We start from the raw sequence: 72,089 nt of genomic DNA, 5'->3' as shown, positions 1-72,089 counted from the left end.
CTTCTTCAATGCGCGGCGGATGGCTATCAATGGATGTGTGATGGTCTCATAGGGAATGGCTTCAATGACGGGGTAAAATGTCGGCATCTTATGAGTATATAGTCGATTTGCGGTCACCGTCTCCTGATTAGAGAAAAGTGACTTGTCCTCCGTCTGGCATCACTTACCCTCTTTTTTCTTTGAAAACGGTATTTCAAGAAGGTAGTCCACATTGACTAGCCCAGCAATCAGGGTAAAGGTTTCAAATGAAACCGGAGATATCTAAGATAATCCGAGTCCGCATTCTCAGGGCCATACTGCCTTTTGGCCACGCAAGATTACAACTACCCAAAGCCTCTTTCTGCTACCTCTCCACTTTTGCTTGATGGCTGTCCCTTCTTGGGGATGTGCTTATACTTGGATTACCAATATGATGGGTTGAATGATGAGTTTGCCATGTTCGTCAAAGCCATACAATAAACAAGTCGAAAAGCTGAAGCTCGGTTTTATGTATTTCATGTAGTTTTATGTATTTCATGTGTAAATATAAATATATGAGCGCAGATGTTTATGTGAAGCAAGACCTTATTAAAATCAGTTTGCTGTCTGTCTGTCACACGCCGACGAGTGATCATTTCTTTCACGGGCCTATTCTCAGAACCAACTCAACCAAAAAATCTGAAAAGGATATCTGATCAAATAAAGTTAATAATATGTAGTATATTACCACAATTTCTAGCAACTGAATGCAGAACCCCCTTAAGTTCATCCTAGAATCATAAAATTTGCAGCAATATAGGTTATGACATAGAGCATGACCCCACAGGTTTGGTGGAAATCGTAATCTTACTAACAAAGTTAGAGTAGGTCAAATTTATCGCTTCAATGCAAATTTTAAGGCTTAGAATGCCAGTATCACCCGAAAAAGGATATTCTGACATAACATATGCATATGCATTACACGCTAGGTACAATTGGAACAAACGTCCACTTAAATGTTTTTATAAAGGAAGTACACAAAACCTTTCATCTGAAGCGTCCAGCCTCTAATTTCTCCACTTGCTTTCGTTGTGGACAAAAAACACATTCTGAAAAAAAAATGCAGAATTGCCTGGTAGTGACTGAGTCGTATTTTTGCGTGAATGTGACTAGGTCAATAAAATCCTATTAGAAGAGATAACCCATGCCCATATCTTAATTACTTTTTGCTATGACTACCGATATTTTTAGGTGAGCAAATTCACAAAAAACTTTTCGTTGCTCTTGTTTCTTATTTTCATGATCTTTTTTTCTTTGAAATACGCATGTAATGTACTATAATAAGTTAGGTAGGGTTACCTGTATATTACAATTGTATGTATATCCGTCCGAGTACAAAGACCTTTTCTCAAGCTCCCTGTTGTGTAAAACTATTTCAAATGACTTCATTTGATGGACACGTACCTCTATTCCTAGCGTATATATCTAGTTGCTAAACTAAAGACCGATTTTTTCTAAGTTAGGATGGAGTTAGGTTAATAGAAACTCATTAGAAGGGAAAGCCCCATGTCTGGATGCTTTTATTGTCGACAATGACTACATTTGAATGCTCATAATGTACTTTTAGTTGAATCGACCTAAAAAAATATATTGGAAAATACATGCACATACACCAGATATTCGTTAACGATGCCATTAGTTCATCTGTTTATTAATTCCTTCTTTCACATACATATATACCCTCTATTTGTTCGACATCTTCTGTATACGGGCAATGTCACTGGGTCCGTAAGTGTCTGCTCACGGGAGCTTTCGCTGTATATGCATTTAGTATGTCAGATTACTTCCTTTAGTGTGATAATGATCTTTCGTGATCGGCGTGTAGACAAATATCGCACTATCGTCCGTCCTGTCGCCCTCTATAGTTCTGAGTGTTAACCGACTGTAAAAGACAATGAGCGGCGCTTCGCAATGATGAAGACAAAAATGTCACGTTGGAGCAGTGACGTAACACGCTTTGATCACGGCCTAAATCAAAATTTTCGCAATCAATATGTGGTTGCACCAACCGTGAAAAATTTGCGAGAGAGACGCCTTCGATGGAATGGTCACGTAATTCGCGCTAGCGAAAATTTACTTACCAAGATTGGTCTGAACATCGAAGACCCTAAAATCCGGCAACGGTGGCTTGATACGCTGAATGGTAATCTGAAAGCCTCGCAACTGCATCCAGATCACACCTTTGACAGAACAAAATGACACAACCGATCAAGACGAGCCGACCCTGCTTCTCGACGGCATAAAGACTAAACAAGCCAAGCCGGAATGCCGGAAGCTCATCACTTAAAGTAAAAGGTTTTGTGTTTGTCTTATGTGAGCGACTCTTTTCCATTCATACATAGCTAAGAATATAAAATTTTCCTTTATATTTTGCCAAACTATAAGATACATATGTATGTACAATCCATATCAAAGTTATATGTAAATTTTGTGTTCATTCTAAATAAAAACACATTCCATATAATTGATCTAACTTATCTTGGCGCATTTCCACTTCATTCTATGCACGAAAGCATATGTTACATACGTACAGTCATATCCAATGTATTTCATACTGCCCCCAAATTCCATTTGCGCACACACATACCAGTCACCAGGAATTGATTATAATATTTCACTGTCCTTCTTGACATTTCACGCACGAAATTACTTTTGATATTTGAGCTTTTGATGAATAACTGCCAGTTGCCGGTCAACTGAAGTTTCCTGACACAACTTTTCACGCCACACACAATGGCGCGCGCTTTTCAATGCCATTCAATTGCGTTGAATTTTAAAAACACAAAAACGGTACTGGAGAAAGGAACAAGTTGTTCCCGAAATATCGATATTTGCTTAATAATAATAATTTTAATAATTTGATGGAAAGTACTGTATTGATAATAGTCAAAATCATACGCTTCACAGTCGGAGTTTAATATTATTAGCAAATGTCAAGAACATAACCTACAACAGATACCAACAAGCCGGGAAACCCGAACCTTGACGCTTCTAGTATAAAAGGTTTTGTATTTCCCTATGTGAGGAGCATAACGTAGTTCTCCATTTGCTGATAGCATTGACCCAAGATCTTTAAATCGCTCAGTTCTGGGCAGGTTACTGCCATTGCCAGAACTGAGCGACTTAAATATCTCGAGGGGCAGGTTACTGCGATTGCCAAAACTCGGCGATTTAAATATCTCCAGCCAATGCATTCAGTCAATGGAGAACTGCGTAATGAAATTTTTTCACACGTTAATGCGACCTGGATGAAGTGGCATTCCCCAACTGGTGTTCTTTGTGATCGACGTGTCAGCGCACGTCCCAAATCTAAAATTTACTGCAATGTCGTCCGTCTGCCACTCTCTATAGTTCTTAGTTTTGGCCGACTGTAAAGGACAATAAACGGCGTCTTGCGGTAATGGGGACGAAGATGTTGCATTGCACTGGTGACACGTTTTGATCACGTCTGAAATGAGAATATCCGCGATCGATATGGGTTTGCACCGATTGTAAAAAAACTGCGAGAGAGGCGTTTTCGAAGGTGTGGACACGTAATTCACGCTAACGAGAATTCACTTACCAATATTGGTCTGAACATCGAAGTCAATCGTAAGCAACCAAAAAGCCGGCCGAAACAACGGTGGCTTGAAACGCTGGATGGGGATTTGAAGACCTCGCGATTACATCCTGATCGGGCATTTGATAAAATAAAGTGACGAAACCGATCACAACGAGCCGACCCCGCCTGTGAACGGAAGAAAGGCTGAAGAAAAAGAAAAAGATGTGAGGAGTGACGAGTGTACGACAGCTCCGTATTACATACATTTACATTTTTTAGAAAGCGATTTAAATAAATCATTTGATGGAAACGCCTGCATTGATAATAGTCAACCTCATACGCTTCACACTCTGAGTTTAATATTATTAGCAAATGCCAAGAATGTAACCAACATCAAATATAAAACAAGCCGGGAAACCGGAAGCAAGGCGCTTCAGGTATAAAGGGTTTTGTTTGCTTGTTCTGTAAGTATATTTGAATAGAACTATCCCATTTGTACGTAGCCATGTCTGACTACTCACTTTAGTGTCATATTGATATTTAGTTGCGGTAAATTTACACGGTAAAGTCAATTTTGGGCTACTGTAACTTTGTTACTAATAGTATGATTTTGATCAATAATAATAATAATCGTTGGCGCAACAATCCATGTTGGATCAGGGCCTTGAAGTGTGTTAGAGCACTTCATTAAAGACCGTAACGATACACTAGGAGGCAATGTGGGCAGCATTGCGCTCGCCCGAGATTATTACCCTGATGTGACTCAGGTACTCATTCACAGCTGAGTCGACTGGCATCCGACGTCAAATCACGATACAAATTCCACTGTCACCAGTGAGATTTGAACCGCGACCTTCCGTACGACAGCCTTGCGCTCTAACCACTCAGCTATCCGGACACACATTTTAATCAAACTTGGGGATAATATGCCTCATATTATATTTTATACTATTGCCAACTTTTATAATTCTGGGATAAACTTAATGGGGGTTTTACTCAATTTCCCCAAAAATATGGTAATGTACTATTATTAACTTAATTTGAACAGATATCGATATGGAGAGTATTTTGGGGCCTGGGCAACATATAGAGGCAGCTTCATGGTTTTTTCAGATCTTTCGGTTACGTAGTTTCTGAGAATGGGTCCGTTAAAGAAATCGTCACTTTCCACCCTTCTACTCCCCGCCTATCTAACAAATCTCAAAACTAATACCAACTTCGAAAAGTACTAATCGAGACCTTTCATTTGATACCCCACATGACTATATTCGGTGAAAAAAAATTTTACACCACCCTTTTACATGTAGGAGAACCCCCCTAAATCTTAACGTAGAAGGATATCACTTACTGAATGTCTGGGCGTTTACAGTTCCCACCTTCTCACCAAATTTCCTGTCAATCGGTATAGCCGTTTCTGAGAAAAGTGCGTGTGACCGACAGACAGACAGACAGAGGGACAGATGCCGAACTTGGGAGGGCTACAGCATACCTCTAGGTTGCTTATAGCCAGGGTCTATGCGACCCCAGTTTGGAGGCGTTGCGGATCTCAGTTAACACTAACAAACTGAATGCAGTCTACAGGGGGACAGCCGTGAGGGTATGCTCTTCAGTCTTCAGTCTTCAGGACTGTCTCTGATGATGCAGCATTCGTCATCTCTGGAATGATGCCGATTGACATCTTGGCAAATGAGATGCTGAATAAATACAATGCGAAGCCAATCTCTTCCTTATCGAAGACGAAGAACGCTGAGAGGGAGAGATCCATAAATAGATGGCAAGAGCGGTGGGAACGCTCGGGAAAGGATCGGTAGACCCACAGGTTCATTCCTGCCATTAAGGAGTGATTGGAGAGACGACAGGGTTGTCGGAGATTAATTATAATTTCACCCAGTTTCTCACGGGGCACTGAGGATATCGCCAATACCTGCACAAGTTAAATTTGGAGACCTCACCCGACTGTCCAAGTTTCGACGGAGTCCCAGAGGACCCAGAGCATATATTCTTCCACTGTCCGAGATTTGTGAAAGAAAGGAGGAATCTAGAGTAGACTCTAGGAGAGGTGCTGGTACCAGAAAATCTGTCCAGACCAGTGTCTTTTGAGGATGTCCACCTCCTCAAAAAAAAAAGACAGGCAGACAGACATTGAACCGAGTTTAATAAAGTTTTGTGCTGCTAACAAAACCTTAGAAAGGCTGGAAAGAATTAGATTCTTCTTGAATGGAATTTAATATTTCACGCGAATGTAAATTACTCCCGTTAATTATGACGTCAGCATCTTATTTGCATGGCTTTGGAAGCAGTTAATTCGCGCGAAATTGCTAAGTTTGAACTGCTATAACCTTGGTGTTAATGACCAGATTTCCATGAAATTTAGCGCGTATGTACGAATTATTGTCCTCTATGCTGGTACAATTTGGAAGTCCTAGGATGAATTTGAGGACGGTTTGTTCTGTAAGTTTCTAAAAGTTAGTAATATACTATTAGTAAGTTTATTTGAGCAGATGGGAATGAGACATATTTTGAGGCCTAGATTTCATCCATGCGCACCACCCTGATTTTTTTTCGGATTTTTAGCTTGGGTAGTTTCCGAAAATGAGTCCTGTCTCACTTTAGTGCCTACATTTTGACTGCTTACTCACACACTTTGTAATTCACGCCAAAACGGAAAGTACAAGTCGAGGCCTTTCATTTGATATCCTACATGACTATATCCCGTGAAAAAAATTACCTGTACGGAGAGCCCCGCTTTAAACTTAACCTAAATTTATGCCACTGGCTGTATGCGTGGGATTTCATAGTTCCCACCTGTCCGCGAAATTTCGTTCGGATCGGTTTATCCGTTTTGGAGAAAGGTGCGTGTGACAGACAGACATTGAGACGATTTTAATAAGGTTTTGTTTTAGACAAAATCTTAAAACGAAGTTGAACAAGGCCCCAAGAATTTTCCTTTTTATATTTTTTAATAATCCTAGCTTGCGAAACGTGACATACCCCACACGTTAAAATGCCATTTAATTTTTTTGTTTAAGATGAGCAGAGCTCCCTCTAGTATGATACCCGAAAAACACTTTTTTGGAGATGGGCGAATAAGTTGCCGCACACTTCAATAATGAGCCATTACATCGGGGTGCAGAAATTCTTACGTATTCATTATGGAGTTATGGTGAAAAATTCCCATTTGTGTCTTTATTCAGTTCTTCAAACCACATTCCCAAAAAATGGGAAAAAAGGGCCTCCTCACGGGATGAACCCTTAAATATAATATAATACAATAATAGAAAGAGAAATCCGTACCTCAATATCTATCCAACCCGCGCTGATAATGGATTCACAGAGCCCTGGTCTATTATTATTCTGGTTCTTTGATTCGAACAGATGATGTTCGGAGGAGGAGGAAAAGTTAACTTCGAACGCAAAAAAAAAATAGAAACAGAACAAAGTTGTGAGGCAGAGTCTACCTTTCGAAAGTGGCCTTTTTCCTGGAAGTAATATACAGCAGTCTTTCAGGCTAAAGTATATACGATCCTAAGAGCGTTAACATGGGGGAGTGATGAGCGATTGAGTGACATGCGCATAGTGATTTGTGAGGATATCCAAACTACCTTCTACGGCGCAGAGGTATGGGCTGGCGCTCTTAACAAGGCGGTATATCATAGACGCCCCACGCAAGTACAGAGACGGGGAGATTTACGGGTGGCGTCTGCGTACCGCACAGTCTTTGAACCGGCCGTGATGGTGATCGCGGGAGTTATCCCCGTTGCCCTTCTTGCTAGGGAGCGTCAGGCCATATACAAGCGCAAGGGAGATGAGCCAAGGGAGGTGGTTACTCGCGAAGAACGGCAACACACTCTAGACGAGTGGCAGCTCTCTTGGCAAAATGAAACTAGAGGCAGATGGACTGCGCGGCTCATCGGCAACTTAGGTGCGTGGCTGAATCGGAAGCATGGTAAGACTGACTATTTCCTTATCCAATTTTTAAGTGGGCATGGAAGTTTTCAGTCTTACCTGCACAAGATTGGAAAGGCGCGTTCTCCGAATTGTGTGTTTTGCAATGGAGTTGTGGACGATGCCCACCACACTTTTTTTTCTTGTGGAAGGTGGGATGGGGTTCGTCAGCAGTCTATTCAAACACAGGGGATCTCTCTCCAGACAACATTGTGGAAGAGATGCTGAGGACTGCTGACAGGTGGAACCGTGTTGCCCATTACGCTCGGGCCCTTCTCGTTGTTAAGAAGATAGAACTCGACCGGTGGAGGAGCCGGATGGCAGGGGGCTCCTTGAACTGACAGTTCCCTTCCTCCTCTCCCCTCCCGTTGGTGAAAGGAATTCCCTGATTTGAAGGCTCCGAAAGGCGGGAGAGTTCGGAGGCTGGCCCGAAGTAATGTGACAAACGGTTCCGGCTAGCTCTCTGACGATGGGGAGGTGTTTAGTTGGTAGTCCGACGACGTACCGAAGCGGGAGTCCAACACTGTGTGCGTAAATGCATTCACCTACCCTACCCCAAAAAAAAAAACTACCTTGATAGTGTTGAGCAGTCTCTTGATCATCTGAAAAATAGTTCATAAATGCAAAACTCACTTGAATTATATATCTAAACTTGCTGAACCCGGAAGACCTCGTTCTGCCTGTGTATATTCGGAAAAACTTCGGACTTTAGGTACTGGCAGAAGTGAACCAATTTGATGATGAGTGATGAGTGGTAATGAAAAGGTTGCGGAAATCACCCCAGGTGACCTTTCCACGCCTCCTGAAATTATTGTTACCACTCTGCTCCCTCACCACGAAAATAGGGGAAGCAAATGGTCGTCCAGCTAAATGACGGCTGTGGAGGAGCTGCGGAAAATATGTGGTAGGTTCGGTGACAACAAGGCCCCAGGTTTAGATGGCATCCCCAACCGAGCTTTGAAACTGGCAGTGAAGACTAGGCCCGAACTTTTCGCCAACACCTTCGAGGCGTGCTTAAAAGAAGGAATATTCCCTACCCAGTGGAAAAAGCAAAAGTTGGTGTTGTTTCCGAAGCCTGGCAAGCCACTGGAAACCCAGCGTCGTATCGGCAGAGAGTCTGTTGTATACAATGGGGAAAATTATGGAGAGAGTCGTCTACAACAGACTCCTGCCCATCGTCGAAGTCAGCAAGCCAGTTTGGTTTCTGACGCGCGTTGGCTGACATAGGTGTCCCCGGATATTTAGCGAATTTGTTGGAAAACTACCTCTCAGAGAGGACTCTCTGGTACGGGACGGATGAGGGCCCAAAGAGTACATTGTCACAGCCGGAGTACCACAGGGATCGGTACTTGGTCCCCTGTTGTGGAATATCATGTATAATATAATGGGGTGCTACGGGGGGGGGGGGGGGACTACGATTGTCGGCTTTGCTGATGACCTAGCTGTGGTTGTTGCAGCAAAACACCCAGAAGATGTGGAGGTTTACGCAACGGAAATAGTGAGAGCGGTAAAGTCCTGGTTAAAAAAGACCGGGCTGACCTTGGTGGACGCGAAAACCGAAGCGGCCTTAATAACGAACCGCAGGAAAAATAACACTGTGAAAGTGGAGGTCGGTGAACATACGGTCGTATCTAAGCCGGCTATCAAATACCTGGGGATAATAATTGACACCAAATTGAGTTTTAGGAAACACCTAGAATATGCATGCCAAAAAGCAGCCACTGCCACTACGGCATTTGCAAAAATGTTGCCAAATATTAATAATAATAATAATCGTTGGTGCAACAATCCATATTAGATCAGGGCCTTGAAGTGTGTTGGAGCACTTCATTCAAGACTGTAACGGTACACTACAGTGCACTGTAGGAGGCAATGTGGTCAGCATTGCGCCAAATATTGGTGGCCTAAAACATTGCCGAAGGTTGATGCTAGCCGGAGTGTTGCGCTCCATCCTGCTTTACTCGTCACCTGTGTGGACAGAGGCGCTTGCAAACTCTCAGAGACGGAAGCAGGTGAACCCGGTTTACCGGCTAATGGCTTTGAGGGTTTGCAATGCTTTTAGAACCACATCAGATGAGGCAGTATTGATGATGGAAGGCATGATCCCTGTTGACATTCTGGCTAAACAAATGTGTCCTGTACCATGCAAGACGTATGGAGGGGCATGCACAGCATAGAAATGCGGCAAAGTCAGAGTCGCATGATCTCTGGCAACGCAGGTGGGACGAGTCTATGAAAGGTCGGTGGATGCGCAGGCTCATTCCCAACATTAGGGTATGACTTGAGCGAAAACATGGGGAGACCAACTACCACATTACCTACAAGTAGTATCTGCACCGCTTTGAGTCAGATGATTCTCCGAATTGTCCCAGATGCGATGGCATACCGGAGGATCCAGAGTATGTGATGTTTCACTGCCCACGACTTGCGATGGAGAAAAGGACCTTAAACCAGGTGCTGGGCAGGAGCGTGACCCCGGAGAGCTTGGTCGCGGAGATGCTGGAGTTCGAGGAGAAGTGTCTCGCAGGAGGAGTTGCTGAAGGAACAAAGAAGGAGGAAAGCCGCAAATAGGAGAAGGATGAGTGCCTAAGAGCAAACCTGCCCCGCGGAGTAATGCCTGATTGGTGGTCCCGCGGGGCTGGGGCTAGAGAGACCGGGGGTGGTTTTTAGTGGGTGCGAATCCCACACGCGCCCGCTGTAGCTCCGGCGTTCGGGCGGCGAAAGTTTTGTTCGCTTCTTCTGTGAGTATATTTGAATAGAACTATCCCATTTGTGCGTAGCCCGTTATGTATATGCATTTAGCATGTCTGACTACTCACTTTAGTGTCATATTGATATTTAGTTGCAGTAAATTTACACGGTAAAGTCAACTTTGGGCTACTGTAACTTTGTTACTAATAGTATGATTTTGATCAAACTTGGGGATAACATGCCTCATATTATATTTTATACTATTACCAACTTTTATAATTCTGGGATAAACTTAAGGGGAGTTTTACTTAATTTCCCCAAAAATATGGTTATATACTGTTATTAACTTAATTGGAACAGATATCGATATGAAGAGTATTTTGAGGCCTGGACACTATATAGGGGCAGCTTCATGAATTTTTTTCAGATCTTTCGGTTGGGTAGTTTCTGAGAATGGGTCATTTCGGTTGCCAGGATGTCAATCGGCATCATTCCCGAGATGACGAACGCTGCATCGTCTGAGATGGCCCTGAAGGCAGAACGCACCCTTAAGGCTGTTCTTCTGTAAACCGTACTCAGTTTATATGCATTGCCTAATACCTGCAGCGCATTTCCCCAAGCTGGGACTGCATACAACATGATAGAACTCACCACCCTGGCTATGAGCAGCTTGCAAGTATGCCGCGGTCCTCCTACGTTCGGTATCATCCCTGCGAGAGCTACACTCGTGGTGGATGCTTTTTTGCAACTATGCCACCACCGTGGCCTCCTCCGGAACCGGAAGGTTAAGCACATCATTATACATGATGTTCCACAGTAGTGGGCCCAGTACAGAGCCCTGTAGGACACCCGCGGAGACAACGTACTCCTTGGGTCCATCATCGGTATTATACCAGAGTGTTCACTCATGAAAATAGCTATCTAATAATAGCGGCGAGGTAGGTGGGAACACCAATCGTCGCCAGAGACTGGCCGAGTTGAATGCATTCCTCACATCCAGGGTCACCACCACACAATATTTGCTGGTACAACCCCTTCGGTGAATTGCATTTTCGGCCAAGCCAGTAACCATTTTGATGGCATCAATGGCTGATCTGGCTTTACGGAACCTATACTGCCTATCTTAAAGGCCCCCTTGGCTCTCGACGACTGGGAGTACTCTATTATAAATAACCCGCTCCAACATTTTCCCCATAGTATCTAGAAGACATATGGGTCTATAGGAGGACGGTACCCCTGGCGGTTTGCCAGCCTTAGGCAGCAGCACCAGCTTCTACTGCTTCCACGGTGCTGCTGTGGCAAATCGATCGAAGGCTGGCAAGTTCACTATTCCACCAATAATTGGGTCTTCTAGTAGGAAATGAGCATCTCCTAGGCATCGACGCCTCACATGCCTTAGAGATGCTTTCTCTAACATGGAGAGCTCTATCCGTGGAGGTGCCTGCTTTGCTAGGCAGGTCTAGCCACACTTCCATGAATGTTTGCTCATCCATCGCTTTTGCAGACCGTCCTGGTGTTCTTTTGGATTTCGGTTTCCAGGGTGCGGGTATCCTGCCTTGTGGCTCCGTCCTTAGTTCAAACGTGATTGCCTGGTGGTCGCTGTACGTGAAGTCCTCATTAACGTTCACGCCCCTACAGAGGAGAATGCAGAGTCGGAGAAGGATACCTTCTACGAGGCAGTTGAACGAACCCTCGAAGCCTGTCCCAGATATGATATCAAAATCATACTTAGACTTATCACGAACTCCGGGGAGCGGAGATGCGACTTTACAGACGGAAAAGCAAGCCTGGGAAAACCAACAGGTCTGTGAACTCGAAAAGTACAGGGTGCAACCGCACCAGGCACGGAAGCATTACCAACAAGTCAGCAGGATGAAGCCTTACACACTTCGATGTTCATCCTACCGAGACAAAGAGGGAAATCTGATTTCCAACAGAATGGGCATATGATAGCATAGCCAGGGTAAAACTGTACACGGCCATGAGAGTATTCGGTATCCCGACGAAATTGATAAGGCTGACTAGGCTGACCAGACCAATGTGCGTGGCCAGATAAAAGCAGCGTTAACACTCTCAAGACCATTCAAAATCAACACGATCTCCGACAAAGGGATGCCCTATCATGCGTCCTCTTTAACCTGGCCCTCGAGAAAGTGATCCGAGATCCTGAGGTAAATGCGAGGGGTAGAATCCTCTTTAAGTCCACTCAACTAGTAACCTATGCTGACGATATCGACATCATGGGAAGAACGACCCGAGACGTACAAACTGTCTTCATCCAGACCGAGCGGGCGGCGTGAGATCTTGGGCTGAACATCAATGAAGGCAAGACAAAATATATGGTGGAAACGTCGGCAACAAAAACCAACCACCCAACAACATCAAACAGCACGGGTAAAACGAGAAGAATAAAGATAGGAGACTACAACTTTGTGACCGTTAATAATTTCTCCTACCTAGGGCCGAAAATCACAACCGATAACAGCTAAGACGATGAAATCCGCGCACGGTAGTTGGCAGGAAACAGAGCCTATTTCAGTTTACTGTTTCGCTCGAAACTTCTGATCATAGGGTCAAAGCTCTTACTGTACAAGACAATGATTTTGCTAGTCCTCATGAATTCTTCGGAGACTTGGGTTCTTCACAAGAAAAATTGCCAACTCTTGGTCGCGTTCGAGAGAAGAATTCTCCGAAGAATTTTTAGCTCCCTACATGAGGATGGACGATTCCGTAGCCTACATAACGACGAAATCTATGAGCGATACCATGACATCAGGTTGTGGATAAAATCCGGTTCAATAGGTTACGGTGGGCGGGTCACTTAATTCCTATGAATGAGGATGATCCAGCCCGGAAAGTCTATAAGGTAGGTCTATGGTAGAAAAAGAAGACGAGGCAGACACTGACTGAGATGGAGCGATGGCGTAGGTCAGGACACCAGACAGCTTTTAGGGATGTCGAATTGGTGGACCTTGGCGCAAAGCCGAGATGTCTGGAATTCCTTATAAAGGCAGGCCTAGACCGGATACCGGTTATTGCGCCGTTGATGATGATGATGATAATAAGGCAACATTGACCAGTTTTTTTATCACTCTCGTGTTTAGATCCAAATTGTCAATGCAATCATCCTGAACAATAGAAGATGAAAGGCCACCTCATAATCAAGAACGCAACAGCCGGTATCCCATCTAGGCCTGCCCTAATAAGGAAGGACGTTTCGAGTGGAAACGTTTTTGTTTGCTGAAATAGGCATTGCTATTAACAACCGTGACCGAAGTTAGCTAATATTGGCTGTGATTTTCGACCCTAGATAAGAGACATTATCAACGGTTTCAAAGTTATATTCTCCTGTTTTCGTTCTCCGTTAACCAGTGCTATTTGATGTTGTAGCTCCTTTGTTTTGCTTTCATGAATGGGCAGCAGATTGTACATCTCGGATTGCTCTTCCCATAATGCTAATATCATCAGCATAGGTCAATAATTGGATGAAGTTAAAGAGAATGGCTCGTCTCGCATTCATATCAGCACCAGGTATGATAGGGAATCCTTTGTTTTAAACTGTTGTTGTTGGTGAAAGGTTTCGAAAGTAACCAGTTCGGCTGTAATTCCATCGACTCCTAGCGGCTTATGATTCTTAAGCTAATAAAACACGAACTGTTTATTCCACGGTTGGTAGTGGCAATATTTGTCCGTTATCTTTAATTGGCGTGGATATTCTATTAAACAGTTCATCAAAGTGCTCAACGCATTGCTCCAATATTGGACATATGGAGTGATGGTACGGCAAGGCACGGGTAATCAGATCGGCTACGCCGCGATAAACAGAACTAGAGGTTATATGTGCGAAAGAGAAGATAGGCACTGACAATGCTTTCTCATATTTTCGCCGAAGAGCAGAAGTTCACAAGGGTTCGTTTTCGGGACCCGCTCCTGTCCGCCGGTGAGAAAACTATCTTACAACTGGACGGTAGATAAATAAAACCGGTGGCCAGAGAATATTGATATTCTCAAAAGTGCTCTTTTATCTGGCGTAAACCATGTTGTTAGTCACGTCCTGAAGGACAGCATAAAACCTGGCTAACTGTCAATATTTCGGAGCGAATTTACAAGGGTAGGGAACTGACAGCCGCTGCAAGTGGGGGCCAACACCGCGACAAAGTGAAGGGAATTTGTCATTTCGCCGGTCAGAAAGGCAAGAGCTGCTGCAAATAATGATTTCGGTTCGGTATACCACATCGACTCCTCATCCACGACGACGAACAGCTTAACAGGTGGAGGGAACATTTCGTTCCGGTGTTTGTGGATGAAATGGTCGTAACATACGGACTGCTCCTCTAAATAGAAATGAAACCATCTCTGGCATCAAAGCATTCAAGCCGGGTAGGGCCACTGGGCTCCCCGCGGAATTGTTCCTTGTAGCTTCTGCAGTCATCACATTAACGGGTTGAGTATCAAGGCCGGCTATTAGTTTGTCTATCTTGGTGGCGTTATTTCAGCGTGGTTCCGAATACGATGTTACTTAGCTCATTAACAGCCTTCGATCCACCCTCGGTCTTTCGTCTAAAGATACACAAAATCTGTTTCACATCAATGTTCTCTGTTTTATATAGAAGTAGTGCATGAAAAGTAACCGTCGCTATTACTCGAAAGCTCCGAGCCTTCGCTGACACCCATTTCAGCCTAGCACCCTCAGCGGGGTACAGGCCAAGTACCGGTAGATGTGTTGATTAGAAGGGAGATAAAGTAGTGGATAGGATGCACTAAGAAAGGGCGACAACACCATTGCTGGCTACGCCATGCATTCGATTATCCGAGAGTAGGCAAAGAGTGAGTCAGCCAATGAGCATATGGCGTTGAACAATAGAGAAGGGGAGGTTTCTCTTGGAAACCTGAAGAAAGCTAAAGGACATTTCTACGACCGGCCCCATTAATAATATGCAACTTTCTTGTGCCAACATTTATTTAGAAACAGAACAAATTCTTGCAAAACTGAGCCTAACAACGGAATGCAAGATAATATTCTTTGAATGTAGCCACGCGGAATAATACAACCAAGTGTAATAAAAATTTCACTTTCTAAGTTCATATTTATGATAATTAAATCTAAATTGGGATATCACTGCGTGGTACTAATGACCTCTCTCAAACAAAACTACGATTAAAATCCTTCCTGCTTTGAAATTCAGGAAACCTAAAGCAGATATTGGTATCATCATAAAATCTTATACTTTCTTGGGAAAAATCTAGCAACAACCTCTGAAAATGCACACAGTAGACACTGCAAACACTCATTCAAATAGGAACTGAGAAATTTTCCACCCGTGTAAATACATCGATTTGAATAGGTCACAACCTCAAGTGATTTATAAGGCGTAGAAGGACAATAGTGTTACATGACGGAAAATGTGAGAGAAACGTCCACGTGCGTATACATTGGCAAATAGATTGGATTTTCTCGCATATAAAACATGGCATATGTTTGATAACGGTAGGGAAGTGGGGCCAATGACCCAACTGATTGCAATATTTGGCTGAAATTGCATTCACACAACAGGTATCAATACATGACTTCAGCTATTTATATGCAACAATTCAATTTAGAATTCAGTGAAATTACCATTGCGGTCCAACACCACAAATTGTGTTTTGCGTGCATGGACTGCATTTTGAAAAACACGTGGATGTCGTTATTTCAAAACTTTTCCTCCTACGTGATTTCGATTTCATTGGAATTCTTGAGTTCGAGGTTTGTCCCCTATATTTTTACCCAAGAAAAAGAAATTATTACATCTTTACAAAATTTTTTATTCACTAAGAAAATTCTTAACAGTTTCCGATAAACTAACAAATTTGTTCGCATCCAACAATATAATTTTACGATACGGGGTCAAACCACTATCATCTTCAACCCAATCTCCCGACACGCCTGTGTCTGCCTCCGACTTAACTGAATACTCGAAACTTACAATAGCGTCTTTACAAATGATCTCTTCCTCTTGATTTGAATAGAAATCTTCAGACGGTTTCTTACCTTCCGCTTCAAGTCGATGAAATTTTATAATGGACAAAATGTGACTAAATTTGTACTTTGTCTTCTTTTCACTCGCTTCTTTGATTTCCTTGTAGAGCGTTTCAAAGAGCGGGACGGAAATTTGCGCGGGTATGTTAACAAATCGTTCGTTGAGTAAAATACCTACGCAATTCTCTGTATTCTCGAGGACTTCTTTCAAAATTTGTAGACTTTTGGAGTCACCACCAGAAGTGGCTTTGTCTAATATGTGAGAGCGCAGTTGCTTTATGCACTCAACTTCTTTTTTATGGGAAATATTGATAACTGTCGTAATTCCAAACACGGTGTTATCTTCCATCATTTCATCTTCATCATCATCATCATCCTCATCTTGATCGTCAGGTTCACTCTGTATAATAACGCTGCCGATATTACTTTGGGCTGAAATGAAGAAAAGTTCAATTAACCTACAGAAACTAGTCTTAATGTCTATTGTTTTTGGTTCAGCACAATTTGTAATGAATTCCTTATTGAGGAAAACCTTCGGCATCAACCGACAAAAGTACCGCTCACGTCGCAGAAGCTAGAGGCAAAAGAAAACACCAAAACTTTGTTAATTTTTTCTAAAAGCAGTAGGAACGGGCGTGAACACAATGAAATAGAATAAGCATCATCGCCAATTCAGTTACATCACACCGAATCAAAATATATTAATTACCCCTTTTCAGTTGGACATTTTTTGAGAACTAAGCCCGTAAAATACAAACGAGAGATGATGGGATCTCTGGGAGCCAACCTATATCTCTCTGAGGTTGATATGTGGCTCCACAGAAGCCAAGTCTCTAGTCTACCAAAACCGAAACTACATCAAATCCCAGGTAGGTCAGGGCTGACTGTAGGAGCTTAGAACCATAGTTCCTGGAAAGCAGAAGAACTATCGCCATGATGACATTGTTCAAAATAAAGATCCCCATTCATGATTATTGAGTTTCTTTAGGTGGAGGACAAAGGCAAACTCCCCACAATCGGAGAAGGTTACCAATCACTGAAAGTAATTAAACAACACAACTGTCTTATCAACTACAGATTTTGCAACATATTTTTGCATGTACACGCAGAGTAACCAGAGAAAGATACTTCGGAAGACGTATCGGATGGAAAGTCTACCGAGATCCCCTAAGGAATTGCAGAAGTCATAGAGGCCGGAAGGCCAAAACCGAGCATGGAAGTGAACCTGCTGCCCAATGAGGAGGGGAAGTTGGACAATCCAGACTTGGATCTTCTAGGGCTCAGAATAGCGATACGCAGGGAAACGTCATGTTGGTCCTCCTCCGGCATTTGATGATGATGATACTCCGACATTGGAGAAGAGCCCCAAGGATTAATGGAACCAATGGCCAGCACTAAGATAGCCCAGGTAAACCTCCACCATTCAAAAGTTGTATTTGCAGTGATTGCAAGGTAAATTTCTAAGGATAATGGAATATTGTTGGGTCAAGAACCTTGGGGGTACTTGTGACAGATTCGTGGTCTGCACGGAGGAATTATTTAAGTAATTTAAGATTCATCTTGCGAAACACCATCAGCTATCATTCATTCCTCAACGTAATTTCAAATATATATGTCTTTCAGAGTTCCTGACGGGAGACCTCGTGGCTGTCCAAGTTTCATTAGAAGCATCGAATTACCACCTAGGAGACGACACTCGGATTCAATGTGACAGAAGGCGCTACCACTTCTCCTCGGCTGCGATACCAATGTCCATCACGACATCTGAAGCAGCAAGGGCACCATTCGAAGATCAATAAACTGGAAATATTTAATATAGAGAATACGCCAACAATGGTGGAAGACCTCATTGACGCATATGGGGCTAGCTGTCGGGCTAAGACTCTCATCAAAGGATGTACCCAAGAGGAACTTAGCCAGAATGGGAATAGAGGTCCGAAAATTCTTCATCCGGCGAAAAAAAAAACTGGGGACTGGCCGAGGTACAAAAATGCACTGACGATCTTAGGATCCCTTCAGAGGGTGATAAGGGACAGCATAGCCTTGGAAAATATACCAAAGGCCGGGAAGTGAGCAAAGGTGGTCTTTATAACGACAGCGTGTAACAAGAATCCTTTTCGCCCTAAAACTTTCAGACCAATTTTCCTGACATAGTTTGTACCCAAAACGGTGGAGATCATAGAAAACTATATTAAAACTAAAATATATCAACGTCAACACGTTTACCAGGATATATTACGGGTGGCCATAAAAACTAAAGAAATAGCACTGTGTGTATTTTTGCGCGTTTGACAACACATCGCATACAGAGATACGAGACGCCCTGATCCGCAAGGGACTAGCATTCTAGCGCTCTGAATGGGCAGGTGTTAGACAGTAGATGAGACTGCGCACCAATCCAATCAAAGCCAACAAAGTACCATTCACTAGGAAGCGTCAGCTTGAACACCTGAAGAAGCGAGATCTAAACTTTTTGCAATTGCAAAGTTTAATATAATGGAGCGCAATTGGGCAAATCCAATATCTGTCGGAATATTTTAAATTTACATTCGCTGACTACATATCGTAGCAATGCCTCTTGTATGAAAACAAGGCTGGGAATCATTAATTCTTACTTTTATCGAAACTGTTCAAAGTGTGCATATTAAACTATAGCTAGCACTACTACGCTAACACTATCCAAAACATGAATATAAAAGCTCGCCAAATAGGAAAAAGTCACATACTTCGAATGTCCCATTCCGATATCTGCTCAAATAAACTTACTAATAGTATATTACTAACTTTTAGAAAATTTACTGGAAAACCCCTCTTAAATTCATCCTAGGACTTTTTACCAGCATAGAGGATAATATTTCGTCTATACGTGAAAAATTTCATGGAAATCTAGCCTTTAATGCCAAATTTACAGCAGTTCAAACTTAGCAATTCCGCACGAATTAGCTGCTTCCAAAGCCATGCAAATAAGATGCTGACGTCATAATTAACGAGAATAATTGACATTCGAATGAAATATTAAAATTCGATTCAAGAAGAATCTAATTCTCCCTAGCCTTTTTTTATATTTGATGTAGATTACATTCTTGGCATTTCCTAATAATTTTAAACTCAGAGTGTGAAGCGTGTGAGGTTGACTATTATCAATACAGGGGTTTCCATCAAATGATTTATTTAAATCGCTTTCTAAAAAATAGAGGGGAATGGAATTTTTAGCTGTGACACGGAGCTGTCGTGCACTCGTTACTCCTCACATTTTTTCTTTTTCTTCAGCCTTTGTCCCGTTCGCAAGCGGAGTCAGTTAATCGTGATCGGTTTCGTCATTTTATTTTATCAAATCTCTGATCAGGATGTAATCGCGAGACCTTTAAATCCCCATCCAGCGTATCAAGCCGTTGATCAAAACGTGTCACGTAACCAATGCAATGCAACATCTTCGTCCCCATTAGCGCAAGAATCCGTTCATTGCCTTTTATAGTCGGGCAACACTCAGAACTATTAAGAGCGGCAGACGGACGATATTGCAATAAATTTTTGAGACGTGCGCTGATACGTCGATCACAAAAAAGACCAGTTGTGGAATGCCACTTCATAAAGGTTGCGTCAATGCGTGAAGCAATTTCATTACGCAGTTCTCCATTGGCTGATAGCGTTGACTCGAGATATTTAAATCGCTGAGTTCTGGCAATGGCAGTAACCTGCCTCTCGAAATATTTAAATCGCTCATTTCTGGCAATGGCAGTAATCTGCCAGAACTGAGCGATTTAAATATCTCGGGTCGATGCTATCAGCCAATGAAGAACTACGTTATGCTTCACACATAGGGAAACACAAAACCTTTTATACCTGAAGCGTCAAGCTTCCGGTTTCCCGACTTGTTTTCTTTATAATGTTTAGAAATGTCAATTTTAACAAGTTCAGCAAAGTTTTTGCTTATTTTTGTTGTTTTGTTAAAAAGCATCATATCATTCGGAATAACCTTTGATTAAATTAATACAGCGTTTCGGCAGCGTCATGGCGTGGGGTGCTACGGTGTCTAAGGGACTAGTGTCACTGTATCTAATGAAAGCGGCGCATACCAGCTACAGTTGCCATATTGGGCTTGCCATTTTCATCACCATATTAGTTCCTGACAATGATCTAAGCCACACGGCCATGACAAAAGGATTCCCAGACGCCTACTCAAAGGCGAGATGGAAGGCAAGCAACGAACACCGTGAACACTCTGAAACAAATGGCAGAACGCAGTGGACAACGCCATTTACTCGCAGCTCGGTTTCCGAAATTGGAAGACGCGGTTGCTCGCCCAAGAAGAATGGAAACGAAGACTTTGGCAGGCCAATGACCGGCATCGGATTGTACCGCCATAGAATAGGATCGTAAATGCGATCTTGGGAATAGCCAGACGTCGTATCCTCCCGAATCCTATGCTTGTGTTGCCAAACCAGAAATCTGTCATCAAACTTTACTGAAAACACGGCAAGGATAATGTCTCTCTGGGATGTGTTAACGTGTATGCGTATATGTAGCGGATTTCAAAGCCGCCACGCGATGCGTTAATAGTAGATAACAGCACGTGGTTTTTCCTTACCAGTTGCAGCGGGTACCTGGTATTTGTCGCACTAACGATATAGCTTAGCTCCATGCCCACCCACCTTTCGTGCTAGCCTTAAATAAGTTACAGAATTGGCAAAATATGTCTGGATATGCGAAAATGTGGGGCACACTACACTATTTTGACCTTCACCTCGAACAGAAATGAATCAAATGGAACGGCCACGAATATTTCTACAATATCGACGAAACATTCTCTGCCCCACATGATGGAGGTGTGACAACAAAATTACACACATTAAAATTAATGTCCAATTACCGATAATCATGTCCGTAAGTTGTGAAAGGTTTATGTGTGCCTTCAAGAACAGCTGCTGCAGCAATTGCCGAATGCCATGGAAGTCACTGCCTGCGGGATTGCGACCTTCAAAGTCCACTTGTATTTCCTAATACAAGAAATGAGTGTTAGCAAGCATTTGAGTCGCTTTGTAAGAAATTTCACCTCATTTTTGTTGCTCGTTTCCTCCTCTTCCATTGCATCCGAATCAAATTCTGACTCGCTACTCCCGTCCTCCTCCTCCATTCTTGCATTCTTCCTGGGTTTCCGTCCTGACATCCTTGCTTCCTACTAAAGTAGAGATCGTAAGCCACACTGGTCGAGACCCTGTCTATGTTTCTAACCTAGACTGTAAGCAATAAAGCATGCACAATGACAACTACTCAAGCTAGGCTGGAAGTTGTTTAAATTCTAAAACAGCTGATTGGTAGCGGTGAAATGTCAAACGTCAACTTGACATGTAGGTGAGGTAGGTGCCTGGGGCAATCCTGGAATAATAAAGGTGCAATGACATTTTCGGAAATTCGTATTGTTTGCAGCTACGCTGGGCCCACCCCTCTATATATTTTACCGATGCACCAAATATAGTATCTACAATTGTGAAGTTAAATGCGGAAGACTTAGATCCAAAAGAAGGGGAAGTGAACGAAAATTTGCTTACGTTACTTAACGAGAGGGGAACACTTTGAGCGGTCGCTTCCCCTTTCAAATGTCACCGATCATCTGGCCGGGCTGTCATAATTATATTTAACGGCTTAGTTATTCAAACATAATTAAACCATTGGCTAAAAATTAAGTCGTTTGATTAGGTTTTAGCGGCTAGCTTCCACTCATCGTCGTTGATCAATACAGTTCTGTGATTCGATGCTGCTTATATTTTTTTGGCTGAAAGGAATATTTTGCTGATCCCCAGTATGCTCGGCAATCCCGTTTACCAGAGCGACCCGGACTATCGTTACCAAAATGGGGATTTCCTGTGCAACGTCCAAGTGGTTTTCCCTCCCGCAGTAATCGCAATTCATGTAGTTCAAGCTCACAGCACTATTCAGGAGGATTTGGTGGTCACTGCAGAGACGTCTAACATGAACAGCGCTTTGGTAAGTACGAGATGGGATGGATTTTGTGTAGGATTGCAGCCAGATGCAGCCAGTTAACTTATTGTAAGCTCTCCTAAAGGAGTTCCTAATCGAGGCCTGCTACAGGGTTTGTTATAAGACAGGTGGTATTTTGCATCGGAAGAGCACGCGGCATTCCAAGTTAATTCACTCTCTCATTATATCGATACCTCTATGTTCTGCTTTCAGCGTTATTCCATTTTTGGTAAGCAGGGCTTTGAGGTTTATTGCATTAGGGGCTGGGAAACGTCCTGCCTAGGATTCACTTCATATATCTCATCCATCCTCAAATAATTATTGTTCCAATGATTCCAGTCCTTAATTATCGCGGTTTCGAGTATGGAATCGAAGCAGGATATGTGTGACGTAAATCACTACCGAGCTCCAAGGCTGTATTTGCGATTACGTTCGTGATTCATCATTCAACTGAGGCCTATAAGTCACAAGCCTCGCATTTCCTTTTACTATGAGGTGCAAGGGTAAATAATTTTCGAAGTAAAAGAGAGGAAGGTGTAGGTCTGTATTTTTTGTGATTGATAATCTGTTAACATTGTCTTTTGGCTCACACCAGTTGATTAAGGGGACTTTTCATAGTCAGTAGTTTTTTTTTTTGCAATTTTTTTTTATTTGCTAATTCGATCAAGTCACTTCTCGAGAATCATCCCTCATAGTTTCAAGTCGGAAAATTTCTTATATGTCACTAGTACCTACGAGAAGACGGAAAACAATACATTTTTAAAGTGAATTGCATTTGCGACACGACGCTGTTCGATTTACTAGATTCTTTTTGGGGTTTTGTGTGAAACCGCCAAACGCACCTTTCTCAGAAACGAGTGTACCGATCAACATGAAATTTGGTGGGAAGGTGGGAACTGTGTGGGGTTTCACAGTGATGCAGCATGCGATGAATTAAATTACATATATTTAAACGAGAGGTGCAACATTTTTTTCATATGTGGATTAGTAGTAGAATTCATCCTAGATCCGTAAAATGCAATAGAATAGGTTTTTATAGGAAGCAGAGTATGATTCGCGTCAAATAATTACTTGATAAGAGATAAAATATCAATACTACGTCGAATTGAGTATCGGGTATATCCAAACTATTTACACTACGAGCTTTATATAAGTGGAACCGTCGTGTAGCCAAATATATTTACATAACGAATCAATAAAACCTTTCACACTTGGAGCGCCGAGCTCCCGGTTTCCGACTTTTTTTGTTTTATTCTCTTCAAAAGACTGCATTTAAGCTTAACAAATTTTTATATTCCGACTGGTCGCGAACATCTTCTGAAACATCAAATGCGTTTATCTCGAAAACACGTTTTTCAAACTTTCCTGGATCAATTTTAACAATTTTTTTTATCAAAATGATCGCAACACTTGTCATCATGGCCCAAACTAGGATTTCAGAATAAAAAAAGAAACCAAATAAATATGTTATTTGATTTCCGAGAAATTTTAAAAACACTACTAATTGCGCTCTGAGTATGAAAAGTATCCCCAATTAGAAATAAATTACTGAAAATAACGTTTAATGTCAACTGCTTTATGTACCTCCTCCTCTGGTGAGATCAAGGGAACATGAATGGGGTTAAAATCCTTCAAAGATAGGGAAGCGGTGCATTCACTTGAGCATTTAGTTAATGATATGCAGAAGTTCGCGTTTTATTGCAAACTTTTTTTTCGAAACTATGAAGGTGAAGCAGTCATGGCCGTGGAAATAAGCGGGATACAAGTACGAGTTAAGAACACTTATACTGTTTCATCAAACAATTAAATCCAGTTTAGTCGCAATTATGCGATGAGATGCACAACTCCTTCCATTCAGTTAAGGCTTTCTCAACTTTCTTTATCCAAATGTTGCACAAACCTTGGAACTTTAAGGGAAGACTTACCTGCTCGGAAATATGGCTGGCATTAAGGATGGTACTTGATGAGCGAAAACTGTAAATCGGGCTCGAATTTTAATAGGAACTAAATCATCATCATCACCATCAACGGCGCAACAACCGGTATCCGGTCTTGGCCTGCCTTAACAAGCAACTCCAGACATCCCGAATTTATTTTGCACCGAGGTCTACCAATTCGATATCCCTAAAAGCTGTCTGGCGTCCTGACCTACGCCATCACTCGATTTCAGGCAGGGTGTGCCTCGTCTTCTTTTTCTACCATAGATATTGCCCTTATAGACTTTCCGGGCTGGATCATCCTCATCCATACGGATAAAGTCACACACTCACCGCAGCCTATTCGTCGTTATGTAGACTACGGAATCGTCCATCCTCATGAAGGGGGCCAAAATTTTTCGGAGAATTCTTCTCTCGAACGCGGCCAAGAGTTCACAATTTTTCTTGCTAAGAGCCGCAAGTTTCCGATGAATACATGAGGACTGGTAAGATCACTGTCTTGTACAGTAAGAACTTTGACAATATGGTGAGACGTTTCGAGCGTAACAGTTTTTGTAAGCTGAAATAGGATCTGTTGGCTGTCAAGAACCGTGCGCGGATTTCATCATCGTAGCTGTTATCGGTTGTGATTTTCGACCCTAGATAGGAGAACTTATCAACGGTCTCAAAGCTGTAGTCTCCTATCTTTATTCTTCCCGTTTGACCAGGGCCGTTTGATGTTGTTGGTTGGTTGGTTTTTAGTGCTCACGGGCCGCCTGCTCGATCTGGATAAAGGAAGTTTGTGCGTCTCGGGTGGTTCTTCCCATGATGTCGATATCATCAGCATTGGCCAGTAGTTGGGTGGACTTGAAGAGGATCGTACCTCTTGCATTTACCTCAGCATCACGGATCACTTTCTCGAGGGCCAGGTTAAAGAGGACGCATGATAGGGCATCCCCTTGTCGTAGACCGTTGTTGATGTCGAATGATCTTAAGAGTGATCCTGTTATTTTTATCTGGCCTCGCACATTGGTCAGGGTCAACCTAGTCAGTCTTATCAATTTCGTCGGAATATCGAATTCTCTTGTTGCCGGGTACAGTTTTACCCTGGCTATGCTATCATAGGCGGCTTTAAAGTCGATGAATAGATGGTGCAACTGTTATCCATATTCCAACAGTTTTTCCATCGCTAGCCGCAGAGAGAAAATCTGTACTATCCTCAGTAAAACAAAAATAAAATGCTTATATCAGGGAAAGAGATAAATAGAGTCTAATTGGAGTTATTCAACTATGCTAAATCCTACCTGATCTCTCTTGGTGACAGGCCCCGCGACAGCTCGACCAAGAAAATGCATACAATGTCGTTACAAACATGATGATCGGATTGAGTCACAAGCCTCGGAGAAATGTTGGGCGTTCACCTCAGTCGACGTGCCAGGACGGGCCCCGGTCCTGCCGAGAAATGGGCAAGGGTTCTTGACACATGAACGGCGTCAGTAAGTAAGCAAGTTAGTCCGACCAAAAAGAGCAAAACAAATACGTGTCCGCACGCTAAATGTTGGTACCTTAACTGGAAAGACCGAGGAACTCACAAAAGCCCTTCGAAAAAGGCGCATTGATATCTGCACGCTGCGAGAAACCCGATGGTCTGGTACCAAAAGCTGCGGCATTGAACGCGAACGCTGCGAAAATGGCTATAAACTTCTCTATTTTGGTAACCCACACACTCAATATGGCGTTGGCATTGTCATCTCAGACGATTTCCATGATGCGATTAAAGAAGTCGAACGATTTGATGATCGGCTGATGAAGCTCACCATTATATCAGCTGATCGCAGTATTTACTTTTACACCACGTACGCACCACTGACAAGTCGACCTGATGCGGAGAAAGATGCCTTCTGGCAACTTCTCGATGAAAAGCCTTTATCTGGCCTCGCACATTAGTCAGGGTCAGCCTAGTCAGTCTTATCAATTTCGTCGGGATACCGAATACTCTCATGGCCGTGTACAGTTTTACCCTGGCTATGCTATCATAGGCGGCTTTAAAGTCGATGAAGGGATGGTGCAACTGTTGTCCATATTCCAACAGTTTTTCCATCGCTTGTCGCAGAAAGGAAGTCTGATCTGTTGCTGATTTGCCTGGAGTGAAGCCTCTTTGGTATGGGCCAATGATGTTCTGGGCGTATGGGGCTATGCGGCCTAGCAAGATAACGGAGAATATCTTATAGATGGTACTCAGCAACATAATACCTCTATAATTGCTGCACTGCGTGATATCTCCCTATTTATGTATGAGGTAGATAATGCCTCTTTCGTCAGGCATTGATTCGCTGTCCCATACCTTGAGCACAAGTTGATGAACCACTTGGTGTAACTGATCGCCTCCATATTTAACCAATTCGGCTGTAATTCCATCGGCTCCTGGCGACTTATGATTTTTTATCCGATAAATTGCACGGACTGTTTCTCCTAAACTATTCAAGCCGGTTAATGCAGAAACCAGATTGGAGCCAAGTGTTGGGAAATCATCTCCGATAGGCATGTATTGTGAGTTTTTGCTGTGGAAAAGAAAAAGTTCGCTAGGTTATATTTTGGTTTCATTTTTTATTCTCGGTGATTGGTGAACATCAAATTTGATCTGAGGGAGGCCATTGAAAGTGATTGCGTGCGCTGCGATTTGATGCGTCAGTATTGACGTCTTTTCTTCTTCTGTTTTTTCCGTAACGAAAAGAGCTCCGCGCACGGAATTTAGAAGAAAGTATGTACTGATTTGCTTAGTTTCCCATTCTTGAGAATGTGCAGCGTTAAAAGTTGTGGGTCGCCTGCTTGTGTTTGCGATGTTGATCTGTGCCCAGGACAATCCGCCCTCGGCTCGGTCTAGGACCAGGGCAGCCTACACGCCTGTGAACTGATCGCAGAAAAGATCGACTTAACGGAAGGACTAAAGTTTAGTCCCACTAACCTCATGCAACGGTGCTGCTGGCGCCAGGTCTCTGGATTATATCGATTGTTCGAGCAGACACTAAAAATTGGGTTTTTGAACATGCTTCACGTTAAATTCGTATTCAAAAAGAATTCCATAAGAAGCGCCAACGATTCAGAGTGAAATATCCAGATTGGAGAATTAATAAATTTGAGTGTTTTCATGTGATATTTAGTGTAATCAACAGAAAAAAGCCAAAAGTAATCATCAGGAAATTCTGAGTGAATTGTTGGTTCCAATTATCAAAAGAGTTCAGGGCTTAGACTTAAACAAAGCAGTCGGAATCGCGTGCAACTAACTTTATTTCAAAAAGGTATACAAGCATGGATACGAGTATGTATATACGTTTGTCTTGTCACTAATGAAATTAAACTCAAAATTTAAGATTATTGGTCTCCTGAGATTCTGATTCTCACTCCCTTATAATCTCTACATCCACGCGCAAATGCCGGCCATGTTTATATTATTTGATGTAATTCAGTTTTTACCATGGTGTATACGATATGAAATTATCAGACATCACACAGAACTCTGAGTGAGGTATTTATTTTAATTTACTTGTTTACTTTTATTCGGAGTGGTTCCGTTTATTTTATTTTATTTATTTTCCGAGTTGCCACACTCTCAGCAGATGCCGGATTTTACCTAATACTGGCACTAAGTGCCAAGCATTTAGACTCGGACGATCCTACCTAATTAAAAACTAAAGGGGCACTGGTGGTGGTGGCCGATAGTAGGTCAGTGGGAGAATCCGTCGAGAACTCCCCGCAACATCGAGCACGTATGCAGAATGTTGTACTTCTGCATGGTTTAAACCACACTGTGCGAAAGTCCCAGGACATCAAGAGAAGCCGTGAGGGATTTAGGTACAATACCTCTAGCTGAAAATATTATGGGAACAACAACCCAAATTTCTTTGATTTCCCGTGGCTCATAGTTCACCTTCTTCTCCAAGTATTTCCGTTCGATGTTGTTGGTGTGGGGGATAGTAACATCAATGATATTCGCGGAGCGACCCGTCTTGTCAACTAAGAGTACGTCAGGCTTATTATGTGGAATATGGCGATCAGTCAGAACTTGTCGGTCCCAATACATGCTGTAAACAGAACTATCAAGTATTGCTTGTGGCTCAAATCCGTAAACTGGTCATGTTCCCGTGATCAGCCCATACTTGTATACGAGGTTTCGATGGATAACTTGACATACAGCATTATGTCTGGTGATGTATTGCACCGATGCCATAACAGTACAGCCAGAAATGAGATGATCCAGCGTCTCTAACGCCGAACCGTTCTCCACGCGTTCTTTCATGATGAGCTTCTTAAACGCTAGGGTGGCGACCACGCCGTCCTGAATGGCACACATGAACCTGTCCGTCCCAGCACACAGCTTTCTGTTCGAAAAATGGCTGCCAAAGACAATTCACGTGTTTACCGTGCATTGCCTTCGACTTCCACTCATCGATCCGCTTTTGGTCCGACTTCACCCCACTTAGAGGATTGAAAGATCGATCCTTCCAGTTAAGTGGGGTCAGCCCACAGATAGCCGAATGCAAGGAACTCGCCTGCTCTTTGCTGTAAAAATAAGCGCACAACGAGTCAACTTGGCGATGATGTTGTGCCACCCCTAACACCCTCCCCTCCCAACCACGCCCTTACCTTCGATGTCAAGAGTCAGGTTCATCCGCTCCACAGCAGAGTTTGGATGATGCCTTGGGAATTTGTCCGTATCCGTCGCTGGACGTTTTCCAGATCGGTCTTCGTCCACGGCAATATTCCAAATACGTAAGCTAGTGAAGGGATAGCGAATGCATTCAATGCTCTTATCTTATTCTTCTGCGAGAGATGAGATTTCAATCCCAGCTTCACACGGGTTCCTTGCAGAATTCCTAGGAGATCATCAATGCTATGTCCGGCATGCGGATGGTTTGGACTCGACACTTGTCTAATCCAAACTCCATCCGAATATCACGGCTGTACATGTCTACTATTCGCAACAGGCTTCTAAGGTGGTCGACAGTACCAGCATACACCTTGATATCATTTAAGTATATTAAGTGTGTCAGTTCACACTTAGCACATATGCCATATTTAATTTCAAAACCATGCCCTCTAGCATCATTCAGTAGCCATGAAAGAGGGTCCAGTGCCATGCAAAACCAAAGGGGGCTCAACGACTCACCCTGGAAGATGGCTCTCCGTATACGGATGGGCTCTGAAGTATTAGCACCCTCAGATGTACGCACTAATAAGGTGGTATGCCACCCTTCCATGACTGTCGCCAAAAACTTTATTAGTTTAGGATCAACGCGATACAGATGTAGGACATCGATTAGCCAGGTATGCGGGTACGCTATCGAAAGCCTTGGCATAATCGATATAGCAATTAAAGAGGTTTCTTTCCTTTCTTTCCTCGGACAGTATGTTGTTGCCCCCCTGTATGAGACTGCTGTTGGAGGCAAATCAGGCGTTGCATATTTGTCAGTCTTATCAATTTAGTCGAGATTCCAAATTCTGTCATGGTCGTGTGCAATTTTAGCCTGACTACGCTTAATGAAAACAAAGTGCAATTAATGGCCATATTCTTACAGTTTTCCTATCGCTTACCGCACAAAGGCAATCTGATCTGTTGTTGATTTGCCTGAAGTGAAGCCTCTTTGGTATGGGTCGATGATGTATAGGACTACCCGGTCTATCTTATTAGTTGATATTCAGTAACGTATGTTTTGATGATTGTGACAGATTCGCTGCCTCAAACCTTGAACATAAGTTGGTAAACCACTTGCTCGTTCATCGCCTCCATATTTAACCAGTTCGGCTGTAATTCCACTAGCTTTTGGCGACGTATGGTTCTTAAGTTGATGATTTACACGGACTGTTTCTTGGCCGTTCCACAAACTCGCTGATATTCCGATTTTTGGACAGTTCATCACAATACGCTTCGCTTCGCCCCAATATGCCCACATGCTGACTGGATGACCATCGAGGTGTATATGGCTTCATCATGCAGACTTGTTAGTAAAACTTCCGCATCTGGTGCGATTGCTCCGTATACTTTTTGAGCTTCGTTTTTCTATCTTTGAAGTCGGTTCTCCTTTCGAGAGAGTTCATGATAGGAATCTGTGCATGACTGCGTTCTTTAAGATTGCAGCAACGCCGCTATGCAGCATTATTCCGTTCCGATACGAACTTCCACTCAACGTCGAACCAGTCGTTCCGACTTTTTTGCGCCAAATGTGTTTGTGGCCGTACGTGATAACGTTTTTTAGGTTATGGTAGTTGTGAATATCATTTGTCGATGCTTTACCTCTAGAACATCGGATAACTGCTGTTATTACGGTATCCTTTTCTCTCTTATGGGTATTACAGAAGACGGCTCTTGACGTTGATGCACTCTAGAAGAAAACAGACATATACTACCTATTCGCAGACAAAGAGCATCGTATTTCTTGCGCAATTTTCACAATTGAGACTTGTAGATGTAATTTGGACAGTTCCATCTCCCATTTCCTCTAGCTAAGGAAACAACGTCATCAATAACAAAAAAAAAAAAATAATACCGATAACAGAATGTAACCTTGTCATATTCCGCTTCGATTTTCGAATTCCTTCGGGATGTTAACTCGGTCCTGCACGTGAATGTAGCACCAAGGCATGGTGCTCTGATGTTATTAATTTCTTCAGAATGCCCCTTCTACGTACAGCACTCTAGATGTACTGCCTGTTGGTAGTATCGGAAGCTTTCTCAGTGAAGATCAGGTGAAGTAGAAATCTAAGCTCTGCTTTTCCATTGTCAATTCAAAACCGAATGCTCGAGTTTTACTACTGGAAAATCACCGCTGGTAATATAAAGTAGGCTACCAATTAGTTCCTTTTAAAAAGGCTCATACCTTTGGTCAATTGTGACCATATGCACAACGAAGCATGTAGCAGTTTTGAAGTAAAGTGAAGTGAATAAGTCAGTATCTTTTTGCGAGATTCTCTTTAGACTAGTGCGCAGAAAACCAATAGATGGCCCATCCAGTAAAAGAGGCATTAGCACTGACACCATTGCAATAATGCTAGATATTGGCCAGCTAGAATACAATAAAGCATCGCCCTTTTTAAAATAAAGTGGTCCATGAAAGTACTTTCAGAACATTTTTCCTTCTTGAGAAACAGAAATTTATCAATTGCGACTGTCAAAATATAAAATATAGGTACTTAAACTAGCCCCGGTTACGTATTGTTGAATGTACCGAGACGCAACAGTTGACCTGGAACATGAAAAAATGTGATCTAATTTTTTGCTTCCACTGAATCGACTTGAATTTGAAGTTCAAAGCCAGGGAATGGTACGAGACCAGGACCGGCTAATCGGCGAGACAGCAGATGAGCGGGAAATAGAATTTTAGAGTTAAGTGCGGAAGACGGTTCGTTTTTAATTTTTGGTGGAGGGCAACTGAAAGTTCTTCCTTCTTGGTTCGTGAAAATGAAAGGCGCGGTAAATTGCTCGAGTGTTAAGTGTCGGATTCTAACTAAATGAAACAGAAAAAACATTCAAAAGGAGGAATACGATAAGGGGAATTGAATGGTCAGCGAGGATAATTTCGGGTGTGGTATTGGAATTTAGAAGAAAGTTGCTTTTGACGCCCGGTGGGGAAAAGATTTTTGGAAAAGTGAAAATGGTCAAGGTTATATTTGAAAATGTGTATCAGAAGAAATTGAAAGTAGTCAAGCATTAGTAAAATTATCTAAATAAACAAGACGCTTAGAAGTTTTTTTTTGATTTGATTTTTGTAGTTGTTTATTCTTCGAACTCCTTTCATTCCTGAGTAAATAGTATCTCGGGGGAAGTAAAAGAACAAAAAAGGAAGAGAAGCATCTTTAACAAGAGGTTATTAAAAACTCTAAAGATGAGTCGAATGAGCGTTCACCAATCTTAGAGCTCTTGGCTTTTTCTCCTTTAATTTTTAATATTTTATTGGAAACTGATGATATTTTTGATACCGGGTGAAATGTAGGGGAGTGTGGGCCCAAAATATGAACCTCGAAAAGTGTAAGAGGTCTCGTTCTCAGAACCTATCCAACCGAAAAAAATTACAAAGGTGTGCCTAAACGAAATCTAGGCCTCAAAATACATACCGTTCCGATATACGCACAAATGATAATAATAATAGTATATTAGCAAAATTTAGAAGGACAAAGATAGTGTTATAAGAGATAACATAATGCATAGATTTGGGAAGTTTGAAGGAAATCCTACCTAGATGAAACTTTAACATTTTATGTGAATTTCTTGCATTCTAAAACGTGTATGACGTCATCATACTATATCAATTCGTCAATACTACTTCAAAGTGAGCTCATAAGAATGAGGGGGTCGCTGGGAAACACTTCTTTCAGCTTTTTAATCATTTAGATATCAATATCAATTACTCGAGACAGACAGTATGTATTTATATGTATACGCTAATAATGCTTTGGGGTAGCGCCTAATTCAGATAGATATATTTGTATATTAAACCAACGGTATTCAATATACGTACGGTATATGTACATAAATATCCTTTTATACACGAAGTAAATCGGAAGTATGTGTAGGATCAATTTATTTACGCACATGTATGAGTATGGTATTCGGTAATAGGCAATGTTGGTTTGTTTACAGTGAGCATAATATCTACGTCGGTAATCTGTACGTATATGTTGTAGTTTGAAGGAATATTTTGGGTTTTTAGTCATATAGGAATTGAAAAATTTACATAGAAAGTTTCTCACATAAGATGAGCATAAAACCTTTATACCTGGTGCACCAGCTTCCGGTATTCCAACTTGTTTATTTTTAATTTGAGGTTTAGTTCGCTAAGTGCACACGAATCCCCGTGTTTGCATTTATTTTTCAGGATGACGCGTGAGAGATCGAAGCGCTCAAAGAACCTTCCTGCCCCTATATTCCCGAGCCATTGATTTCACGGTAAATTTCGCCATCTTTTTAGGTTTTTTGGCATGACTCTTCCCTCTTGGCAAACTACGGTCAACTAGGATGGCCGTTTGACCGTTGACAATCCCTATTTGTCATTATAAAGTGGTAAATTTTTTTTGCTTCTGGTTATCGTGAAGTTGGTTTCTCATTTATTCCTATCTACACTATATAAATAATAAAGAAAACTAATTGGATACTGTTTATGGCCAAAAGCTAGCCTTGCTTAAATCGCGCTACTCTTTGAACGATTTATTATCTTATTTCTATTTCTTTTCATATGAGATCCACCATATCGTAAAACGCTGCCAACTCGAGGCAGACCCTGCGATGATAAGAATATTTAAAATGTGTTCTTTATTTTCAGCAATTACGACTAACCAATCCACGAAACTACGAAAGAATGTTCATATCAACGGTGGACGCAAAAATCTATCATGAACTTAAGAAAGAACAATCGCTGCACGTAGCTTTTTCGGAGTTTGTTGAGAATGTGAGAAAGATTTTGACGCAATGTCAAAGAAAAGAAATGAAAATAAATCTAGTCCAATCAGATGGAGACAATTATGTGCTGAAGTTCGTTGAAGTAAGGTCATTCCGGAATCTTACTCACTTAATTCTGCCTACGAAGACTGCATCCGAGACTAACATTATTTTTCATATGAAGAAGAATATGTTTCAACTAGAGGTAAGTTATATTTTGCTTGAAATTGTTTCACTAGTTTGAGTAGAAGCCACAAAAAGGCAATGAGTTTTTTGCGTCAACCTTTTCCCGCAATCAGTATATTGAACGGCTCCCCGGCTGTGTAAATTATCGTGGAAAGAAATCCGTATGGTATTCTCATTCTAATCTCTTTTAACTAAGATCGGTAAAATCATTCCTTTCAAATTATAAATAGCAGCATGTAACACAAAACCTTAAAAAGGCACGAAAGAACAAGCTGTAAGCAAAAGTGAGGTTTGCACTTCTACGCTTCTATGTGGATGTCCTCGAGAGATTGAGAAAAAAGACCCTTCGTATACGAAGGCAAACCGCGCTTTCTTGTTTTACGAGCTAAGATCGCCCTGAGAGAAAAAAGAAAACATTGAGGTCTTCCACCACGGGAACGCTTCTCACATGCTCCGCAACTTTAACTTGCCAATACCCCTAACATCCCATTTTGAAATTAGCCCCTCGCTTTTTTCTTACACGCGTTTCATCAGATGCATTTTGCCTAACGGTCCGATACAGGCATGAGAGAAATTTGGCGACGGTTGTGAATTTACAGGCAAGGAACAAAAAGCAATTAGATGGTGTTATTATTGTTGTGGGAGATGCATTTCTGATTCATTCCACACGTAGCTCCTTTACTTAAAACATGCTTTTGAAGTATAAATTCGTTAAAATAAGAGCGTAGGATACAATTTTGTGCAGTAAATGGTTCCAAGAGTAGGGCAACAAAAATTTCAGCTATTATCGATTAACTGCTCTTTCGTGTACTCATATGAATTTAATTGATGCTGGATTATGTGAGGGACACACATAGAGGTGGACAAGTGTAGCGTGAAAGTTTTTAATTCCAATTTGGAAAGTACTGCTGGACCTCTCGTACTAAAAACCTACAGTTGGTAAGCATGGGAAAATATGCAAGCACTTCTCGAAATATTTGGGACTAAAATTGTTGAAGATTACCACTAAGTGTTGGCGCATGATCTCAGTTCAAGTGTTGTTCGAACTTCAAACCTAATTGGCTTAAGAAGTTTTTATTTAAAAAAAAGGTTAGCAGCATCGATGAATAGTCTTTTAGCAATTTTGTCCGAGAATATCCACATAGTAGCGTAGACATGCAAAACTCATTTTTGCTTACAGCTTGTTCTTTCAGGCTCTTTTAAGTGTTGTGTTATTGTTTACTGTCTGTGTTACTGCTACTGTCTGTTCGTCTGTCTCTCTGATTGTCACACTCATTTTTCTCGGAAACGATTATAGCGATTGATACCAAATTTGGTGGAAAGGTGAGAACTGTGAACGCTCACGCACACAGTACTTCGAATCTATAGGGGTCTCCATATATACAAAAGATGGGGTTTTACATTTTTTTCCAAACAAATATAGTCACGTGGGGTATCAAATGAAAGGTTTCCTTTAGTAATTTCGTCTGCTTAGCTTTGACATTTGTTGGAAAGATGGGGAGTGCGGGGGGTCCAAAGTGATCATTTCTTTCACGGAAATTCTCAGAAACTACTCAACCGAAAAATCTGAAAGAAATCAGGGCCTAACCTTCAAAATATCCTTCATATTGATATCTGTTCAAATGAAGTTAATAATAGTATGTCATTATGATTTTTGGTAGTTGACTGCTAAACCCCCCTTAAGTTCATCCTAGAATCACGAAATTGCAGCAATGTATGCTATGTCATAGAACATAATCCTACCTACTAAGTCGAAGTTGTCAATTCAAGATTTTGAATGCCAACATCATGCGAAAGTAATGTCCGGATAGCTGAGTGGTTCGAGCACAAGGCTGTCGTACGGAAGGTCGCGATTCAAATCTCGCTAGTGGCAGTGGGATTTTTATCGTGATTTGATGTCGGATACCAGTCGACTCAGCTGCAAATTTGTACCTGAGGCAAATCAGGGTAATAATCTCGGGCAGGCGCAATGCTAACCAATTGGATTGTTTCGCCAATTATTTCCGAGTTATCACAATCTCGGCAGATGCCGGATTTTACCTAATACTAGCACTAAGTGCCAAGCATTTAGGCTCGGATGATCCTACCTACTTAAAAACTAAAAGGGGCACTGGTGGTGGTGGCCGGTGCTAGGTCAGTGGGAGAATCCGTCAAGTACTCCCCGCAACATCGAGCACGTATGCAGAATGGTGTACTTTTGCATGGTTTGAACCAGACTGTGCGAAAGTCCCAGGACATCAACGGAACCCGTCAGGGATTTAGGTACAATACCTGTAGTTGACAACATTATGGGAACTACAACCACCCGCTCGAGACGCCAAATTTCTTTGATTTCCCGAGCCAATGGTTCATAGTTCACCTTCTTCTCCACGTATTTCCGTTCAATGTTGCTATTATGGGGGATAGCAACATCAATAATATACGCGGAGCGACCCGTCTTGTCAACTAACAGTACGTTAGGCTTATTGTGTGCGGTATGGCGATCAGTCAGACGGTCCCAATACATGCTGTAAGCAGAACTATCAAGTACTGCTTGCGGCTCATATCGGTAAACCGGACATGTTCCCGTGATCAGCCCATGCTTATATGCAAGGTTTTGATGGATAACCTTACATACAGCATTATGCCTGGTGATGTATTGCACCGATGCCATAACAGTACAGCCAGAAATGAGATGGTCCAACGTCTCTAACGCCGAACCACACATTCTGCACTGGTCGTTCTCCACCCGTTCTTTCATGATGAGCTTTTTATAAGCTCGGGCGGCGACCACGCCATCCTGAAAGGCACACATAAACCCCTCCGTCTCAGCAAAGAGCTCCCCAGCACATAGCCATCTGTTCGACAGATGCAAATCGACAAATGGCTGCCAAAGACAATTCACGTGTTTACCGTGCATTATCTTCGACTTCCGTTCATCGATCCGCTCTTGGTGCGACTTCACCCCACTCAGAAAATTGAAGGATCGATCCTTCAAGTTAAGTGGAGTCAGTCCACAGTCTGCCTTACAGACAGCCGCATGCAAGGGACTCGCCTGCTCTTTGCTGTAAAAATAAGCGCGCAGCGAGTCGACTTGGCAATGATGTTGTGCCGCCACGTCAACCACGCCTCTACCTCCGATATCACGAGGCAGGTTCATCCGCTCCACGGCAGACTTTGGGTGATGCATTCGGAATTTGGACATAGTTGTCCGTATCCGCCGCTGGACATTTTCCAGATCGGTCTTCGTCCACGGCAATATTCCGAATGCATAAGCCAGTGAAGGGATGGCGAATACATTCAACGCGCTTATTTTATTCTTCCCCGAGAGATGCGATTTCAGCACCAGCTTCACACGTCGCAGGAATTCGGACAGCAGAGCTTCATTCAGATCACCAACTCGAGCATGGGTTCCTTGCAGAATTCCTAGGTACTTGTAGAAGTCTGTCTCGGTCATAGCTTCGATGTGGAGGTCACCAATGCTATGTCCGGCATGTGGCTCGTGATGACCTTTGCGGATGGCTTGGATTCGACATTTGTCTAATCCAAACTCCATCCGAATATCACGGCTGAACATGTCTATTATTCGCAACAGACTTCTAAGATGGTCGTCAGTACCAGCATACAGCTTGATGTCATCTAAGTACATCAAGTGTGTCAGTTCGCACTTAGCACGTAGGCCATACTTTATTGCAAAACCATGCCCTCTAGCATCATTCGGTAACCAAAGGGGACTCAATGAATCCCCCTGGAAGATGCCCCTCCGTATACGGATGGGCTCTGAGGTATTAGCACCCTCAGATGTACGGACTGATAAGGTGGTATGCCACCCTTCCATGACTGTCGCCAAAAACTTTTATTAGTTTCGGATCAATGCGATACAGATGTAGGATATCGATTAGCCAGGTATGCGGAACGCTGTCGAAAGCCTTGGCATAATCGATATAGCAACTGAAGAGGTTTCTCTGGCCTCTAGTTGCTTGTCCTACAACTACCGAGTCGATAATGAGTTGCTCTTTGCAACCCCTTGACCCAACTCGGCAGCCCTTCTGTTCCTCGGACAGAATGTTGTTGGTCTCGAGGTGCGCATTGATCCTTCCACTAATAATGGACGTGATTAATTTGTAGAGGGTTGGTAAGCAAGTGATCGGTCTTGTGTCTGCGGGGTCCTGCACCGTGTCCTTCTTAGGGATAAGGTAGGTAATCCCCGCAGTGAGGAAAGGTGGAAATTCCTCCGGCCGACTCATGACCTCATTTATACTGCGTGCCAACCGACTGTGTACGCTGGTAAATTTCTTATACCAGAAATTCTGCACCCGATCCAGACCTGGGCCCCTCCAGTTCTTCGAGCTGTTTATGGCTCGTCGAACTTCCTCTTCGGTAACATCCGCGAAATTCATGCCAGGTGTATTGGCATGGCGGGTGCCTTCGGCGGTGATCCACTCAGCATGCTCAGCATGCTGGGCAGGTAACCCCCAAGTCCAACCCAATACTCTTTCGCTTTCGTCACCGAGAACTGTATTGTCTGGGCGCTCTGTTGGGATTCGTTGAGAGATCTGAAAAAGCTCCGCTGGTTCCTCGCGTATGTTGCATTCTGGACACGTCTGGAATAACTTTCGCCATACCGTCGTAATCGACTGCATATGACAGAAAGTTTCTGTTTTAGTGTGTCCAGAATTTCAACTACGGGTGTCTCACAGGGGATGGCATAGTTCCGGTAAACCCTCTGCACTTTATTTCTCACCCGTCGGCTGGCACTGCCAGTGCTGATCTGAATCAGTCTAGCAATGTCCTGCCTTAGTGAGTCCCGCCGACGTTCCAGACGAATTTTCCATGGTGGATCTCTTTTGTCACTCAAACCAATAACGCGAAAGCGAATCTTCTGACCGTGCAATCTAATAGCCGCAACTGCACCACAATACACAAGTGATTGTAGTTGCAGCAGCGACATATCAGCACACAGTCGAGATGCAATCTCATCATTGATTTGAGATAGAATTCCCGGAGTTGCTGGAGATGCATAGAGCCTGGGAATACCTGGTCAATGCAAAGGATCCAAATCCGAGAATTCGATACACGCTTTTTGGAATTCGTCCCGAACCTCAGCGGAAACCTCAGCTGGACGGTGGAGAAGAGTGCTTCGGCGAGTACTGAACCTGTTGCCTGCAGTGCGGCGTGGTGTTGTTGATGTTGCCGCCTCTGCCCCCATCGACTCTCGGTCACCAGCCTCCCCGGCGACCTCAAGTCGAACACGCTCCCTGATGGTGGCCGGGATTGTGTCGCTGCGAGTAATAAAGCGGTACTGGTCTGCGACCCGCTGCACAGTCACGTGCGCGAATTGCGGGAAACGCTCGACGAATCTCTGGTGCAACAAGTGGCGGTAAGATGTTGTACCCGCCCCCGCCGTTATTTCGTAGTAGGAGCGGATGATGAAGAGGTTCATTTCTTCAGTCCATTTCATCCGCTTCCTACGCGAACCTGCTGAAGTGGTCGTCACAGATTGTGGCGAAACAGCTGCAGCAGGCGGAGCTGTACTCCTGGTCGTCGTGGCGCCTAGACGTCGAACCGCCCCACGACTAGCGGTTTCGACGCCGTGCTGTCCATTACGAGAGCCCGACCCAGTCACCAAGTCAGACAACTCCCGCCGGTTATCCGTACCAGACCTCAAATTTCTCCTTCTTCTCATTGTTGGTGGTGCATTTTATCCCTAGCTGCCAGGTGTTAAGATGGCTTCCTTAGTGAGTAATCTGCAAGACTGCAAAGTTCCTGCACTTTCCTCACCTACCCCCTGAGACGCTGCGGTGGCGTACAGCCATTCAGACTGAAGCTACCTATCCCCTCCTCCTTTCACAACCGGGCTTGGAACCGGCTTCGGCGGAGTTCGCCAATTATTATTATTATATCACGCGAAAGTGGATACTCTCACACAATATATGCATATATTACATGCTAAGTTTCCCGTGTATATGTTTCTATGGGGGATATTGGCCGATGATTATATCGGTATACCCTTTCTAAATTTATTTAATTTCATAGTTTTGGCAGCAATAATCAAACTATCCCGCATTGGTAATTTGCTATGCGTATAACATTGTGGTCACACTTCAGTCATACTTTATTCCAAGTTCTTTCGCTCCAGTTACTTTTAATACTGCTCTACCACCAGGGAGGATGTAGATTTTACCACGTTTGTATTTTGTTCGTAGATCTAACTGACCCCCATCCATATCATTTTGAAGCCGCACTTTTCCACATCGGATATTTCGATATTCCGACCTAAGAATGTTTTTAGTTGCATTTTACATTTTTTGCTTGCTTCAATTATTCTGTTCATTTGACCGCTGTATTTAAACGTACTGAAAGGAAACAAAAATATTCATTTCTAAGCATATATGTATGTGGTATATAAAAAGCAGTGCAATAAAAATCGATGAATCGAAAAATCGTATAACATCCGGTAAGATTCCACCTTTTATGGTTTAAATGACTATTCATCGTAGCATGCGAATACGAGCTATTCCTCCAAATAGAAAAGAAACCACCTTGGCCATCAATGCACTCAAAGGGAGTAAAGCCACCTCGTAGGATTATTCATCGATGCTACTGCAACTTCTGTAAATCTGCTATTCCCACATTTATGAAATCCTGGGAATCAGAGATCTTTCAAAGAGAATGAAAGAATGGGATAACTGTTACGAAGAAGGACTCAGTTTTCGCTTTTGTTCCTCCATCATTGAGCCACATCAACACCCCGTGGATTATTTTGGAACAGTGTGCAGAGTTTAGATCTCCGCTTCAGCTACTCTTCGTCGATTTCGAGAGAGTTTTCAATACCGTCAACAGGGAGTGAATGTATCTGAAGTGAAGAGTGGCGACATGCTGGCCTGATACAATTTCGAACAAAATACTTCGTCAGTGCACAGACCAGTTACCCGTGGAGGTGATTAAAAGAAAGAAGTATCATTGGACAGGTTACATATTAAGGAAAGGCGACAATTTCATTACTGGCTACGCCATGCATTGAAATGCACTATCCCAAGATGGCCGACAGACGGATCGCTCACGAAGCACACGGCACAAAACAGTGGAGGAATGCAAATGTCTCCGGAAATCCTGTTGGAAGTTGCAGCGCACTTGAGAAAACCGTGGACGGTATTGCGTACTCGTGGTTGGTGCGCTATGCCCCAGTAAGGGGGAATGCCAAACCGTCATACCTTTCTAAGATTGTCGGCCTAAAAGATTCTTGCCGGCAACCCAGATATATTTAATCGCTAACTTTCGCAAACTGAAACCCAATTACTTTTATGCATGAAGTAAATCGAAAATAGGTGTACGATCTATTTATATACATGCATATAGAATACCGTATTGGGTAATAGGCAATGTTTGTTTGTTTAGCGTGAGCACTTCTATAATATGTACGTATTTCGTGTAGTTTGAAAAAAATATGAAGGAATATTTTAGGTTTTCGGCCATATACGAACGAAAAAATGTGCGTAGAAAGCTTCAAACACAAAATGAACACAAAACCTTTATCCCGAAACGCCAGCATCTCGTATTCCGACTTCTCTAATTCTTCTATACAAGAAGACAAAATGGCAGCTTGTGTTTCAGAAGAAATCATAAACCCAACCTAAAATATACGTGTGAAACAAGCCTTACGAAGATCCTCCTAGGCCCTGTGAAAGCATCTTTGCAATTATTACAAACCGATACTGACGCAATCATTCTTGGAGCAAGCCCACCTGGGCGCGCTATACCTCCAAACTTGCCAAGCCTAAGTGGGTAGGCGATTTGAACAAATTGCGATACTCGGTCGCCTCATAGTAAAATCAAATACTGTAAAAACCTTATTTTCTGACATTTTAGGACAGTGAATAACAGTCAAGTAACTATTATACAATTAGAACATGCGAAAGTGGCATTCATCCTTGATTAATTTCCCATTACAAAGGGAAATGTTATCTGCTTAACGAACAAATGTATTTAATGCATTCTTTTAATAATTTCTCGTGGTTATTCGCAGAAACAATATGAGGAGCAAAAAAATGCAATGCAACGTGCAACACACCAGCTAGCTCAAAAGGATATGTTTCTCGATCAATTGAGGAAAGAACTGAATTCAACTAAATCGCACTATGAAGAGCAGATCAGACATTGTAATTCACGCGGGACTGAGGAAATAAACATGTTGCGATCCAGCATTGAAAAATTGACTGCGGAAAAACAACAAGACAAACGCAATTTCGATTTAAAACTTACCGAACTGCATGGAATTATAAACCAACTGCGCAAGGACACCGCTGTGACCACCGAAGAGAAAATGTTTGTTCTTTATCGCAGTGTATCCTAAAATAACATTAGTACTCTTACAGACATGCCCTAAAGGAAAATGAGACCTTGCGGGAAGAGATTGGCATTAGCAAATCAAATTTCGCTTCATTAAAACTACAGAACGATAAACTTGTAGCCGAAATGCAAAATAAAAGAGCCTTGGAAGTAGACTCTGAAGCTCAGAAAAAACATCTTAGGAAACAAATATCTGCTTTACAAAAGTCCTTAAAGGAGCAAGAAAAAGCGAATGTAAAGATGCTCATATTCGGGTAGAAGAAACGTTTTATCAATATATTTCTTTTCAGTCTAACCTTCTTGCGGAACTCGAAGCCGAGAAGAAAGTCTGCAATTCAAAGCGAAACGCCCTTCAACTTGCTGCCGAACAAATTGCCAAGGCCGATGAAGTAATTTCAAAGCAAGCCAGCGAAATCGAAAAATTGAAAGAAAATGTCGACTGGCGGACTGATATTGCACTTCAGCAGGAACTTATTGTACGCGAGAAGGAGGACCTGATTTCGCTGCAAAACAAGCATATAGAAAAGCTGAAAAGCAAATTCAAAGGTTTAGGAGGGAATCTGGAAAATTACGAATCGATGCTGCAGGAATTGCAAAATGTAGTAGATTCAGTGTCCACGAAATACTCGCAAAGTAAGTTAAATATTTGCAACTTTGATTGACAATGTAAACACCAAGCATTTCGAATCTGTGCGCTTGGATATTCATTAGTCATGTACCATTTTTATCAGTGTGCCGTGTTCTATTTTTTTATTTTAGTAATTATATAATTTTCCATTCCTCTTGTCTGTTTCGCAGGAATAAAACAACTTGTGAAAAACCTGGATCCATCAGAAGCATTTACTTCAAAGAGGATATAAGTCTTTTAGAATTAATTTATTTATTTTATTGAAAAAATGATTTGAGATAATGCAAAATAAAAATGATATCATTCAATCCTTTCTAATTGAAGTGGAAATGTTTACTGCTTGGAAGATGTCTACATCGTTGTTTTTCATCCTCTCGCGGATGAGTTCTGCTACTGCCTTTTGTGTTATTCGCTCTAATTTACTCAGTTTCCTTGCAACGTCTCTTTTTAAATCCCAGTCGGCTTTACGTGGTGCTAGATTGATTATGTCTACCTCCTCCGTTAAAATAGGCGTAGATGACGACTCAATTTGCTCTTTCACTTCTTCTTCGATGTAGTTCATATAATTCCCCTTTTTCGTGTCAACGTCGCCGATGCTTTTATCTTGTGGGGCATAGCTTCGAAAAACTGGCCTGTAAAATGATACAAAAAACAGTCAGATAAGTGTGTAATTTTAGAGTTTGCAGCATTTCATTTGCCTTGTCTAGGGACAATCTAACGATAATAGGCATTTAATAATACACATCACTTTTTCATTTTCTCACTTTTTAGCACCCCTTACCCTTCTCAATTTATTCCTTTCAAGTTCCTAATTCCCATCCCGATATTCACTTATATCGAAAATTTAATATTTAAAATGATTAATTTTATGTTATTTAAAAACACCTACTGCTTGGTACCTTTCCCCTAAACCCTAAAATGTCCATTCAAAGAAATTTGATTTTTACAATAATAATTCCCTAATACATATTGCAAGCTGAACCTTGATCGGACGAAAGGGATGTTGTTGCTATTATTGAATGCGAGCCTATGATTGTACCTCTGGCTGGGGCGAATGTCAATGCATTTAGCAATGAGAAAATTTTATATAATTTGCTTTTGCTGCCGCCGACCTGGAGTTTAAAGTTCCCACCCTGAACTCAACCAACAAAAGCAAGAATTATCGGAATCCAGACGATGATCAACTGGACTCGGACGGACGCGGAGATCGTTTTTGAGTGTTGAAGAGTGGTGGCCTAGGGGGATTGTTCTTGTCTTTGGTAGGACGAGGAGTGGACTTGAGAACGCTGGAGAAATCGGTGCGAAGATCTGGATAGAAAAAGAGTTGTTTCAAGGTCGACGGAGGAGTTGGTGTGAAGATCTCGACAGATAAAGAGGAAATTGGCAAGCGGGTGTGATATTAGTGCGATATCAACATGATGGTGCACAAAAATTATGATTGATTTAAAATAATCTTCTCATTTGAATATTTTCCAATGCATTAGTGACGATTTTCGCCTATTAACTGCTGCATTTGATGAGTGGATTTTAAGGTTTTGTGAGAACATGTGGTCCCCTTTGATATCGGGTGAAACACAAGGGAGTGATAGACTCAAAGTGTCTGCCTCGAGAAGTGAACGTATTTTTGTTTTCCTTTTTTGTCTGTTTTTAGTTATTTATATATCAATTACTCGCTACAGACATACATATGTATATGCTAATGAAGTTCTCTAGCTATGTTCGATCCAGACAGATATGTATCTACGTTAGTACCAGCGACATTAAACTTTTGTACTTATATATGTAGAGAATTCAACACGAAAACAATTGTTTAGGGAAATCACTTCCTCAGAAAAAATGCTGAAAAGCCCAGTACTAACAGCCGCGCACCCTGTGTGGAATTGATACTAACGGCTACAACAAGACGCGCTCTCATGACCTGGGAACAGGTTTTCGGTTCAGTTTAAGGAGCGTCTGCGTTATTGCGCAGCGCTACAAACCAACGGAGCTTTCTAATATAGTGAGGAGAATACTTCCTACGAACAACTACAGGGCATCACAGAATCTTCAGTACGAGATTCCGGTCCATGTTAAAGAACACCACAATGGGGCAGTATCACACACCAACGGAGATTTTCAATAAAGAAGAGAAAGATGCTCTCTATGAGTCATTTCACGCAGTTTAGGAGATATTCCCTAAAGGTGACACTGTGAACGTGATGAGTGATCTGAATGATAAGGTAAGCTCTGACAACATCTTGCTCGGGCATGTGATTGGAAGGCATGGCCTTCATGACGATAACGATCACGATGAAAGGCTTGCGGACTTCTACAGTGTTGACCGCCATTGGCAGGACACTATTCGAGCACACAGCCGCAAAGTGAGTAAAGATTCTATTAACCCGTAACATCTTATCAGATCGACCATATCGGCATCATAGTAGTTCTCTTCTAAATGCGTGTAACAAGAGATGGACTGGGATCATCATTCGATGGTGGCGAGACTCAGTCAACTCCCAAAATGCAACAAGAGCTGTCTCCTCGATCCGGTTTTCGTCCACCAATAAGACGTTGCTACTGCACAAATGATACCAACTTTAAATTATTCACAGGAAAATGTCGATGTGTCCTGCAACACCATTAAAAATGCCTTTACTTCTGGTGCGGCTGAAGTAATGGTTATTATTGATGGCTGCGAACACGGGTTAGCGTGACGCTTACAAGAAGTGCAGCGGAGTGTATACCATTGAAAAGGAGCTACCCCATTCTAATGGCTACAGAAGCAGTAGCTGTCCCATAACGAAGGAGTTTGCAGGTGGCTGTATGCTTTTCGAGAGTCCTTTGAAGGGCAATAACGAAATGCCACCTTTTGTGGATGATATGACAACCCACTGTAACATGTGGATACGGAATGCTCCTTCAAACCTAAACGAAATTATCTTTGCCATAAATGAACTCAAATGAAATAAAGTCGCGGTTCCTGATGGGTTTCCTAAGGATTTCTTCGTACACCCCTTCTGCCAGTGCAGAATTATTTCCTTCACTCGTTCGGAAATGCTGAGAATCTGAGATTTTTCCCAGTCAGTGGAAGATGATCGTTAAGACTCCAAAAAACACACACAACACTGCAACAAGAGGGGTATTTGCTTGCTACCTGCAACCAGAAGATATCAGTTAAATAATTCTAGAAGGCATCAAGAAACACCTCGAAAGCTTGATCGACAGAGAGCAGGCTAGTTTCCACTCTGTATCCTCCTGTACTGGACACATGAACACCCTTCAAATAATTGTTGAATATCTGAGTGTAATTACGCGGTATTTCTAGCGATTAATTATTTGAAATGGCTGTTGATTTGAAGAAGGAGATAAGCAGAGCCGGTCTGAAGATAAGCACAAACCCCGGTGCTGAGTCTGATGGGTCAGCACGCTCTTCCTTTTTGCATTAATGGGCAAAATATTGAAGGCTTCGAACAACTGCACTCATTTCGCCTTCACTGTTTACTCTAAATGCAACTATCTTAACACCAATATCAAATTGAAGCTGCCCCGTACGAGTATTCATTCTATTTTATTATACGGGAGCAGTACATGGAAAGTGAAACCCCCTAGAACTCGGAAACTTGATGAAAAAGTTTGTCTACATAGGGGCAGTGGATAGAAAAAAGGCGACAACTCCATTGCGGGTTATGCCATACAATGGAACTCGCTACCGCAAGATAGCCGCGTGATACGTGGCGTAGAGCATTGGAGGAGTACAGGCTTCTCGGCAAATCGGGAGGGTCGAAGCACATTGCCAGAAACCGACAACGATGGCGTTATGGGGATTCCGGCAACCATAAGCATTAAGTTTGGACATACAACGAAATACTGCAGGCAAAGCCTTAAATTCAGGAGATAATAGAATATAATAGCGCTCACATAACATATAGGAGCTGATTTCCGAAGTTTAGTAAGGCGATAAGGTCCACGTGTAATGGAATTCCTACAACTAATTTTGATTCACGCAGATTATACTCCGTAAAAGCATACCATGTCTTGGGGCATCCGGTAACAGGCTAATGTGGCAAAGCCTACCATAGTTCATTGAATTACGCAAACAGTACCAGGATAGCAAAAAACAGTAAGAGGCCATAAAACTGAACACTTCAAACAACGAGTCTGAATCCTGGAGCAGCGTATATAAGGCGGTTGTGTTGAAAATTAAGGCCACACATTCTCTACCTACTGCAAAATACGAACGACAAAAACCTCCCCGCTCTCCAAGCAGCCTTGACGAAGGTTTTAAATGCTGCAAGAAAGATTGCATGTGGTGAAATTTAGACAGAAGATATTCAAACCGTTAATGAGAGGGGGCGTTTCCCTAAATCTCAACCGGTTTTTCATTTTTCTATTTCAAGGAAAAAAATAACTCGAAGGACTGACCAACGGAAGTACTATATTTGCTTCATTCGCGAGAATGGATGACAAATCACTATTGAATACCTGGAAACAACATCTCCTCCACCTACTCAGCAACTAAATCAATGCGATACCACACCAGGCTGAAATAGAAACACATCCTTACAAACGGATATGCACGCAAAATCTAGAAGCAGTCGCGTCAACCAAAAACAAAATTATCGACATTGTGGGTGTTATAGGAACAATCTGCCTTCCGGCCTCGCGGAACCGTTCTACTTGATCAACATGAACACGTAGACGCTGCGAACCACCCCAAATTCAAACAAACATATTTTAAAGCCAATCAGTCATTATCTGGGTACCTCTAGGGATTAGCGAGTGTCTCGAGCATTGATTTTTTTACTGGAACTTGAATTAAGGTGGTAGTTATAAATTAGCTAAGAATCTGATAGTTTATGCTAAGGACCTTGGAGTGAAACATTTACTGTGGAGCAAATTTTGTTCTTGTTTAAATTAAGAGTTTTCGTTTGGTGAAAACTGGAAATTATCCTTTTATCAAAGTTGAATTCAGTTAAACTGATAAAGAATGCTAACCGCAACTAATTGTTCTGGACAGGAAGGAAAAAGTTACTTTTCAAGGACGTAGAGCAAGGATCTAGGAACCTCTAAGCCCACAGTTGCCTGCGCCCTGCAACGAAATTCACGTTGGGACAAACTGCTAATTGCCAAGAAAACACTCAATTTACGCTTTACTGGTCGTTGACAATTTTCGTGACTTTTATTTATCACGTACAGAAACCGCGCGGAAGGAAGTCAGCGACATTAACACTATTCGTTTTTGAGGCGGTGCATTATTAGGGCCTTGAATGTCACATAAAACACCCAGGACGGACTTGTCTCCCAACCCGAATCAAAGACTAAATTCATCTCCATTCCTCAATTCACGATTTGCATGTCTCCCACGCTCGGCAGATGGAAAAGAAATCTGCTTGGTAAACTTCATACTTTAACCAAGCAATGATCGGAGATCAAAGCAATGTTCTGTGAATACCCACTTTTGTTCATCCGGCGAGTCCCCTTCCTCCGATTCTTGATCCGCTGCAGCTCTTTTCCGCAAGTTTCTGAGCCGCTCCTTTCGTTTCAAAGATTCTGCCTCCAATGAGCCACCTTCAGGCTCCATGGTCATTCTGGTAAGTTCCGCGGATACGGAAAGCTTCGGATTGCTGCGAAAAAAACACCACTCAAAACAAAACGGGACGAGCCAGCCACACAGGATCACAGCTGATTGTCTGACAGTTCGCATCACGGTGACGTTTACTCTTCATATTTCTCACATGAGAAGAGAAGAGTACGCTATCATTTTCTCTTAAATCATAAAAGACAACAGAAGAATAGAAGTAACAGTTCAGAGTGGTGGATTAGAAGTTTGAAATACATTTTCGGGAAACCGCTCAGGGTAAGTTTAAGTGAGGATTCTGCAACCGCTGCGGGGAGAGTTTATTGCTAGGGTTTATATATTTTTAATGCAAAGAGGATTTTAAAAATTTTTCACAACATGGGACAGAGTTTCAACTTCGAGTTTTTAAGACCGTTGTAAAGGCTTGAACACCACGAGTCTCCGGAATCCATATTTTTTTATTAATAAGTCGCACGAAAGTTTTGTGTAAAACGAAACCTTATAAAAATCGGTTTACTGTCTATCTGTCCATTCCACGAATTTTTCTCAGAAACGGTTATAGCGATTGACACCAAATTAGGTGGAAAAGTGGGAACTGTGAACGTCACACATACAGTGAATAACATCCTTGTACGTCGAATTTAAGAGGGTTCCCCACACATGCGAAGGGGAGCATATATTTTTCTTCATCAAATATAGTCATGTGTCGGCCTTAGTTTTGACATCAGTTGATGGAAAAGTTGACGGGTGGAAAGTGATAATTTCGTAACGGATCCATTCTCAAAACTACCCAATCGAAAAGTCTGACAAAAATCAAGAGGCTGCTAATATATGGTGCCTAGGCTCCGAGATACTCTCCATACCGATATCTGTTGAAATAAAGTTAATAATAGTACATTAATATAATTTTTAGTAATTGACAGCTAAACCCCCTTTAAGTTCATCCAAAAACCACAAACTTGCAACGAAGTAAGCTATAATATAGAGCATGATTCTATCAAGTTTGGAGGAAATCGCACTATTACCAACAAACTTAAAATAATAATCGCTGGCGCAACAATCCACATTGGATCAGGGCCTTGAGGTGTGTTAAAACACTTCATTCAAGACCGTAACAGTACACTATAGGATTATAGTACCCTATAGGAGGCAATGTGTTCAGCATTGCGCTTCCCCGAGATTATTACCCTGATTTGAATCAGGTAAGCATTCACAGCTGAGTCGACGGGTATCTGACGTCAAATCACGGTACAAATCCCACTGCCACTAATGAGATTTGAACCGCGACTTCCCGTATGACTGCCTTGTGCTCTAACCACTCAGCTATCTGGACACACACACAAAATTATAATAGATCAAATTTGTTGCCCCTGTGCAAATTCAAGCCTTTTGATGTCAATATCATGCGAATGGATATTTTAGGTACTAATGGGACAGATGCACGCCCAAATTTCTTTATAAAAGAAATACACAAAATCTTTCATACCTGACGCGTCCAGCTCCCGGTTTCCCGAGTTGTTTTTAGGTAGGGTAAGTGAGTACATTTATACACAAAGTAGCGTACTCCCACAACGGTAGACCATTGAACTACCAATTAAATACTCCCCGTCGTCAGAGAACTAACCTATACCCATTTGTCACAATACTTCGGACTAGCCTTCCCGCCTCAGGAAACCTTCAAACCAGGGAATTTCTATACAGAGCAGAAAACTGTTAATTGAAGGGACCCCGGCAATCCGGCCCCTCCGGTCTAACTCTATTTTTTCGTATCAAAAAGAATCCGTACGTAATGCGAAACACGGCGCATCTGTCAGCGCTGCTTAGCACCTTTCTAACAATGTTGCCTGAAGAGAGCTCCCATGAAGTTGTTCACGAACTGTGTGTGTTTGCCGTTCTTTACGAGCAACCACCTTCCCTGAATCTTCTTCTGCTTTGTATTTGTACATGGCTTTACGTTCCTTAGCAAGGAGAGCAACAAGAATCATTCTTTGATTCTCTAGTATCTTATAGAGCAGGGAATGGTTTTTCAGATAATCCTTGAATATCCGTAAGAGATAGCTCGGCACGTGGAATGAATTATTTATTATTTAGTGTGCCTAGAATGTTTTTCTATCTTATCGAATTAAAGGCATTTTTGACACCTGGCCGTTTCCTTTAGTTGGCCTCTTCCACTATCTAGTCGTTTTTGGATCAGAATGTCTTTACTGAAACCGATCACTTTTCTGAGCGTAATCTCGTGGTGTTTTCAGCGATTAAATTATTTGAAATAATTAAGACTTGCCTTTTCTATTCGCTAGTGATATTTATTAACCTTGTAAATGGCGATATTTCGGGAACCACTTGATCTCTTCAAACAATCGCTTTTGTATCCAATTTTTCCATAAATGCTTTTAATTTATGGGACTTGGTAGAGGTTGGTATGCCAATCCATTTTGTTTCGTCTCTTATGCTTGGTTGTTTACCCAATGTTGCATGTTGTTTTTCCATATATAATCTTGTTTTCTCCTAACCGCAATTCCAAGAAGTGATATTAATTTAAAATGATTCAATATGTTTCCATCGTTTCCCTCCAGTTTTTCCAAAATTGTTGAACTAGACCTCCAGTTGGTAGATAGCTTGTTTAACAGGTAACATATATTAGGGAAAAATGATTTATCGTCGAAAGATAACAGCATCTTCTTTGGGTGGCGACCTGATCGATCGTATTCCATATGATATTTTTGCTGCATGTGCATACCTCCTAGCTCCGCAATAACACTTTGTCATATTATATTTAGGGAATTGCCAGTTCTGATTGATAGTTTAAATTCAATGAAAACCGTTTATTTGAATGCAACACCGATCCCGAGTTTTACTTACTTTTTACCGAGTGACTGCTTTACTTAACCTTCTAATAATTAGATAACTTTTAGGGAGTGGGTCACTTCTGTAGAAAAGAAAGATAAATAAATTAATTCAGGCAGTTCCCGACTTTCTGAGGTGAGTGCTTGGAGGTGGGGAATTAAAATTGGCGATTATCTCTCTCAATTCGTTCACTTTCTTGTGGAATTTCGGACATCTATTCTTTGGTAACCATGAGTTTAGCATTCTTAAGTTTAGGAGATAGTATTTGCTTCTTTTAGCGCTCACCATACGCGTTTTATAGAATCGGTCTTTTCGCAATTCGAAAAAGTTATCTTTACTCAATTTTGTAGACACGACATTGTTCTATTTAATTTCGTCCGTTACAAGGACGCTGTTGCCTTCGTCAGCTTTCAGGTAATATATTGACGTTTCTCTTGGTTGGTGGATTAGTTTCAGGTCATGCCGATTGCATTTTGGTCTTCCTTCGTTTGTATTCCGAAACATTTTTTATATACCACTTCGGATTTCAGATTTAGTCTTATTGGTAAGTCGTTTTGTCCCTGCTTCTACGTTGATCACGGTTTCTTCTGGTGCTGGTGTAGGGAATAGAGTATAGGGCATACCCTAGACTCTTGGTAAAAACTATCAATTCTTTAGGGGCGAATCCATCAGATGATTTGTTCATGATTCGGTTGTTTAATAGCGCGTTTCACTTCCTTCCAACCGTGCTATGTTAAAAGAGCCCATTTTCTTTAATATGCTTCTAAATGTATGCTATGTACTCTAAGTTGTTGTAGTTCTAAGGGCTACATTTCCATTCGTTTCTTGATGTCCCCGATGTATGGCATAGCGCGATATCATTTCAGATCAGAGTTTTATAATACGATGCAGACATCAGGGAGCAAAAGCTTGAAGCCTTCGAATAGTAGCGATTACTTCCCATGTGATGATCGAGTATAGCATAGTTGAAGCGGAAAAGTGTCAACTTGAAGTTGGTGTTGAGAAAGCTTTATTACAAGATTTTGATAAAATGCGCTGTTTAACGCTGTTAATACGACAGGACATCAATCTAATATTACCGCCTGCACGGCCGTAACGTTTTTTTTGATATACAAATTGATTAACCTTTAATGATCTATACATTAATGCGAATCGAAAGAGTGCGATTGCTGAACTGCACGCTTCTCCTAATCCGTGAGCAAGTAGATCTCATGAGCATAGTTGAGGCGTTTAAGGAAAGGGCAATCCATTGAAACCCTCTACGTCTCCTGGCTAAATCAGCATGAACAATGTCGCTGAGAGCAATAAGGATGCAATCCTATCGCTTTGCATTACAAATTTTTCAGAGATATTATCTTGATGCAGCATGAGACATAGCTTATCCTAAACACATATTTCTACCTTCGTTCCTTCTAATTTCAGTTTACATGCAAAAAAAAGATAACCAGATAGCAAGTACCTCGGTTAATGAACCGCTTACTTGGGTTGGTGATCCCCAGGGCTTCATAGGCCGCTTCGTGAATGGTGTCTTTACTTTTATTCGACGACTCTATCACTTTCGTAATGGTTGGTAATCGCGTAAGGGAGATAATTTCTTGATGGTTTCGTCCAGAGCAGAGACAACTCATCAGACGCTGCCTCACCTCTACCCTGCGAGCAGCGACAGATGGTAATCGCTCCATTTATATGTAATCGCAAACACGTAATGGGTGCGAATTATATTCAAGTGAAATCTGTCATAAGTTCAAACCTAAACCAAGCCGAAGTGAATTGTTTTTTTTTGTTGAGGATACTGGGAGTCCTGAGTCCGCACCCACTTGGTGACGAACCGAATCACTTGGGAAGCAGAATGGAACGGTCAGTCAACTTTTTCTTTGTTTTTTGAAAACTTGGGTGTTTAACACAAAAAAGAGCAGTCCGTGGACTGCAAAAGAGAAAGTAAGTTGCTTCCCAAGTGGTCCGGTCCGTCACCAAGTGAGTGCGGACTCAGGACTCCCAGTAGGTTCAACAAAAAAAAATTCACTCCGGCCTGGTTTAGATCTGAACTTATGACAGATTTCACTTGAATGTAATTCTTAACCATTACGTGTTTCCGATTATATATAAATAGAGCGCTGCTCCCAGGGCAGAGGCGAGGCAGCGCCTGATGAGTCTGCCCTGGACGAAACCGTCAGTCAACTTTTTCTTTCCTTTTGTTTGACATGCCTGAAAATTTATCATCATTGGGCTTTAGTTTTGCGCCAAGAGCCGTGTAACCCTGCGTATATTATGTACCTTTTCGAAAAATAACCAGAATAGTATTGGGTTGGAAAATATGTTCGTAATGTTTTTGAGGTTTTGCGTGAAACGAACCTTATTAGAGTCGATGTCTATCTGTCTGTCTGTCTACCTATCAATTACATCCGATTTATTCGGAAACGGCTGGACCGAATGCCGCGAAAGTTGGTTAGAGCGTGTGATCTGTGGATCCCTTTACATACAGCAAGTGGCGCCATTTTGCGTTGATTTTAAGGGGGGGGGGCCTTCTCATACATGTGAATGGAAGGTACAAATTTTTTTTCACAGAATGAAATGAAAGAGATCAATTAGTAGTACGAAACTGGTCCCATATTTTACATCGGGTGAAAAGTAGGGGAGAGAGGGCTCAAAATATGGGCCCCCAAAAGTGTAATAGGTCTTGTTCTCAGAACGTATCCAACCGAAAAATCTGAAAAAGTCACGATGGTGTATCTAATCTAAATCTAGGCTTCAAAACAAATCCCGTTCCGATATCTGCACAAATAAAGTTAATAATAGTATATTAGCATATTCTGGAAATTTAGTTCATGCTAGAAGTAATTTGGCGCATCAATTTATATACGTGCATGCATAAGTACATTATTCTGTAATAGGCAATGTTTGTTTCTTTATGTTGAGCATAATATATATTTCTATAATTTGTACGTATCTTGTAATTTGAAAAAAAATGTGAAGGAATATTTTGTGTGCTTAGCCATATACGAATGGAAAAATGTGCGTAGAAAGCTTCGAAACACAAAACCTTTACACCGGAAGCTGATCCTTCGGGTATAAAGTATTCCGATATTCAAAAGAACTTTTTCTGTATTATAAAACTGAGGTAATTGTTTTTTTTTGGAGTAAGTCGTTTTTAATCATTTTTAAGAATTAGAAATAGCGTAGCCGGAGGGGGAGGGGCCTTTGCCATTAATCGAATTTCGAAAGGCTGCTGCAGCTATGCGGGATATTTGCAGTATTTTGCGGAGACGTTGTCATAAGCGAGTCGGCAAACCGGCAACCAATAGTTCACAAAATTCGAAAATGCTGGACGAAATTCCGAATTCGACGACTTTTGAAGGAAATCAATCGCAAAAAAGTCTCATGCTGGCTGAAAAAATTGGGTGTGGTCATGTAACAGTGCACAAACATCCTCTTTCAATGGGAGCATAGAGGAGAAAACAAAGAAAAATCCGACTGACAAGGTCAAACTACAGTGCTTCACGACAACACTAGGCCCTAAGAAAACAGCTTGCCTTTGAGAAACAGAAATCTATAAAAATCTTAGAGGTCTGGCATTCAGTTTTATGGTTTGACGAAAACAGATATGAAGAAAAGAAGTATATGTGGAGGTGAAGTAATGTTGAACTTTAACATGAAAACCCTGTGCATAGAACAGTTATTAGTCTTACAGCAGGAAACGACTCCAAGCTCACTTCCCACATAGTACTTGAATGATTATTGTATTATGTTCGACTGTTTTGTGTTCATCGGTTGTATTAATTTCCTTCCCTTTCTTTACATGATCTGTTTAGATGTGCATTCTTTAATATTTCCTCTTCTAAAAAAAAATTTTTGGTGGTATACAAAAAATTTTGTTACTCATTATAAAAGTATACCATAATAGTAGCAAGTCACATTATCCGGCATACATGAATATGACCCAAAATACAACAATAATAAGGATGAAAACTTTTTTGCTTAAAACTAAATACGCTCATATAAAGACGCCATTAAGTACTTCGCTGTCACAATGTTTTATTCCATAATTTTTTCGCTTCCGACAACACTGATCACAAGTCGGCAGAAGCCTTCTATGCAGTACTTCCGCACAGCCCGGGTAGCTCAGTCGGTAGAGCGTTGGACTTTTAATCCAACGGTCCAGGGTTCAAGTCCCTGCTCGGGCGATGGAGCTCTTTTTAACATTGAATAAATCTAAATCAAATGATAAGAAAAGTTTTAGGAAAGTTTCAAGAGCATCGCAGTGTGTTTATGATAACAAACATTTGCTTGCACGAAAATTGGATTAAAAAAAATTGGAGATGTAAAACTGATTCAGATTAGCACAGGCAGTGGCGCCTCAGCGATAATCCGCTTAGCTGTGAACGCCAGTGAACGGTTGATATTCTAATCAAGAAATGTCGAACCTTTGATGATGCTTTGCAGGTGGGAAGTTAATTTTTTCCCATTTCCGCCTCAAATATTGAGCAAGCAAATGGGTCAGCAAGCTTGCTTTTGCTGATTTATGTCAATTGGTCCAAAGATAAGCTACCGCGGTGAAACTGTGAAACGCAGAAACCACACTAACTGCTGGTGGTGATCCAGTCGGCCCAGGCTCCCAAACATGTCACCGCTATTGAAATCGTCCGATTGACCCAATTTACTTGGTATATAATGTAAAAAACATTTAGCCAGGACAGAATATACTGAGCTATTATCGCGAATATGGAAGGAGGTCGAATTTGCACGCCAGCTCATATGTACGCGAATATATTCTGACAAGGTACCATGTGGAATTACCACTGGGGATTATCTAACCATTGAACTCAGAAAACAACAACTGGACCTTCGGGTAGCAAGGTTTTATGTTGTTCCGGTGAGGAAATTTGGGCGCACGTTTTAGCTAAAACTAGTTTAAGTATTCCTTCCTATATTCTTAGGCACCAAGAAATGTATATGGAAGATATAATTATTATCTTCCTTCTAAACAGATAAACATTGCACATTGCTGCTTGCTGCGTGTATGGTATGTATCCATGTTATAGAAGAAGTCAGGTCAGGGCTTCACAGATACAATGATTGCTTCGGGAAACAAATAGTTTAGCTTCCGGAGGATGGTACTGAACTTTTGCGATTATCCCTTGTGGATGATTCAGAGAAGAATTAGAAAAAGAATATTTTTCTCAGAACGCAACGCTACACGATGATTTCTCTTAGTTCGGAAATAAACAGGAAGTTCAACGTAGTGTGCGCCGCTCACTGTAAGAAAATCACAATCTAGTGGGATTTAATTCTTTTTGGTACGGAACCCATAAGTTTGTTTGAAATAAGTTATAGCGCTTATGTAGGGTATTAAATGCATTGTAAGTTACTTCTTGCAGAGAAAATATATCTATTCATTCGTTATGGGCTCAAATGGGTTTTCATTTCTCCTCGGAATCCACCTTGCGTTTGATAAATAGGAACGAGCGGATAATAAAAGTTTATTTAGGAGACATATGTTGGTATCAACATATGGATTTTTCTCGTGGAAAATTTCCAATAGTATGTATTATTTTTCTTCGGAGCATTTGGGTCTAGACTTACTCATCTCCAATGGTTTCCTCAATAGATAAGATTTAAGGAATACTGCCTACAGAACCCTTTAAAAGAGGGGGTCGGGTCATTCACTCCATACTATAATATTCATTTGCTTTCGGTATTATAGTATTGCCTGTTGAGAGATTCATGAGTATTTTTCAAATTGACTTTTAGACGTAAGCTTCTGTTCATAGTTTTTGTTGAGTCCCATCATTTTGTGTAAACACAAAATTTTATTAAAATCGATTCAATGTCTGCCTGTCTGTCACACCCGATTTACTAAAAAGCGGCTAAACCGATTGTCAAGAAATTTGGTGAGAACGTGTGATCTGTGAATTCCTTTCCTCCTAATTAGCAGGTGGTGCCATTTTGCGTTGGGTTTGTGGGGGTCCCCATATATGCGAAAGCGGGGTCTAACATTTTTTTCACGGATTATGGTCATGTGGAGTGTCAAATGAAAGGGCTCGATTAGTCATCAACGGCGCAACAACCGGTATCTGGCTAGGCCTGCCTTAATAAGGAACTCCAGACATCCCGGTTTTGCGCCGAGGTCCACCAATTCGATATCCCTTAAAGCTGTCTGGCGTCCTGACCTACGCCATCGCTTTATCTCAGGCAGGGTCTGCCTCGTCTTCTTTTTCTACCATAGATATTGCCCTTATAGACTTTCCCTGCTGGATCATCCTCATCCATAAGGATTAAGTGACCCGCCCACCGTAACCTATTGAACCGGATTTTGTTCACAACCAAACGGTCGTGGTATGACTCATAGATTTTATCGTTATATAGGCTACGGAATCGTCCATCCTCATGTAAGGGGTCAAAAATTCTTCAGAGGATTCTTCTCTCGAACGCGGCCAAGAGTTCGCAGTTTTTTTGCTGAGAACCCCAGTCTCCGAGGAATACATAAGGGCTGGCAAGACCATTGTCTTGTACAGTAAGAGCTTTGACCTTGTGGTGAGAGGTTTCGAGCGCAACAGTTTTTGTAAGCTGAAATAGGCTCTGCTGGTTGCTAACAATCGTGCGCGGATTTCATTGTCATAGCTGTTATCGGTTGTGATTTGTGTGTGAACATAATATTTACATATATAAAGGTATACCTCTGATATGGATTGTACATACATGTGCATCTTGTAGTTTACAAAATATGAAAGAATATTTTATATTATTTATATATGTATGAATGGAAATGGAATTAAGCGCTCAACTTCCGGCATGTTTACAGTTTATAGTTTTTCGCTTGTTCCATTTGCTTACATAAAGATAGTGAATTTTTAACCAATTTATTTAACTTTTGACGAATTATATTTTATTACTAGATGGATAAATTTTAATGGCAAATAAAACGTATAAGACTATGTATAAGACCCAAAGAAAAACAAATTAAATAAACAACACTATTCATCCGGTGAGGTTCTGTCACTTGTGGATAAAATGGTTAGTCAGTGTAATATACGGATACGAACTATTTCCCCAAGCAGAAGAAAAATCATTTCAACCATCAATGCACTCAAACGGAGTAAAATCGCCGGTCATGATTGTCTCCCAACAGAGTTATTCATCGTTGGGCCTGCAGTTACTGCAGATTAACTACTTCCACAAGTAAGGAAATCTTGGGAAACTGAGGCCGTTCCCCGGGAGTGGAAGAAGAGGATGATAGTTAAGATTGCATTTTGAGTGTGACAATAGACTTCCCGCATTAGAAAATGACTATATGTCTGTTTACGCCGAAATAGTAGTTTCATCTGCCCATTTTTTAATTATGATGGTTTAAAAATGGAATTCTCACAAGGCGAGGAAGAAGACACGGTGAATGGCTGATACTTCATGTAACGTCACGGAGCGAGTAATGTGAATCTTATCTACGTGAAAGCATTCTGTTTAGTGTTTGCTACTTGTTACTTTTCAAGTAATCAATCTATTTTAAGAGGAAAGTGAGAATTTACGTTTCGGTAATAATGGTAACAAGCTATAAAGCAAATTCTGGCAAGTACAGCGTCCCCGAAAAAGAAGGCTTCAGAACGGAAAGTTCAACGTACTCTTTACCATATGTATTAAATTAACAGGTAGAATGATGTTGTAATATTGATTAATATTTGTGTCCATTCGATTTTGCACTGAGTAAGCTTCGAGCCTTGGGCGGTTGAATATTCTGTGGTAATTCTTCTTTCTTATGAGTTGATTTAAATTTGAACAATAGTGACACAAAATTCTAATTATATATTATATTATGAATTAAGATTGGATTTAAAGTTTAAAAAGTGTCAACTCACATTGAAATAATCCTCACAATTCAAACCTGACTCCAAAGAAACTGGATTCCGTCGGACGATTGCGATTAACTTCTACCAAAGTGTTCCTTTCGAAACAGCTGAAAAAGCTTTCTGCGGAGTGTTTGTGGAGTTATTTGTTCAGCAACTCACGAAACAATATTTCACCAAAATCCTTGGCATTTCACGCGGGACAAATAATTTCATAATAATAATAATTTCATAATGGACTGAAGAAATGAAACTCTTCATCATCCGCTCCTACTACGAAATAACGGCGGAGGCGGGTACAACATCTTACCGCCCCTTGTTGCACCAGAGATTCGTCGAGCGTTTCCCGCAATTCGCGCACGTGACTGTGCAGCGAGTCGCAGACCAGTACCGCTTCATCACTCGCAGTGACACAATCCCGGCCACCATCAGGGAACGTGTTCGACTTGAAGTCATCGGGGAAACTGGTGACCGAGAGTCGATGGGGGCAGAGGCGGCGGCATCAACAACACCACGCCGCACTGCAGGCAACAGGTTCAGTACTCGCTGAAGCACTCTTCTCCACCGTCCAGCTGAGGTTTCCGCTGAAGTTCGGGACGAATTCCAAAGAGCGTGTATAGAATTCTCGGATATGGATCCTTTGCATAGACCAGGTATTCCCAGGCTCTATGCATCTCCAGCAACTCCGGGAATTCTATCTCAAATCAATGATGAGATTGCGTCTCGACTGTGTGCTGATATGTCGCTGCTGCAACTACAATCACTTGTGTATTGTGGTGCAGTTGCGGATATCAGATTGCACGGTCAGAAGATTCGCTTTCGCGTTATTGGTTTGAGTGACAAAAGAGATCCACCATGGAAAATTCGTCTGGAACGTCGGCGGGACTCACTAAGGCAGGACATTGCTAGACTGATTCAGATCAGCACTGGCAATGCCAGCCGACGGGTGAGAAATAAAGTGCAGAGGGTTTACCGGAACTATGCCATTCCCTGTGAGACACCCGTAGTTGAAATTCTGGACACACTAAAACAGAAACTTTCTGTCATATGCAGTCGGTTACGACGGTATGGCGAAAGTTATTCCAGACGTGTCCAGAATGCAACATACGCGAGGAACCAGCGGAGCTTTTTCAGATCTCTCAACGAATCCCAACAGAGCGCCCAGACAATACAGTTCTCGGTGACGGAAGCGTAAGAGTATTGGGGTGGACTTTGGGGGTTACCTGCCCAGCATGCTGAGCATGCTGAGTGGATCACCGCCGAAGGCACCCGCCATGCCAATACACCTGGCATGAATTTCGCGGATGTTACCGAAGAGGAAGTTCGACGAGCCATAAACATCTCGAAGAACTGGAGGGGCCCAGGTCTGGATCGGGTGCAGAATTTCTGGTATAAGAAATTTACCATGAGTCATGAGTCGGCCGGAGGAATTTCCACCTTTCCTCACTGCGGGGATTACCTACCTTATCCCTAAGAAGGACACGGTGCAGAACCCCGCAGACACAAGACCGATCACTTGCTTACCAACCCTCTACAAATTCATCACGTCCATTATTAGTGGAAGGATCAATGCGCACCTCGAGACCAACAACATTCTGTCCGAGGAGCAGAAGGGCTGCCGAGTTGGGTCAAGGGGTTGCAAAGAGCAACTCATTATCGACTCGGTAGTTGTAGGACAAGCAACTAGAGGCCAAAGAAACCTCTTCAGTTGCTATATCGATTATGCCAAGGCTTTTGATAGCGTTCCGGATACCTGGCTAATCGACATCCTGCATCTGTATCGCATTGATCCGAAACTAATAAAGTTTTTGGCGACAGTCATGGAAGGGTGGCATACCACCTTATCAGTCCGTACATCTGAGGGTGCTAATACCTCAGAGCCCATCCGTATTCGGAGGGGCATCTTCCAGGGGGATTCATTGAGTCCTCTTTGGTTTTGTATGGCACTGAACCCCCTTTCATGGCTACTGAATTATGCTAGAGGGCATGGTTTTGCAATAAAATATGGCCTACGTGCTAAGTGCGAACTGACACACTTGATGTACCTAGATGACATCAAGCTGTATGCTGGTACTGACAACCATCTTAGAAGTCTGTTGCGAATAATAGACATGTTCAGCCGTGATATTCGGATGGAGTTTGGATTAGACAAATGTCGAATCCAAGCCATTCGCAAAGGTCATCACGAGCCGCATGCCGGACATAGCATTGGTGACCTCGACATCGAAGCTATGACCGAGACAGACTTCTACAAGTACCTAGGAATTCTGCAAGGAACCCATGCTCGAGTTGGTGATCTGAAGGAAGCTCTGCTGTCCGAATTCCTGCGACGTGTGAAGCTGGTGCTGAAATCGCATCTCTCGGGGAAGAATAAAATAAGCGCGTTGAATGTATTCGCTATCCTTTCTCTGGCTTATGCATTCGGAATATTGACGTGGACGAAGACCGACCTGGAAAACGTCCAGCGGCGGATACGGACAACTATGTCCAAATTCCGAATGCAACACCCAAAGTCTGCCGTGGAGCGGATGAACCTGCCTCGTGACATCGGAGGTAGGGGCGTGGTTGACGTGGCGGCACAACATCATCGCCAAGTCGACTCGCTGCGCGCTTATTTTTACAGTAAAGAGCAGGCGAGCCCCTTGCATGCGGCTGTCTATAAGGCAGACTGTGGACTGACTCCACTTAACTTGAAGGATCGATCTTTCAATCCTCTGAGTGGGGTGAAGTCGGACCAGGAGCGGATCGAGGAATGGAAGTCGAAGGAAATGCACGGTAAACACGTGAATTGTCTTTGGCAGCCATTTGTCGATTTGCATCTGTCGAACAGATGGCTGCGTGCTGGGGAGCTCTTTGCTGAGACGGAGGGGTTCATGTGTGCCATTCAGGATGGCGTGGTCGCCACTCGAGCTTATAAAAAGCTCATCATGAAAGAACGGGTGGAGAACGACCAGTGCAGAATGTGTGGTTCGGCGTTAGAGACGTTGGACCATCTCATTTCTGGCTGTACTGTTATGGCACCGGTGCAATACATCACCAGGCATAATGCTGTATGTAAGGTTATCCATCAAAACCTTGCGTATAAGCATGGGCTGATCACGGGAACATGTCCGGTTTACCGATATGAGCCGCAAGCAGTACTTGATAGTTCTGCTTACAGCATGTATTAGGACCAGCAAGTTCTGACTGATCGCCATACCGCACACAACAAGCCTGACGTACTGCTAGTTGACAAGACGGGTCGCTCCGCGTATATTATTGATGTTGCTATCCCCCATAATAGCAACATTGAGCGGAAATACGTGGAGAAGAAGGTGAACTATGAGCCATTGGCTCGTGAAATCAAAGAAATTTGGCGTCTCGAGCGGGTGGTTGTAGTTCCCATAATATTGTCAGCTACAGGTATTGTACCTAAATCCCTGACGGCTTCCCCTTATGTCCTGGGACTTTCGCACAGTCTGGTTCAAACCATGCAAAAGTACACCATTCTGCATACGTGCTCGATGTTGCGGGGAGTACTCGACGGATTCTCCCACTGACCTACCACCGGCCACCACCGCCAGTGCCCCTTTAGTTTTTAATTAGGTAGGATCGTCCGAGCCTAAATGCTTGGCACTTAGTGCTAGTATTGGGTAAAGTCCGGCATCTGCCGAGATTGAGATAACTCGGAAAAAAATAATTTCATAATAATAATTTCAACCGCCGAAGCCGGTCCCAAGCCCGGTTGTGAAAGGAGGAGGGATAGATAGCTTCAGTTTGAATGGCTGTAGGCCACCGCAGCGTCTCAGGGGGTAGGTGAAGAAAGTGCAGGAACTTTGCAGTCTTGCAGATTACTCACTAAGGAACCTATCTCAATACCTGGCAGCTAGGGATAAAATGCACCACCAACAATGAGAAGAAGGAGAAATTTGAGGTCCGGTACGGATAACCGGCGGGAGTCGTCTGACTTGGTGACTGGGTCGGGCTCTCGTAATGGACAGCACGGCGTCGAAACCGCTAGTCGTGGGGCGGTTCGACGTCTAGGCGCCACGACGACCAGGAGCACAGCTCCGCCTGCTGCAGCTGTTTCGCCACAATCTGTGGCGACCACTTCAGCAGGTTCGCGTAGGAAGCGGATGAAATGGACTGAAGAAATGAAACTCTTCATCATCCGCTCCTACTACGAAATAACGGCGGGGACGGGTACAACATCTTACCGCCCCTTGTTGCACCAGAGATTCGTCGAGCGTTTCCCGCAATTCGCGCACGTGACTGTGCAGCGAGTCGCAGACCAGTACCGCTTCATCACTCGCAGCGACACAATCCCGGCCACCATCAGGGAACGTGTTCGACTTGAAGTCATCGGGGAAACTGGTGATCGAGAGTCGATGGGGGCAGAGGCGGCGGCATCAACAACACCACGCCGCACTGCAGGCAACAGGTTCAGTACTCGCTGAAGCACTCTTCTCCACCGTCCAGCTGAGGTTTCCGCTGAAGTTCGGGACGAATTCCAAAGAGCGTGTATAGAATTCTCGGATATGGATCCTTTGCATAGACCATGTATTCCCAGGCTCTATGCATCTCCAGCAACTCTGGGAATTCTATCTCAAATCAATGATGAGATTGCGTCTCGACTGTGTGCTGATATATTGCTGCTGCAACTACAATCACTTGTGTATTGTGGTGCAGTTGCGGCTATTAGATTGCACGGTCAGAAGATTCGCTTTCGCGTTATTGGTTTGAGTGACAAAAGAGATCCACCATGGAAAATTCGTCTGGAACGTCGGCGGGACTCACTAAGGCAGGACATTGCTAGACTGATTCAGATCAGCACTGGCAATGCCAACCGACGGGTGAGAAATAAAATGCAGAGGGTTTACCGGAACTATGCCATTCCCTGTGAGACACCCGTAGTTGAAATTCTGGACACACTAAAACAGAAACTTTCTGTCATATGCAGTCGGTTACGACGGTATGGCGAAAGTTATTCCAGACGTGTCCAGAATGCAACATACGCGAGGAACCAGCGGAGCTTTTTCAGATCTCTCAACGAATCCCAACAGAGCGCCCAGACAATACAGTTCTCGGTGACGGAAGCGTAAGAGTATTGGGGTGGACTTTGGGGGTTACCTGCCCAGCATGCTGAGCATGCTGAGTGGATCACCGCCGAAGGCACCCGTCATGCCAATACACCTGGCATGAATTTCGCGGATGTTACCGAAGAGGAAGTTCGACGAGCCATAAACATCTCGAAGAACTGGAGGGGCCCAGGTCTGGATCGGGTGCAGAATTTCTGGTATAAGAAATTTACCAGCGTACACAGTCGGTTGGCACGCAGTATAAATGAGGTCATGAGTCGGCCGGAGGAATTTCCACCTTTCCTCACTGCGGGGATTACCTACCTTATCCCTAAGAAGAACACGGTGCAGGACCCCGCAGACACAAGACCGATCACTTGCTTACCAACCCTCTACAAATTCATCACGTCCATTATTAGTGGAAGGATCAATGCGCACCTCGAGACCAACAACATTCTGTCCGAGGAGCAGAAGGGCTGCCGAGTTGGGTCAAGGGGTTGCAAAGAGCAACTCATTATCGACTCGGTAGTTGTAGGACAAGCAACTAGAGGCCAAAGAAACCTCTTCAGTTGCTATATCGATTATGCCAAGGCTTTTGATAGCGTTCCGGATACCTGGCTAATCGACATCCTACATCTGTATCGCATTGATCCGAAACTAATAAAGTTTTTGGCGACAGTCATGGAAGGGTGGCATACCACCTTATCAGTCCTTATATCTGAGGGTGCTAATACCTCAGAGCCCATCCGTATACGGAGGGGCATCTTCCAGGGGGATTCATTGAGTCCTCTTTGGTTTTGTATGGCACTGAACCCCCTTTCATGGCTACTGAATTATGCTAGAGGGCATGGTTTTGCAATAAAATATGGCCTACGTGCTAAGTGCGAACTGACACACTTGATGTACCTGGATGACATCAAGCTGTATGCTGGTACTGACAACCATCTTAGAAGTCTGTTGCGAATAATAGACATGTTCAGCCGTGATATTCGGATGGAGTTTGGATTAGACAAATGTCGAATCCAAAGGTCATCACGAGCCGCATGCCGGACATAGCATTGGTGACCTCGACATCGAAGCTATGACCGAGACAGACTTTTACAAGTACCTAGGAATTCTGCAAGGAACCCATGCTCGAGTTGGTGATCTGAAGGAAGCTCTGCTGTCCGAATTCCTGCGATGTGTAAAGCTGGTGCTGAAATCGCATCTCTCGGGGAAGAATAAAATAAGCGCGTTGAATGTATTCGCTATCCCTTCACTGGCTTATGCATTCGGAATATTGACGTGGACGAAGACCGACCTGGAAAACGTCCAGCGGCGGATACGGACAACTATGTCCAAATTCCGAATGCATCACCCAAAGTCTGCCGTGGAGCGGATGAACCTGCCTCGTGACATCGGAGGTAGGGGCGTGGTTGACGTGGCGGCACAACATCATCGCCAAGTCGACTCGCTGCGCGCTTATTTTTACAGTAAAGAGCAGGCGAGCCCCTTGCATGCGGCTGTCTGTAAGGCAGACTGTGGACTGACTCCACTTAACTTGAAGGATCGATCTTTCAATCCTCTGAGTGGGGTGAAGTCGGACCAGGAGCGGATCGAGGAATGGAAGTCGAAGGCAATGCACGGTAAACACGTGAATTGTCTTTGGCAGCCATTTGTCGATTTGCATCTGTCGAACAGATGGCTGCGTGCTGGGGAGCTCTTTGCTGAGACGGAGGGGTTCATGTGTGCCATTCAGGATGGCGTGGTCGCCACTCGAGCTTATAATAAGCTCATCATGAAAGAACGGGTGGAGAACGACCAGTGCAGAATGTGTGGTTCGGCGTTAGAGACGTTGGACCATCTCATTTCTGGCTGTACTGTTATGGCACCGGTGCAATACATCACCAGGCATAATGCTGTATGTAAGGTTATCCATCAAAACCTTGCATATAAGCATGGGCTGATCACGGGAACATGTCCGGTTTACCGATATGAGCCGCAAGCAGTACTTGATAGTCCTGCTTACAGCATGTATTGGGACCAGCAAGTTCTGACTGATCGCCATACCGCACACAACAAGCCTGACGTACTGCTAGTTGACAAGACGGGTCGCTCCGCGTATATTATTGATGTTGCTATCCCCCATAATAGCAACATTGAACGGAAATATGTGGAGAAGAAGGTGAACTATGAGCCATTGGCTCGTGAAATCAAAGAAATTTGGCGTCTCGAGCGGGTGGTTGTAGTTCCCATAATATTGTCAGCTACAGGTATTGTACCTAAATCCCTGACGGCTTCCCTTGATGTCCTGGGACTTTCGCACAGTCTGGTTCAAACCATGCAGAAGTACACCATTCTGCATACGTGCTCGATGTTGCGGGGAGTGCTCGACGGATTCTCCCACTGACCTACCACCGGCCACCACCACCAGCGCTCCTTTTAGTTTTTAAGTAGGTAGGATCGTTCGAGCCTAAATGCTTGGCACTTAGTGCTAGTATTAGGTAAAATCCGGCATCTGCCGAGATTGTGATAACTCGGAAATGATAATTTCTTACTTTTATGAGCAACTGCCAGTCTGCTGAAGTTTCTTGGCTCGGATGGTAACGTCACAAAACATGGTGCCGGCTTTTCTGTGCGTTTGAATTTGGTTCAAATTTAAAATGCTGATAATTTTAAACGAACAGTTTTTTTCTAAAAACGATGTTCGAGAGTTTTGCTAGATTGCATATAGAAGTGATTTTCGTCATTAGGGAGGGGTATTTCCTTGCGCGGTTCAAAGAAGATGTCGAATACCAGTGGACTCAGCTGTGAATCATTACCTGAATCAAATCAGGGTAATAATCTCGGGCGAGCGCAATGCTGACCACATTGCCTCCAATCGGGTAGTGTACCATTTCGGTCTTGAATAAAGTGTTATAATACGCTTCAAGGCCCTGATCCAATTAGATTGTCAAGTCAACGATTATTATTACTATTAGCAGGCGCGGCTTTCTTCTTTCATCTACATTGCTTTTCTACCCGCGCTTCTTTCGAAGGTAGAGTGAGATTAGCGAATCAAAATCACCGTGTCGTGATCAGAATACCTCCTTTTGGAAAGTCATCACGTTTTAAGTGGAAGTGGGAGTAAATTACTGTTGTAATTTATCAACGAGACGCACTTCTCCTTTAGTAGTTTTCCTAGCGCATCTTAAGGGTGGCGTTTACAATTCAACCCTACCGTTATTTCATTAAAGTAATTCCACTTTGAGACACCATAGCTTATCATGGAAGAGAGATCGCAACAATTCTTCAACGGGGATAGAAAAGAGGAACCTTGCTCTTACTCCTAGATGCCATATTCTCTCTCCCTCCGGAATTAGGAATGAAAATTGAATTCAAATATCATAACATGTTTCATCGAGGTATGAAGGGAGAACATCAGGCTTCTCTAGGAATGAGGTTGGAAATTCACCTTTTACTGATTTCAATTTAATAATGCTAGGAAAAGAATGTCGAAGTTTTGAAACGATCAAACAGTATCGTGTGTATCGATTGATTGCCGGCTTTCTTGGCATAAATCGAAGGGAATTTGTGTCCTTGTGACTCAAGTAGTTAGAGCGATGGGTTGTCGTAGCGGAGGGTGACTCAGCTATCAATGAGTACTTGAGTCAAATTAGTGTAATAATCTCGGGCGAGCGCAATGCTGACCATATTACCTCCTGCAGTGTACTGTAGTGTAGCTTTACGATCTAGATCGAAATGCTCTAACACACTGCAAGGCCCTGATCCAATATGGATTGTTTCGCCAGCGATTATTATTAAGGAAATTTGCTTGCTTCCTCAAAAAACATGGATAGCGATGTTTGGTTTCCAAAATCGATGCAAGCATTTGTGGAGGATAGAAATGAGAATCTTGTTTTTCTCAAAAGTTTATTTTCATTTATGAAATAATTTTAAAAAACTATAAATGCGAACTGAGATCCGAAGTTTTCGATTTCTTCAGGGAATAGCCTTTTAAATTTTGTGAAATATTCCATAAGTTCTATTTATGTAATTTAAAATAAAGTAATCTTACCTTCAAGTTACAATCAGCCTTTCATTTGGTACCATTGGTTCAAGGAGCTTTGTTTTTTTGCTTTTTAATATCACCTTCAAAACTTACAACAGTATTCAAAAGTTCCCAATGACATTCTAACATATTCATACTTCTGAAATTTGTGTGAAACAAAACCTTATTAGAATCGAGTCGGTGTCTGTCTGTCTGCCACCCGAACAAAGCGAGCTCACATGAATAGGAGGTCGCAGGGAAACATTTTGGTTTTGTTTGTTAATCATTTATATATTAATATCAATTAGACAGACACATGTATGTGTTTACATGCATATGTAAATGAAGCTTTGGGGTATTCAATATATGTACTTTATATGTAGAGGAGATTGGGGAAAAATGGAAAATTGTTGAGGGTCGATTTTATGAAAATTTTGTGGGCTTTATTTTTCCCTAGCGTATATATGGTGTTTTTATATTTTGAGCTATTTGTAGAATCGGGTTTTTATGAAATTGGAATGAGTGGGAATGTGTAGGTTCTGGATGTTTTCTTTTTGGTTTTATTTTTAGTATCCGGATAGCTGAGTGGTTCGTTTGATTTGTATCGTGATTTGACGACGGATACCAGTCGACTCAGCTGTGAATGAGTACCTGAGTCAAATCATAGTAATAATCTCGGGCGAGCGCAATGCTGACCACATTGCCTCCTACAGCGTACTGTAGTGTACAGTTTCGGTCTTGAATGAACTGCTCTAACACACTTCAAAGCTCTGATCCAACATGGATTGTTGCGCCAACGATTATTATTATTTATTTTTAGTGAGGTGTGTAGGTCTAGGGTATTTTTTGTGTATAGCTTACAGCGTTCAACCGGTGTTACGACGGTCCACAACCCTAACCAAGTCATGTCAGTCAGTGAGTCTGGTACCCTGGTCACGATGGCACTGGCTGTAAGTACAACGGGAAACACATCACCAGCATTTTTAAGGTTTTGTGTTGGAATTATTATCAAAGACATTGCGGATAAACCAAATACATCCCAGTTCTTCTCATACTCGACCACTCGAATCGCACGCTTCCATTCATAATTTGAGATTTTGCATTGACTATGGCATTGTTGTCCTCTCTCCCCCACCTCACTGCAGCCATCGGCTCCAACCGCTCGATCGAACAGTCTTCGGTCCATTCAAGAATGCTATCAATTATTTTGTTGATGGGTGGATTAATGCTAATCCCGGACGCTCCATATCAATATACGACATTCCTGGAATTGGTTCTTCAGCTATGGATGCTGAAGTGACATGCAGCAACATCATTTCCGGCTTCAGATTTACAGCGATTTGGCTCAGGAATGAATATATTTTTGACAACACCGACTTCACGCCTTCTGAAGTAACTGACCAGCCAGCTCTGGCCCATTCTGATGTGTTGAAAAAATTTCATCTACGGCTTCTTGGAACCAACAAGGACCGTCTGAAGAAGAGGGATTGAACAACGAAGTGGAAGAGACACCAGGTCCAACAAGGATTTCGACAGGTTCAATGGATTCAAGCATTGAAGAGAAAACTGACTTGGAAAAGGTTCTTGAGCCAATTCGTCCTTGTCCAAAGGCGGTACCGCTTGTATCATCTAATCGTGGGGGAAAATGACGCACAGCGGCCATTTTGACTGATCAGGCGCCAATGGAGCAGTTGGCCAGTGAACAAGCGCAGTGTAATCAGTTTCTTTTTGCAGTATATTGAACGGGGTTTTTTTTTTGTAGTGAATTTCATCATTGACACACCTTTTAACTTTTCTATGCTTATTTGAGCTCAGAAAATTGTTTTTGAGAGTTACCGTCTTGATGGTGGGTGCAAAATGATAAAAAAATGACACTTCGGAAAAAAGGCCATAACATGATTGTTTCGAAAAGTAATCACAAAATATTACTAACAATCATAGGGGACAGATTACCCTACAAAATCAATATAATTATATGTATGTGTGTGACAATTTAATACCCGAAAAAACAAAATAAATGCTGAAAATTTACCTTTTTTCCCAGTCTCCCCTACATATGTATAGTTTTATGCACGAACTAAATCGGAAATATGTGTACGATCAATTTATTTACATGCATATATAAGTATAATATCCGTTAATAGGCAATGTTTGTTTGTTAAGGTTGAGCATAATATCTAATAATCTATTATATTTACGTATATCTTTGAAAAAACTTGAAGGAATATTTTGGGATTTTAGCCATATATGAATGGGAAAATGTGAATGTGTAAGATGAACACAAAATTTTTATACCCAAAGCACCAGCTTCCGGTATTCCGAATTATTTTCACGTACACCCATTCTCTCTTGCTATAAAATAAGAGCTATATTTATGCAGAATCATAATTTAACTTTAAGCAACCAAACTCATCAGTTTAAATACTTTTTCACCAATTCAAATACCTGCCTATTATTATTACGCTGCAATACGCTATGTTCCCAATGGGCATAATTTATGTCCACTTACGCTGACACGTTCATTGTATAATATACGCTACGCTCGGGTTAAGATTGCAGTAGATTTTCACAAATGAGGCAATTTTGACCTATTATAACTATGTTATCAATAGTGCGACTTTTACTTGGTAGGATCATGCTTTATATTGTAGCCTATGATTCTAGGATGAACTTAAAGGGGGCGTGTAGCCAGTCGATAAAAATTATAGTAATATACTATTATTAATTTTATTTAAGGAGATTTCGACACTAGGCAACATATAGTGGCAGCTTCATTTACACCCTCCTGATAAATTTCATATCAATAGGAGTAATCGTTTCTGCGAAAAGTGCATGTGGTAGAAAGACGGACAGGCAGACAGTAAACCGAATTTAGTAAGGTTTTGTTTTACACAAAATTGTAAAAAGGAGAAAGTGAGGATCGGCTCGAGATGATTATTGTTTCTGGCACCGGTGTTGTGGTCTACACAGACGTACTAAGAAAGGTAAAAACTGGCGAGGGAGATGATGTGAGAAAAAGATTGGCATTGCCCAGGAACGTTGCAGAGACTCCAACTGCATGCTGTACGATGGGAAGAATGGGCTTGACAGTAAGTATACTAAACGGCAAATGTCCTGAGTTCTAATCAACCTCAATCACTGTAGCTGGAAGACTATATATGTTGCAGGAAGTGCACATCGAGATTCTAGGCGGCACATAATGCCATTGCATATACGCGGGTTAGGTACGATGTGGCTAACTTGAACGTGTGATAGATAGATTTCTCGTGTATGTTTCCCCATCCCATGCATCACATACACGATAACAACACCAGAACAAGTCGGGAAACCGGAAGCTGGGCGCTTCAGGTATGAAAGGTTTTGTTTGTTTCTTGTGTGAGTATATTTGAGTGTAGAACTATCCAATTTGTACGTAGCCCTTTAAGAATATGCATTTAGCATGTCAGATTTAGTACTTCGGGTTGTAAATTTACACGGTAAAGACAACTTCGAGCTACTGTAACTTTGTTACTAAAAGTATGATTTTGATCAAAACTGGAGATAATATGCTTCGTATTATATTTTATACTACTACCAAATTTTATAACTCTGAGATAAACTTAAGGGGGGTTTTACTCAATTTTCCCAAAAATATGGTAATATACTATTATTAACTTAATTTGAACAGATATCGATATAGAGAGTATTTTGAGGCCTGGGCACCATGTAGAGGCAGCTTCATGATTTTTTTCAGATTTTTCGGTTGGGTGGTTTCTGAGAATGTCATCACTTTCAAAGCAAATTTGAGAGAAAGTTGACTGACGAATGCAAGAGAGGGTCCGATTCAGTTCACCAGTTCATGATATGCCCTGAGTCGTCATTGGGCACTACATCCCCAACGATTAGCAGGTAATTGTCTTCTACCTCAAAAGGAAATCCAGCAACTAGAGGCTTGCGCTTCAGGTTGGTAGTAGTGTAGTGTAAAAGCAATTGATTAGCTAGACGATGTGCAGTCGGACATCACACCAGGCACCTTGGTTCCATATCCATAGGCGAAGTGCAATTCATCGATGCCGAGACGTTACATTTCATGTTCCAATTGACAATGTACTACACGGGTCTGCTTG

At 42.3% G+C, this 72,089-nt stretch overlaps 3 protein-coding genes and 1 non-coding gene across 5 annotated transcripts; 2 read left to right on the top strand and 2 right to left on the bottom strand.

Moving 5' to 3' along the window:
- Window positions 1–15,985: 15,985 nt before the first annotated feature.
- Window positions 15,986–21,546, bottom strand: LOC119652218 (protein BCCIP homolog). 2 transcript variants are annotated; one of them, XM_038056161.1, is made up of 4 exons: window positions 21,447–21,546; window positions 21,268–21,393; window positions 21,085–21,211; window positions 15,986–16,646 (listed from the first exon to the last, which is right to left on the bottom strand). In XM_038056161.1, exons 2-4 carry the CDS (start codon window positions 21,379–21,381, stop codon window positions 16,000–16,002), a joined length of 888 nt encoding a protein of 295 aa, XP_037912089.1. In that variant the 5' UTR covers window positions 21,382–21,393; window positions 21,447–21,546; the 3' UTR covers window positions 15,986–15,999. The 2 variants fall into 2 exon arrangements, with proteins under 2 accessions (XP_037912089.1, XP_037912088.1); XM_038056160.1 differs by having other exon boundaries at window positions 21,268–21,501.
- A 140-nt stretch (window positions 21,547–21,686) lies between these two features.
- Window positions 21,687–42,999, top strand: LOC119652217 (spindle assembly abnormal protein 6 homolog). The gene is made up of 6 exons (XM_038056159.1): window positions 21,687–22,199; window positions 33,424–33,744; window positions 41,731–42,029; window positions 42,080–42,287; window positions 42,344–42,686; window positions 42,852–42,999. Exons 1-6 carry the CDS (start codon window positions 22,017–22,019, stop codon window positions 42,911–42,913), a joined length of 1,416 nt encoding a protein of 471 aa, XP_037912087.1. The 5' UTR covers window positions 21,687–22,016; the 3' UTR covers window positions 42,914–42,999.
- LOC119652220 (coiled-coil domain-containing protein 12) lies at window positions 42,911–48,359 on the bottom strand. The gene is made up of 2 exons (XM_038056162.1): window positions 48,117–48,359; window positions 42,911–43,313 (listed from the first exon to the last, which is right to left on the bottom strand). The coding sequence occupies exons 1-2, from the start codon at window positions 48,245–48,247 to the stop codon at window positions 42,986–42,988; spliced, it is 459 nt and encodes a 152-aa protein (XP_037912090.1). The 5' UTR covers window positions 48,248–48,359; the 3' UTR covers window positions 42,911–42,985.
- A 6,831-nt stretch (window positions 48,360–55,190) lies between these two features.
- Trnak-uuu lies at window positions 55,191–55,263 on the top strand. The gene has a single exon. It is a non-coding gene; the product is annotated as a tRNA-Lys (tRNA).
- The last annotated feature ends 16,826 nt before the right edge of the window (window positions 55,264–72,089 follow it).

The sequence above is a fragment of the Hermetia illucens genome, chromosome 3 (assembly GCF_905115235.1).
Source record: "Hermetia illucens chromosome 3, iHerIll2.2.curated.20191125, whole genome shotgun sequence".
Classification (NCBI taxonomy): domain Eukaryota; kingdom Metazoa; phylum Arthropoda; class Insecta; order Diptera; family Stratiomyidae; genus Hermetia; species Hermetia illucens.
This window is presented reverse-complemented; position numbering and strand designations above follow the sequence as displayed.

Coding starts and splice junctions, on each gene's coding strand:
- LOC119652217 (XM_038056159.1), top strand. CDS start 22,017: ATGCTCGGCAATCCCGTTTACCAGAGCGACCCGGACTATCGTTACCAA. Junction 42,030..42,079: donor GTGACCACCGAAGAGAAAAT/GTTTGTTCTTTA, acceptor GTACTCTTACAG/ACATGCCCTAAAGGAAAATG. Junction 42,288..42,343: donor AGGAGCAAGAAAAAGCGAAT/GTAAAGATGCTC, acceptor ATTTCTTTTCAG/TCTAACCTTCTTGCGGAACT.
- LOC119652220 (XM_038056162.1), bottom strand. CDS start 48,247: ATGACCATGGAGCCTGAAGGTGGCTCATTGGAGGCAGAATCTTTGAAA. Junction 43,314..48,116: donor GACTCGCCGGATGAACAAAA/GTGGGTATTCAC, acceptor ATCATTTTACAG/GCCAGTTTTTCGAAGCTATG.
- LOC119652218 (XM_038056161.1), bottom strand. CDS start 21,381: ATGTCAGGACGGAAACCCAGGAAGAATGCAAGAATGGAGGAGGAGGAC. Junction 21,212..21,267: donor AAACGAGCAACAAAAATGAG/GTGAAATTTCTT, acceptor TTCTTGTATTAG/GAAATACAAGTGGACTTTGA. Junction 16,647..21,084: donor ACTTACGGACATGATTATCG/GTAATTGGACAT, acceptor TCTTCATTTCAG/CCCAAAGTAATATCGGCAGC.